Raw genomic sequence first — 72,089 nt, forward strand, 5'->3', positions numbered from 1 at the left:
CGTACATTTCCTACAACTAACCACCAGCATACAAAATATTCCCGATACTATTGTTTATTGTTGGTATAAACATAATAATAACTTGTAATAATGATATAATTAATTAAATTATAATGTATGACAACTGATTATTAACGTACAAAGAGAAAAGAAGGTCGCTTTAATTATAAAATTAAGCTAGAATTAAATCATAAAAATGGAAGTGGGTTGAGATTAGTGTCGAGGTTAAGGAAAGGGACACTGTTTTCGTGGTCTTAAAACGACTGACAAAGGACAACTATTTCTTTGAATTGCCTTGTCTTGTGCAACACATCACATGCCTCCCTTCATTTTTGACACTTCTTACTCACGTGATCATTAGGGGTCCCACGTGCCTTGTATTTTGTACTCTATTTTCTATTTCTAAAATTGGCATGATATTTTTTTTGATGTTGGGATGTATATTTGGAAGATTTTTTTTTTTTCTCAAGGGTTTATAATTTTAAAAGCTTGAAACTTATTTTAATGGATGATTAAAGCTAAATTTCACTTTAAATCTATTTTTACCAATTCAATGTTGTATTGTATGGATGGACTTGGTTGATTCCTTAGGAAATTATCTATTTAACTTATGTTTATATGAAGCTACTAATTTGTGTGATTAAAACCTATATTTATTGAATCAAATAATTAATTTTAGTGGTTGTAACCGAGTTCTACATTTTTCTTATGAAGTGAAGAGTTATAGAACATATAAAGCCAATTATGGAGCTCTAGTGTGACGAGGATGAAACTTATGTTACATCTATCCATACTTTCAGTCCAATTGACTCTCATGTCGATGGACATAATACATCGTATTATCGTATATAAATCAATCTTAAAATTCTACTCGTTAGTTTAAACTTTTGACTGAGTTAGTTCATTGATATCAATAAAGAGAATAAGACCTAATAATGCTATACTCTAGTGTGATGTAAAGTATGGAGTAATATCGCTCTATAACTGTTTTACAAAAGTACACATTAATACGATATCCACTATTAAGAAAATATGAGATTTATGGTGTAGTGTTATGAGATTTATGCGTGGTCAAAATCTCTTCCAATCTGGTCTTATGTATAACCCTAATGAAATTTATAATGGTACATAACATAATAACATGCCTACATGGTGTAGTGTTACCGACATACACTACGTACGTACTGGTTAATTATTGTCAGGAGAATTTCTTGGAGTATTATTATATCATGTGAATACTGCATAATATCTTATTATTGCAGGTAACCAACAATCACTTATATATATTTGACCTTTGTCGCCTACATTACTACATACAAGTGATACAACAACATTGTGTATAAAACAAAGTTTTTTGAATTTTATGATAGATTCGAAATTATATACATGAAATAGAAAAAAGTGAAATACAGTAGATTATACGATGATGATCAATTGATCATTTGTAGTATTATCAAGCTGAGCTAAATTGACATAATTAATACTAGTTTAATTATCATCAAGAAATAAGATAAATTATCTACATAGTATAAATTTCCCTCAAAAAAAATCTACATAGTATAAATTAGGATAGGAAATACATAGCTATCAAACTATATATTTTTATGTGCAACAAAGGAATATTTTATATCTCACAAATAATACGTACCCCTTTGTTGCACATAATCAGTGGCGGAGCCACCCTTGTGCACGGTAGGTCACGTGACCTAGCACAAAAACAGAGAAGGTTTAAATATTAAATATTGCAACTAATAATGATATGTACTCCGTAGTCCAATGGTGGAGGCTTCATATTTTTAGACTAAAGTTACTGGTTCGACTCCTAGGGGAAGCTACTTTCCCTCCTTTTTTCTTGCATTAAGAAGATGTAATATATAAACATTTAACAATGCAATTATACAAGTAATTGCTTAGTGTTGTAATGGTGGGAGGCATTGTATTTTTTGCCAAAGGTTATGGGTATGACTCCTAAGGACAACGGTTTTTTTTTTTTTTTTTTTTCCTTTTTACATATATCTACCACTACCTACTTAGTTCTCAAACTGGTACATTGTTAAAGTCATTGTTCAAAAATTTTTTGGTAGTTTCATCAGTGACTTGTCATTATCCTTCTCCTTCCCCGTAACATTTAATATTTTTGGAATGTCTTTTCTTAGAAAATTTTTTGGTAGTTTCATTAGTGACTTGTCATTATCCTTCTCCTTCCCCGTAACATTTAATATTTTTGGAATGTCTTTTTTTAATTAACTTTTAGAATATTAATGCATTAATTATGGTTGGTATGCGGTCGATGGGTAACGGTGACCTAGCACCCGTAAAATCCTGAATCCGCCACTGCACATAATTATAGACGGAGGAAGTATAACCTATGTTCCCTAACGTAGTTTTTCACATTTATCTTCAATGTAGATAGAAATAATTAAATTAAGTCCATTATCCATCACAAAATAAATTCATTTTCATGAACTTAATTAAATTATTTCTATCTACATGTTACCTACTTTAACGTCTTTTTTTTATTTCGTTCTTATCTTAATTTATATGCAGATAGTAATCACAAAGAGCGTTTTAAAAAAGGGGTTTGTAGACATTATTGAGGTGGGCAAAATAGTGCATCCTATGTATGTTCTGGTGTAATCTTGAAATCCAAACAATGCGAGAAATGACCAAAGAAGTCGCTTGCGGTTAAGAAGGTAGGACCGCCATAAGCTAAGCTCCATACACAAAACATTACTACACGGCATGTGACAAAATAATATAAGTCGGCCCTTTAGCTTTATTAAGTTATGGGCAATCCAATGCAAATTAATTAAAGGAGTCAACAACATTGCCACATGGTATCGATCATAATCTATTTATATCTTCTACATAATCTTCGATCATCCATTTTTTTTATCCTTTCTTTTTGTTTCCTATTTCCTACTTTTGTTGGATGAATGACTACTCAAGAAGTACGACCTTTGTTTTTATCTCACTCCTTCCGTTTGAAATTAGCTATTTTAAATTAATAATGCATGTTACTGACTTGCTGTTAAAATTTGAACGAAGTTAGTGAATTAAAAGGAACAAAAAAGTATTTCATGAAATGGTAGGACAGTGTATTTTGAAGATTATATGAAAAATGCATCGTTTTAATTTCAATTCTTATGTTTTGTCGTCCCTCAATTTTTACTTGTAGCCCGACAACTGTATATTAAATTCGAAAAATGCATGCACATTCGATATTGACCTCAATTGATTACATATGTAGCGGGTATTAATACATTGACTTGGGTCGATAAATTCACATAGACTAAATTATGTTGAAAGGAGCATGTAATTAGGCCATGTATTGTTTGATCTATGTAGGCATTAAATTTTGAGATCTTCCACTCTAATATCAAAGGAAATCTGGCCATCAAAAAAAATAAAAAATTAAAGGCAACTAAATAACAACTAAATAATCGAGAAAATTATAATTTCAGTTGAGTATACATAGATAATACATCAAAATCAAAGGTAGGGTTACAAGTCTTATGTCTTTCATAGTATATTATATGAAAAATTTTATATAAAAAATAGAATGTTTCCTTAACAGTAACTTAAGGTCTAAATTGACAAGCATTATTAAAAAACCACATGATTGAATTTGAATGACGAGTCACCCTAAGTTGGACCCCTAAATCCCTAATTATATTACCTTTTGTTGTTTGTGATACAAGTTTAGACAAGTTGCTCCACAAGTCTTAAGCTAATAGTAAGGCAGCCAATGCCGCACGACTTTAGGATTTTCCAACCATATAATTCCAGACACCAGACCCTCGCTATTGAGCACACTGTTTGATTTTTATACTATCCCCTTTATGAGAATTTTACGTGTTTATATATTGTAGTGTATATCAATGTATAATTTTAACCATTCATATATTTAATTATGTATTGTAATTTATAAAAACTTGATATTCCAAAAATACATATTGTGACAAAGATAACAAGATTGCACGTGAATATATTAACCTTGTATAAAAATTACAATTATTGGTCAAAGGGTAAAGTTTTTTGAAACAGAGATAGGCTCCGTTCACTTCACCTTATTTTTATTGAATTAAAATTTATTTTGCTGAATTGAAATTATTTTTACTGAATCTCTATTATATTTCTTCTTTACATTTACTGAATTTTACTGAACTAAAATTATTTTTACTGAACATAAATTATTTTGCTGAACTGAACTTATTTTTAATGAAGTGAAATTAATTTTACTGAACTGAAATTAATTTTACTGAATATTATTTTTATAAGGTGAAGTGAACAGGGCCATAGTAAGAACAAATTTGATGCATACATATAAAATTGCTGTCTAGTGCGTGCTTAATTTGGTACATCGCACACTGCTCATTAGTCAATACTACTATACTTTTGGGTTTAAATATTTATACAGTACAACAACAATATCATAACATTAATAATTCATGAAATGAAGAGGGGTCAGCTATATGAACCAATAATTCGACCTAAATAAAATTTAGCGATTATTTAATTTGGAGAGTAGCGAATATTACTCTGGCTCTACGTACTCATATTGGACAATCTGAGATTATTTGGAAGAAGTAGCTTAACAAGAGGTCCAAATCTTATAGATAAAAAGAAATTTTTTAAGACAAGACTTGTCTTCTCGACTAGTCAATTATAAGCTTTAGACATAATATTTCAAATAAGCTTCCACTTTTAGCAGCACACTTGCATGCATGGATAAAAAAAAAAAAGCCGCTTGCATATATATTTTACGTTGCGCTCATATGTTATGCTTAATATATGTATTTGAAGCTACAAAGCTAAAGTGAATTAAATTAGTGGCATGTTAGCTGGATTAACTATATATTATCACAAACTACCCTTTCATGTCTATGGCTTAACTATACATACATGCATGATCCTTGTCCCTTAACTTTATCAATTTCTAAATCATCCAAAAGACTTGTGTCATCAATGACTAATAGTCGATAATAATTATTATTGGTTAATTTACCTTCAACATCATCATAAACTTGGATGTACCTATGCCAAGTGTATTTTAGGGTTGTATAACCAAAACGTGTATTGATGTACGTATGCATGGCATATATGTAAAACAGAAATTGAAATTAAAATCTCACTTATTTCCTTTTTTTTGTTCATATATATATATATATTGCTAACACTATAACAGCTGATTTTCAATTTTTCATTAAGAAAAAACAAATTGTATATTCTTATGTATATAAAAGTCTTACACGAAAATGGACAATACACTGCATGGGTTGTAAATTATTGCGTGGATTATCGAAGCATTGATTGGCTATGTCTAAGCGTACGTTTTTTGACATTATATCGGGTGTAGACAGTGCAATTCTTTGTCAAAATACTTGTCATCATCCACTTATTATGTATGGGCATGTTGTGAAAGGGTAGAACTTTAATCAATTTAATATTGACACGGAGAAAATGTTGTATGAATCTGGATCGGACTTACAATGATACGTATATATATAAATTATTTCATATACAAGTAGTTTTTTTTTTTTTTTTTTTTTTTTTTTTTTAACATATCGGCTTTTGATATTTAGGTACCCGTATAAGTTTTAGGACATTTCATATAAGGTATATATATCGATTTAACGGTTTTACTCTGTATGTATTGTTTGGGTAGTACACTCACGATAAAACTGTTTCACTCAATACTTTGTGAAATGGATAACTTTAATTGATTGTTCGTATTCGGATTAATACTATTGCTAAAGGATATAGTTTGGCTTAAAGCATTTTCTATCTAGTAGTTTAATCTGTAAATATGGTGTAAACAGAAAACAAAGTGCTAGTTAGTGTTAAACGACAAACAAATCCATGCTTAAAGTACGCATTGCAACATAAATTACGAATTAAAGTTAGATTATGTCGATATTTATCCATAATCATAATCTTGGAGCGACACCTTTTATGAAAAATGGAATCAACTACTAAAAGTCAAATAAAATTGCCATTTTTATTTATAGAATTGGGGACTAATAATTAGTTAATTTAACAATGTGCAAATTACAAAAGTACTTTTTAAGTGATATTGTGGGCACCATGCTACATTCCCAGAAATTGCTCGATTTTGCCCATTTTTTCTTATTCTTATTGATAAAGATAACACATTATTACTTTTTAATGGAACAATTGGAATTTAATACTAATAATAACAACTTGAATGCTCATCTTCCTAATATGGATAATAATTTTTGTTCTAGTGACTAGAACTTCAATTAGTTTTTGATCCCTAATGCAAAATGTAATAAATTAAATTAAAGAGTTCTCCAATCATAAGATCAAGCATAATATAATGCGATAACAAACATTTGATACAATAAACATCTAAACCAATGCAAGTTAGCCAAACAATTAACAATAATGAACAAAATTTATACTAGTATGCTCTAATTTTTGGTCCATGCACTGTCGTTTGGCTGCATGAAGATATGGTACATTTTGAAGATCACAATTTCTTAAGAATTAAGGCGTTTCTCGAATTATTTGTCCAACTAAAAAAAGTAGAGATTTTATGATAATCGATCTATTTCCAATAAATTTATAGAGATTCTATTTAATTTCTAAATCATTTTTATCAAATTTTTGGATTATTTCCCAAATGCACAAGTGCTTTATTTAGTTAACATATAAAACAATGTCATAATATTTTAACTTTACAACGTGTACTATATATATACGTGTAGATTTACATATGAAATAAACAATTGCTTAATATACACTTTTATTACGTATTATTGATCAAAGTTAATAAGGCTTAAACCCTTCCAACATTAAGTAATCAATCTCATAATGATGAGTTTGGCAAATAATGATGTCGAACTTTAACAAATATATACATTAAATTTTCACCTTATCAAACATTTCAAACTACATATCAATAAGGTGACTAAAAAATTGTACTTTTTTCACAAAATAAAACTATCTTTGACCCCATTGAAATTTAACAACCAATGTTTTTTGTAAGGAGCTAGGCAGCCAGCTAGGATGTTGTCTAAAATGGCGTGTAAAGTGAGAGTAGATAAGATCCTGTTTGTAAATAAAGCTTTTTATGCTTTGTAGCAAGCATAGCATCATTCTCTTCCTTTTGCCATTTTTTGCATCCCTTATCTTGCATTCTCTTAAGCCTTCAGCCCTCTTTATTAAAAGACTTGCGTCACTAGCATTCAAGTTGGAGTTTAAAACATTAACCTAATTCTTTTGAATATAATCTAGCGTGTATACAGTATAGCTTTAATTTGTTATATACACACGAGTACGAATCATTCAAGTTGGAGTTTAAAACATCAACCTAATTCTTTTGAATATAATCTAGCGTGTATACAGTATAGCTTTAATTTGTTATATACACACGAGTACGAATATATTTAGGATCAACCAAATATACCCTGCAAATACATATTTATAAATGTTCCATAAAGCATGAATGGATCCAGCTAAGTTAGTAGCACGACCATGATCCATCTAAAAATTTATGTATATAGCCAATCTTTGTATTTTTTGTAAGCTTGTTGAGTCACTCGAGGGAATATAAGTAATTATTAGAATACGAAAACATTTCTTTTGTTTACTACAAAGGTCAAAATTATATATCGAAAGGCCAGGTCATTTACTATATGTTTCTTAATGATTTTGTTTTCCTACGGCCAAAAGTGGTAGTTGCATAGATTCAATCTAACTGACGATGAGAAAGTAGGGCAACAGAAAAAAGTAGTAGTATTAATAAGTTGAAGTAGGTCAAAATGACAACCAATGACATAAACAGATGAGGTACTTTGGTATAATGTAAGCCGCAAATTAAATATCTATATAAAAAAAAATAAAAATATTTTCATTATTTTTAAGGAGGAAATGAATATATCTTTATATTTTTAGCTAAGATGGTGTATATATTTGTCCATGTAATAAAAATGCCTTTAATTTTTGCCCTTATCAAGATATTGCTAAGCATGTGGATTTACTTTTTTGTCTTCCATTTGCATGCATGCATGTGGGTTAAATTTGCTTTGCCATGCAACTTAGTTGATTTATGTGAAAATTAATTATACCTAAGCATATGGTTTTTGACAAATTAGATAATAATCTACTAAATTTTAATTAGCAGGTATAACCTTTTAGCCGACATTTTGTTGCCTAGTTTATATAGAGTAACAAATTAAAGATAATTCAGGTAGATTATATATATGAATTGATTTTTGGATTATACTCAAACTATTGGATGTCTTTTATCATTTTATACAATTTGGTACGTAACATGTATGATTAATTTATATTTGTATTTAATTTTATAATTATGAGTTAGTTTAAACTCTTTAAAGGATGGCCATGCAAATCAGATAATTATAATAAGTTTTTAATTTAACAAGTTGATGAAGTTAAAGGATGTCCATGCAAATTAGTTTATCATAAGTTTATGAACAAGTTGGTGAAGTTAATTAGGTTGGCCATGCAAATCATTTTATCGTACGACCAATAGACGATGATTTTGTTCCTAATTGATGTAATTAGGTTGGGCAATTATTTTAATTATTTGGTACAATGTGATGCAGAAGCACTAGCAAGAAGCAATAATGTATGAGTTATAGTGCATGTTTACCACCACATATATAATCCCAAACAAAAAACCTAAATCCTCTATCAAGTCAAGAAAACTACATAAATGTACGCTTTCAAGACATGTCAATATGTGTGTTTGACCTCGCTATAAAATTAATTAAAAAGTTAAATTATTATTCTATCTTGTAATTTGACATATCGATATTTACTTCTCAGATCATTCATGTTCTCTTTAATTCTATTAATTTTTTATTAATTAAAAGCAAATTTGAAATCAATAAGGTCATAAGACTTATCCAACAACGACTATACAATTAAGTACGGTATGGTATTTACATATGGATATGGCTAGCCACCATTAATCAATATGCAATAATAACGACATGATGGCTTATAATAGTCAATAAAATCTGCTTTAATTTTGACCAAGATTAAACTTTGAAAAGAGGAATTACCATAACGTACGAACATCCGTTGCAAATATTTGACCTGGTTGACAAACAATAAATCTATTTATCCAAATTTTTAGTGACTATGTACGTACTTACTCTCCCCGTCCCAAATTACTAGCAACAGTTTGACTTTATGCACTATTCACAAATCTCCCTTTGACCATTTTTATAAACTATTATATGAAGGTCAATGTAATCATGTAAAACATTGTTGGATCTATTTTAATGTATAGTTTCTTAATATAAACTTTTTATAACTTATATAAATATATAATAAAAGATATTAACGGTGAAACATGAGCAACGACAAACGTGTTCAGTCAAAATGTTACAAGTAAATTGGGACTGAGGGAGTAATATCAAGTAGTATAATAAAATTAAAGATAAAAAAAAAAAAAAAAAGTGATAGATGACTCAAGTAGCAATTAAGGATAAGGTGAACCTTGCCGTTTAGGGTCAATACCGCAACATTGAAGTGGTGAAAAGCTTTAGAAAACTGCATGTTGTAACCTTCTTTATTACGTGTATCTTGCTTGTAAAAGCTAAGTCTATATCACCTTATACTTTGCCTTCCAACACCCATACAGTTAACACTTTTTTTTGCCTGTGCTAGTAAACATTGACCAATTATTTTAAAAAAAATTTAATCTTCTTAAGATCAACTAGTGATATGTGATCCATATTTGATTATCGGATCCAAATAGTATTTGGATTACATTACTCCATAATTTCATAATGTAATATTTACGAATGGGAATAACCTAAATACATAAGGATAAATTATGGCAGAGGATTATCAATATTTGACAGATAATAAGGCTAAATATATTTTTTTCGATCTGAATTTATCTGACCATGTATTAAATAATTCATTTTAATTAATATTCTAGAGTTCGATGTTGGATCCATTGTTTCACTTTATTTATAAATAATTCTTCATATATCTTATAATGTAGATCGAGTATGAGTGCTCATTTATAGTAGTCCACTACTTTGATTTTATAGAAATTAATTATTTGAAGTATATAATAATAGGAGATTCTACCATACATGCCAATAAATTCAACGAGAAGTGATAGATATATATAACGGACCTTTAGTATACGATCCTAAATTTGTGGAATAAAGTGCTAATTATATTGGTATTAAATCATAAGTTACTTTCAAGCATGCAATTCGCAAGAAGGAGATAATAATATAAAGTTAATTGTGAATTTAGATCGCTTTAATGTATAAAATAATAATAAAATAAAAGAATAAAATGATAATGTATAGCACATGTGTTTTTTGTTATTTTTTCAGTGTAAATAGTCGTATAAAATATTGAAAAAAATATATATAATTAACCAAACAAGAATCCCTTCAAAAAAAAAATGAAAATAGTCCTCAGCTTGTTAGTCTTGTCTAATTAACTAGATTCGTCATTAGATTGCTCTAATCCGTATCAAAACTATGCTTTTCTTTTGATTATTTTGGACTTTTAACCAAAAGTTTAATACTGTATATGCAAGTCTATCATATACTTCCTCCGTTCTTTTATTATTGCACCACTTGCCTTTTAAAGAAGTTTCACAAATATTGCACCATTTCCTCTTTAGGAAAAAAATTATTTGTGTTCACACTACAATTACCCAACATACCCTTGCTTTTTCACACTTACTTTTTAGTTTATCAATATGTCACATGGGCAATTTTGTATTTTTACCTTTCTCTCTCTTACTTTTTTCCACTATCAAAATATTTGCATCCAACCCCTATGGTGCAATAATAAAAAAAACGGAGGAAGTATAAAATTTCCACCATATTAGTGATATTTAGTGATATACTTCGTACGAGTTTAAGCTCAAATATGCATTTTTAACATTTTTACACAATATATGTATATTAGTGATATATATACTAGTTTGTATTTTTTTTTTTTTTTTTTTGAAACAATATATATACTTGTTTAAGCTGTTAGGGTTGGTGAGTGCACAGCGGACGTGAAGATATGCTAAAACTTAATTTCAAGGGTTTTTTCTAGCAAAAATGAATAAACAAAAGATTTCAATATTCAAAATTTTCTTTGACAGCACAAATTAATTCGATCTATGTTACATTGTTTACTTTTAAATTTGCAGCTAAACTTTGGGCCTCTTCCCATTACCATAAGCCCATAACATAAATCAATCAAAAATGCTAACCATCAATTTATTGGGCTTTCTGGACAAGTTTTGCAACCTTAATTTGAGGTTCATTTACTTATAGGCCCATAATTATTGATATAATGACAGCCAAATAATCATTGTTATTAGTAGTCCTACAATTGATGATTGAATCAAATAGTTGCTTGATGAGTCCATGAGATAATAATCTGGTGCGATTGCTGATGGATTTGGTGACTGGGTCCCACTTGATTTACCACTGTAAAAAGAAAAAAATAAAGATATTGTGAGCAAATTCAAAATTTCTTGAACACCTATTCCGAATTTAGAATTTGTATACTAATTCAGATTACATTGTTAACGTGACTATCAACTCCAAACCGAGATCAAGAATGTATACATTGTATATTACGATTTACGACTATATGAGATTAATAGTTAGGCTCATCATTAATTAGTTAGAGAATAAACATATTAATATTAGATTAGAATAGATCCAATAATTATGCTAATTAATTAGTTGGGGTTGATACGTAGTAGTACAGCTAATCATGTCCATGCAATATTGCTACATACTGGGAAAAAAAATTAAAAAATAATTTGGATGCCAAGTACAAGAAACAGATATCTGACGTGTGATACTTTGATCATCATATATATTTATGTAAATGGTGAGAAAATGTTAGGATGTGGTATTCAACTCGGTTTTCATGATGTATGAAAATCATTTATATAATGGTACCATTATAATGTATCTACCATGTTGACCAACTTATTATTATACTCATCTAATTATGTTCATACAATGATACAAATGATACAAATGTATGTACATTATTATGCTAATTAGTTATTTATTTGCTAATAAGTTTGTAATCTCATGTTCGTTGACTCGTTATATTGTACTTCTATGGTCGAATAATAAATGTTACTCTGTAGTTGTTTTACTTTTATTGAATGTTTTTATCTTTTAACCCTGATTTAAGAAAATATTGTAAAAGGACAATTTTAAGGATGTAAGGAGTATAATAAAAATAATTAATTATGATTTTCATCATATATATCCTACAATCATTTTCTACAATAATTAGCGTATGCATGGATTGATAAATGTTGTTTAATTTTGTTTAAAAATCAAAATAACTTACGTGGTAGTTGTACTGGGACAAAATGTTATGACATAGTCCGCACCATTGCAAGTAAAAGTGCTAGTCGCATCATCATATGCATAGCTATAAGCACTTGGGCAAGCTGCCTTGAAGAACTCTGAGTACTTGCTCGGCTTGCATGTATCCGGCGTTGCATTGGGTCCGCTACAACAGTATTGTGCATCGCCAAATGCCTCACATGCACTCTTACATGCCACTTCTTCAGCGTTTGACCCATATGCGCTAGTAACAACTTGGAGCTCTGTTGGGCATGACCCATTTAGGTCCACCATGCAGCCCGTGGACGAACAATTACCCGACCCACCCACGGGCCGAACCATCATGGGTAGGTTGTACCCGTCTACGAGGCTAACATCATAAAAGTCCATCCCACCCGACCCGTTCAAAGTAAACTCGGCAAGGGTGGCGGGTGGGCGGGCACCCGACCCGGAGCACTCCACCGACCCGCTCCCACAATCGGCCGTGGCACACGAAAAGTTCCCACCGGCTGAGTTCGCGGTGCAAAGGGTCCGGGCCCACATCCGGCCCGACCACGACGCTGGGATATTAAGGACATTGGTGGCTCCAGGGAGAAGAGAAAAACCAGTGGCGGAAGCAGGGAGTTCAGGGGTGCCGGCACCGGTGAGCGTGGCGGGCCATATGGTGTAGGTGCATTGGTTGACAAACGTGAACTTGGCTGCTAAACTCATTCCTGCATTTCATACAAACAAACTTAGTGTCCCATTATAAACATACAATAATAAGAAATGAAATAAAATTACTTTGACAAATAAAATTGATGATTAAATTGTTGTTAGTTATTACCTAAGAAGTGTATGAAGAGGAACAATATGGATTGATAATATTGAAACATAGTCATAATAGAAGGGTTACGTTAAAAGAGCTAAATAAAAGAAATTCAAGGAGAATGAAGAAAACTTATATACCAAAACATTACTCAACAAAATCCATTATTTTAATTATATTCATATCTTATAAATTATTATAAGTTATGACAAATTGGCCACTAGGAAAGTTAGTTCATAAACAGAATATAAAAAACTATATGAAAAAATAAATTAAGACCTGTATATAGGTGGTTGAGAATGGTATGACTAAACTTATATAGATGATAGAAAGTCGGTAAACTATAATTCTAATCTTATTCCTAAGAAATGGAAGAAATTAAACGTCATTTAATTCTTCATGGTAAATTACTTTTGTTTTGTGTTCTTTTTACTTTATTTTAATGTAAAATCTACGTATTTGAAATTGTTTTACAGGTGGTAATGTTATTCTAGTTTTGGAAATTGGTTACTTAAAGCCTTAATTCCTTAAAGGCTAAAGCCGCTAAAGTAATGGTTTTTTGCCGTGTCATAAATTAGATTTTCCAATAGCTATGAGATGATATCGGAGTAGTAGGGTATGTACAACATTAGAATTATGTGTTACTCCCTTTGTTCGATTATTCCTTACAAAAAAAGTTGAATTATATTAAGGGTACTTTTACTCATCGAATAATTTTAAGAGTACTATTATTCATATAAATTTTAAAAATTACTTTCGTTTCATAACAAGAAAAATACCCTCTTGTTTATAATAAATAGTTACTACTAACATAGCTCTTATTTGGTTATCCCTACCAATTAAGGGGCAATGCGTTTTACAAAAAAATTGTATACATGGCCAAAGGACTAACAAATTTTCCTATTATAAAATATTAGTACTCCGTATTGGCCTTGTACATTTCTTGAAATACGTAGTAAAAAGGATCAAAATTCATCAAATCAAGAATAGATTTTCGAATTATTTTACTGCACAAAACATTTGGAGAGACCAAATATGCTCTCTCTTTTCTCAAATTTGGTCCATCATATAAAAAATCAAGCAGAGGCTCATGGGAATGGGATTGGCTCTGGTTGCAATGCCTTCTGCACGAGCTCGGTCTGTTCTTTGCTATGAACTGAGATAAAACCAGTAGCAGTTGCAGCAGATGGAAGGCGCCCAACATACTTAATGTCATCAGCAGTTCCTCTATTTACAGATTTCATTGCAGTACATAAACGAGGTGCAATGTAGCTGTAAGCGCCCATGTTCATTGGTTCTTCCTGACACCACACAACCTCAGCATCTGCAGTAAATATTGTAATAAAGAACGAAGGAAGTATATACGATATTCATAGCAATTATTACCGACTGCATCTTTAAGCATTATGATAGCTTAATAATCAGACTTTGTTTTACTGAGATTTTCCATCCTAGTGAAAATTACTCAGACAAGAACACAATTAGATCAATAGATCACCATGTATATAGTAATACAATATTTTCATTGGAAGAGTAAATACAATTAATAATACAAGGTGTGGTAAGTAGCCTGATTAACCCATAATTATTTTGGTAAGAACGAAGCTGAGTGTACAAGTATTACAAACGCTTACAAGGAGGGAGTGGAGGAGCACATAGTCCAGGATTATGTGAAAATGCAGATGCAGGGATACTTGCATTGTGTGGAGGAATGCTTCCACTAAGTTGATTTCTCGAGACATCAAACCTTTGTAAGTTTTCAAAATTCAACACCTCTTTCGGAATGTTTCCAGTAAGATCGTTCCTCGATAGCAAAATTGTTGTCAACTGACTACAGTTTCCAAGTTGTTGAGGAATTTTTCCTGAAAGTCGGTTACTCACCATCTGTAATACCCGTAAATATGGAAGATTACCTAATGAATTTGGTATGGAACCTCCCAATGGGTTATTCGACAAGATCAATGAAGTAATGGGTTTCATAGCTAGTAGAAAGCCTATATCTTTGTGAATTGGACCGGTAAACTTATTCCGAGACACATCAATGGAATTATAGTACTCGTACCCCTCTCGACTAAAAAATATTACTCCCAATGATCCATTGAAGTTGTTGGAATGAAGATCAAGGTCTAAGAGTTGGGAGAGATTACTAAACTCCACTGGAAGTTTTGAGTAGAATTTATTATTGGATATGTTAAGGTACCTCAAACTGCTGAAATTTCCTATCCATGAAGGTAACGTCCCACTGATCTGATTACTCGACAAATCAAGATCTTTTATACCCAAGCAAGAGGATAACCATTCAGGAAGTCGCCCTTTGATCCCTGTCCCAGCTAAATAAAGAGATACAATGTTTAACTCAGAGATCAAATGTGGTATATTCACTAATTCAAGGGTAGGATTGTAGGATATATCAAGAGTGCTTAATCTTTGTAGTCTAGAAAGTTGAGAAGGGAGTGGACCAACAAGTTGATTATGAGATAATTTTAAAGACAATAGGCTACTGAGATTGCCAAAACTCCAAGGTATTGAACCTACAAAGTTATTATTTGAGGCACTAATCTCTAGTAGTTGATTTAGATTGCCCATCGTTGATGGCAACTTTCCAGTAATCATATTGTTATCCAAGTATATACCTATGAGTCGGGTAAGATTGCCAATGGAGTTTGGTAAATCACCGTTCAATTTATTATTATTCAACTCAATAGACAACAGAGAATTAAGTTGACCTATAGAATCTGGTAAAACACCGTTTAAATTATTGTTGCTCATTCTCATGTACTTCAAAGATTTAAGTTGACCTACCGAATTAGGTAAAACACCAGTTAAATTATTATTACTCAAATCTAAATTTTCCAATAATTCAAGTTGACCTATGGAATATGGTAAAACACCACTCAATCGATTGAAACTCAAATTTATGTTATCCACGTTTTTAAGTCCACCTATGGAATTAGGAATTGGCCCACTAAGTTTGTTATTGTGTAGGTAAAAAAGTTTCAACTGGGAGAGTTGGCCTATAGAATGAGGTATAACTCCAATGATATTATTATTAGCAAGGTATAATTCTTGCATTCTAGAGACATTACTTACTACAAACTCTGGTAGAGGTGCATTGAGATTGTTAATGCGAAGATCTACAGACTCTAACCTCGGAAGTTGAAAGATAGATTTAGGTATGCTTCCATTAAACTGATTAGAAAGCAAACTTAATCTTGTAAGGTTCATAAGCCTGCCAATACCAACTGGAATTTCACCGAAGAAAGAGTTTTCGGTAAGGTCAAGGTTGGTAAGTGAGATGAGATTTGCAACGGAAGAAGGTAATGTGCCAGTGAATTTATTATACTGCAAATCCAATGTTATAAGTGACTTCATTGAACTAAAGATATTGCAGGGTATGGCGCCGGAGAGGGTATTAGAGCGTAGAATGAGATGTTGTAGCTTATGGAGGTTACCAAATGAAGAGGGTAACGGACCTTCTAGGCTATTTTCAGATATATCAAGATAAGTTAAATTTGAGAGGTTTCCTAGTTGAGGAGGTAAGTAACCAGTTATCCCACCAAAATAATTATAAATTTCAAGGGATTGAAGATATGTGAGATTACCAAGGTAAGGGGAGAGTGTACCTACAGGGCTATCTAGGAAGAGTTTAACAACCCTTCCGGTGATAGGATCACAGCTTACACCTCCCCAGGACGCGCAACAGTCGGTCCTAGGAACCCATGTGTCTAGGACTTGAGGGTCTCCTGTGATTCCACGCTTGAATTCGAGCAACGCCTCTTCATCGATAGCATTGCAGGATTCTACTGATGGACAAAATGTACTGATACAGAGCAAGAAAAGTATGAGGGGAATACTGTATTTCTTAAGGACTTTCATGACAACAGAATAATAGTTACAGCTGGGTGGGAAGTGGGCATTTAAATAGGCATGGATACATCTCTTAATATAGCACCCTCATGAGTTGTTTTTTATTCCTGAATTCGAGCTACTACCTCCGTTACATATTATTTGCAACGATTACTTTATGTCAAATCGTTGCAAATAATATGTATAAATTCTGGAAGGTTTGAAATTTGTGACCATGTGCATCCTTTGCCTGCATCAGCTGTAGTAAGACTAAAGTAGAAACACGAAGCATTAACTATATAAGTCTTGCATCACAATGTTTAAGCAAAGTGAAAGTTGACTTCCGTGTTACATAAAAAGTCGGCGATATTCCGTAACTGATTAGCATAACCATCCTTGAAATTAATTGAGATGCACATCATGCGGAGTGGGGCTGATCTCCTAAATTGCAAAAAAAGCAAATTAAATAGTTACTGCAAACATAACTCTTATTTGGTTATCCCTACCAATTAACTTTAAGGGGCAACGCGTTTTACAAAAAAATTGTATACATGGCCAAAGGACTAACAAATTTTCCTATTATAAAATACTAGTGCTCCGTATTGGCCTTGTACATTTCTTGAAATACGTAGTAAAAAGATCAAAATTCATCAAATCAAGAATAGGTTTTAGACACCACCAGCTTTCTCCGAAGAACATTTGCTACCAAGAAAGCCAGAAGGTCCATGTTTTATATGTATTTGATATGAAATTTCTCTCTCTGAGAAAATCATAACAAATAACAATAACCAATGGGTTTTCGAATTATTTTACTGCACAAAACATTTGGAGAGAACAAATATGCTCTCTCTTTTCTCAAATTTGGTCCATCATATAAAAAATCAAGCAGAGGCTCATGGGAATGGGATTGGCTCTGGTTGCAATGCCTTCTGCACGAGCTCGGTCTGTTCTTTGCTATGAACTGAGATAAAACCAGTAGCAGTTGCAGCAGATGGAAGACGCCCAACATACTTAATGTCATCAGCAGTTCCTCTATTTACAGATTTCATTGCAGTACATAAACGAGGTGCAATGTAGCTGTAAGCGCCCATGTTCATTGGTTCTTCCTGACACCACACAACCTCAGCATCTGCAGTAAATATTGTAAGTTAAAACTCTGATGCAACCAAAATCTTGTTACATGCAGGATCTTGTCCACAAAGTAAATGCAGCATGAATTAGAATGTGGAACGCTTAAATGCCTGAAACTAGACATCTCCAATGCTCCAAAACAAAGTCACACCAACAAACCCCTCATCAAGCCATTGTGATGGCAAGTTTGAGTCATCAAGATGTATACAACCAAGCTTTCGATAATATATGGACGTTAAAAAAACATTAACAAATAAAATATACCAGAGAAACCTGAGTATAATGCATGTAACCAAACCAATTTTGAAACTTACTTGGATACCGATTCAACTCTCGTTGGACAAGGTCATATGGGAAAGGGCAAAGCTGCTCCACTCTACAGATGGCAACATCGCTGTTATTTTCTTTCTTCCTGCGTTCGTCAAGCTCGTAGTATACCTACAAATTTTCAGAGTGAGGAACAGTGACTGTACCAGAACACCAACATAATTGATAAACTTTAGAACACATGCCAGTGTTGCACAAATTAACACGTCTTCAGGTCAAACACTGGCCCATGACACAATGAACAAGAGAGCAAACATATTAAAGTACTCCTAATTTCTTTTACGTCAACCAATATTGTTGTCCACATATCTGGCAAAAATTGCACTAACAAAGATCCTAAATCCTGCTTGCTGAAGCAAAACCAAAAAATATGATGCTATATTGTTGACCAAATTGAAAAACACTTACTTTCCCAGAGCATAGAACCAAACGCCTAATGCCCTCCTCACGATCCGAGTGCATATTCTGGTCCTTAATGAGACGCTTGAATCTGGTTCCTTGTTTATCAAAACCAGGATGACCCTGAACATCATCGAATTCAGAAAGATTTGATTTGCAATCTTTGTGACGAAGTAAATTCTTGGGTGACATGACAATCAGAGGTTTGCGGAACTCCCTGTGTATCTGAATAACAAGAAAATAATATGAGCAAACGGAACTACAAAAGATCTATTTCACAACATTTCAGATTACAGGAGCTGCTAAAATGCACTCACCTGACGACGCAAAACATGGAAGTAATTAGCAGGGGTTGTGACATTGACAACTTGCCAATTGCATTCCTGGATTTGCTTCCGTTGTGTGGGTTCCATCTCAGGTATGACATAGGGGTTGTCATCACTCATCTGAAAAGAAAAAATTTAAAGCACACTCAGTCAGGCTCAGCTGACTTGCCAAAAGCTCAAATCACACGTGCCATTACATGAAACAAAGCAAATATATCTCCAAACCTACCACCCCTGGTGAAATAGAGTAAAATGAAAATTGAGGGATGACCCATAACTACCCTTCCAAGGAGATGGTTATACAATGACCATTCTGACTCAAAGGACCTATCATACATGAACAACAATGTAGTATATCAAACAGATCAAGGATAGTTTTTTGACATGCTTAGATCAGTCTTGGACAAAATCAAGATATGCAGTTCATATCACAAAGCTTTGGAGCAAGATACGTTGGGTTCAGGCTCAGCTCAACCACATGCACAACATTTAGCTCCAAATTATGCTTTTACTTGCAATTAGATTGAAGTTTCTTAAAATCTGGAATATGTTTACCAGAACCCATATTCAATTATAAGGACAAAGTCTACTAGTCAACAAATCAAGCCATTTTTTGTCAGCAAATTGAATGGTGCCCTTACTCAAAACTGTACCCATGATTCATAGCACAGTGAATGAACCACTTGAGACATCGCCTTAAAACCTAACTCCCCACTCATGTCAATAACAATGAAATAAAATGACAAATTCTTCCACCACTCTGTGATACAGTGTTGAGGATCTTCAAAAAAAAAATATACATGTAAGTTCATATATATGGCAAAAGCAGTTCATGAGCTCCATATAAAGCTTCTTTAAGTAGAGAGTAATACCTGTAGGAAACGTTCCAATCGTGCACTTGAATGCTCAGGTCCTTGACCATCATATCCATGAGGAAGTAGCACAACAAGACCAGTTTGCCGCAACCACTTTGCTTCCCCACTGCTCAAGAACTGATCAAAAATTACTTGTGCCCCATTAGAAAAGTCGCCAAACTGAGCTTCCCAGAGAACCAACGAATTGGGATTTTCCATGGAATATCCTAATTCAAAACCAAGAACACCAAACTCTGAAAGGGAGCTGCACCAAGAACAAAAATCAAAATATTAGAATAGGATTAAGCAACTGACAAGTCTTCCGAACGACTTAAAACCTATAAAGGGTGGGTTCAACTGAACCCACAAAATTCTTAAAAATAATATGCAAAACTGATAATGAAGTTTGGTTCAATGGTCAGGGTGTAGAACATTAATCCTTTATTCTTCTTTTGTTCTCCCTTTATAACTTTTCCTCTCCATATCTCTAAGTTTTTGTTTCTGTAGAATCATTCTCACTTCTAAAATTCCAGATCTTAGAAGTTTCACCAAACTTGAGACATCAATATTCAACCCCAAAATTTCGTTAATAGTATAAAAATTCAAGTCCCTACTACAAGGTACAGTATCTTCCTTTGTTTCCTGACTTTTCTCTTCCCAAATACGGGATTTTCCTATGAGCTATGACCTATGGAAGAAAAGTTATGTAAGGTATATTCGTAAAGTTTTAATTTCTTCAATTAAGTCCAACTGATATGAGAATAATTTGTTGGATGTCATAATCAATTCAATTTGGTCGTCCAAACGACTTTGAACTCATGTGGCTCAATTCCTATATCTTCCACCAAGGCCCGGATATAAGGGGCCATGACAACAAGAGGGGGGGGGGGGACTACACCAGAAAATAACAGTATTACAGAATGGTTTATATAAATGAGAACAGTCAGACCATTATGTTAAAACAGTATTTATTAACAGTACAAACAGCACCTCTGGTTCTTCACATAAAAACTTGCTTTCTTCAAGGATCATGTTCTTTCTCTAGTTTGCTATTGTGATCCTATAAACCTATCTTAACCCATCAATTGGTGACTATAAAACTCAGGTTCTATAACTCTTAATTGGAAAGAAAATAAAAATTGGCTATATTGGCTAAGAAATTTGAACTAAGGTTGACGGGAGAACAACATGCCAAGAGATTCAAAGTTAGCAAAGGCAATTAAAGACAACTAAGGCTCCTCATAGAAAAGACAGATAAATGAAAATTTAAAATCGCCCATAGTATAACCCAGTTTAGCATGAATTTGCAAACCATTAAGATCTTATCTCTCGTGAAGATAAATAAATTTCTGATAAACTTTTCAAATATGTTTACTGATTGTTTAATTTTCCAGAACCCAGAACTGTAAGATGCCATGGTTTAATCCTTAAGATTCCATCCTAAAATGTACCCTCTAGACTTCAGAGGCAAACTGAATTAAGTTTGGCAGAAAGTAAGTTAAATATTTGAGTGCTCAAAAACAAAAGGAAAGATGTCACAAGTTCAATCCAAAATAGAAATAGTTTGCATTAAGTATTGGGTGCAAAGCCAGACTTGTAAAGAGCTCACCTGTTACTAACAGTAAACATTTCGTCATTTTGGTTGATATTGACATGGTCCAATGGGCAGTATTTTTCTCCAGTTTCTTGATCATGGAGTACAGAATGCCTATGGCTGAATGTACCCCTCTCAACATCTTGACCGCTCAATCGTACATGATTTCCTTCAACTAGCAGAGTAGCAAAGGCTAGTGCTTCTCCAACTGCCCAATCAATGCCCTCCCCAGTTTCAATCATCTGAGCACGTTGCTCATAAATCCTTTTCACTGCTTTGTGTGGCTTAAATGTTTCGGGAAGTGTGGTGATTGCCTTGCCAACATTTTTCAAGATCTCTGGTTGAACCCTGGAAAAAAAAGAAAAAAAAAAAAACATGATTTAGAATGACAATTCAAACAGTAATTAAGCACAAGTGCCACTTAGACACCTAATAATTTATGTTTAGAAAGTCCATAAAAGAATAAGTACCCAGTGTTACGGATTCTAGAGAGTTGCTCGGGTGACTTGAAACCTAGCCAATAAGCAGAAAGCCACTCCCTCTTTTTAGCCACGTGATCCTTGCTGGCATCAAATTCCTCATTGAGGATAGTTATAACCTTCTTTTGGATCTGATCAATAACTTCCTTTGACATTTCCCCAGCATCCAAAACCTTCTTCTTGTACATTTCAAGAGCAGAAGGGTGACTTCGGATGACCTGTCAAAAAATAAACCAAATGTAAGAGAACAGCCTTCTGTGATTCTTTCCCTTCTTCCACTAACCCTCTTCCAATGCAACAGTTAGGTATTTGATCGTCTATCTCTGGTAGTCTCAACTCTCAAGTACAGCAGTTTCATACAAAAAATGAATGCAAGCTAATATAGTTAACACCAAGAAATATACAACCCGAAAACGAACAAGTTTTTTAACAGACTTACCTTATACATTTTTGGTTGCGTGAAAGATGGCTCATCAATCTCATTGTGACCAAATCTACGATAGCAAACTATATCGACCACAACATCTGAATGGAAGGTCTGACGCCACTCTGCAGCAAGCTCACAAACATGAACCACAGCCTCCAAATCATCCCCATTTACATGAAAAATAGGAGCATTCAGAGCTTTTGCAACATCAGTACAGTATTGTGATGATCTTCCTGCCGTTGGATCAGTTGTAAAAGCAACTTGATTGTTTACCACAATGTGGATAGTACCACCAGTGGTATAATTTGGAAGAGCACTAAGATGGAGTGTCTCATAGACTACACCTTGTCCAGCAAAACTGCCATCACCATGGATTAAAACAGCCATATTTTTTGTCCTGTCAGTGTCATTTGAATAATATTGTTTAGCCCTTGTTTTCCCAACCACAACTGGATCCACAGCTTCTAAGTGACTTGGATTGGCAACCAATGAGAGATGGATCCGCTTACCACCCCTAGTAGGCCTATCATAAGAAGTTCCTAAATGGTACTTGACATCTCCCGTTCCTGTGTAAAGCCCAACCTCATCTGTAGGTTTTATGCCACCACTAAACTCACTAAATATCTGTCGAAGTGGTTTTCTTACAACATTACCCAACACATTTAACCTACCCCTGTGAGACATTCCAATGACAATATTCTCAACCCCAAGATCCGCAGATCTATCAAACATCTCCTTCATACCAGGAATGAGAGTTTCACAACCTTCAAGACCAAACCTTTTAGCTGTAGTCCATTTAGTTGCTAAGAAACTCTCAAACTGAGTACTCCATATAAGCCTATCCAGCATCACTTGACGCCTCTCCTTGTTATATTCCATTGGTGTAGGGGTCTCAATTCTGTCTCTTAACCAGTTACACTTCTCACGATCAGCTATATGCATATACTCATAACCAATGCTTCCACAATATGCCTGCTCAAGACGGTTAAGAATATTTCTAAGAGTCTGAACAGGACGATTCTCAGACAAAAACCCGGCCATCCTCCATACTCCAAGGAAGAATTCACGATCTAGGTCAGCTTCACTGAATCCATGAACATCCAGATTCAAATCATCAGGAATCGGTCTTTGCTCCAGATCCAACGGGTCCAACTTGGCCTTAAAGTGACCATTAACTTGGTAAGCCCTCACAAGCAATAGCAAACGCATACTTTCCTGAATAGTCTGCCCCGAAATCCCTGGTGAAGAAGCTGCTTGGCCAACAAAGTTCCTAAAGAAATTATCCCAAGACTCATCAACACTGCTAGGATCAGCTTCCCAAGCTCGTTGCAACTCCTCTAGGTAAATACTACTGGTCCCATCAAGGAAACTATCAGTAAGCCGCGAAAGGGGCACAGCACGCGGAACAGGAGCTGCATTTGGTTTTGAAACCGTGCTATGGAAAAAACGGGACTGTGAATTAACAAAATAGCGGCTTTGCGATTCAGTAGATCGCGCTCTAGACACGTAAGAACGCCCCTGAGCTACAGCCCTCCTAACAGCAAGCTTTGCTACAGAAGATCCAGCTCGGAACCAAGCCATAGCTTTGAATCACAAATTCACCAACTTAACAAAGCATCAAACCCTAGACTCCAACATCAAACCAAAACTGTTGTTACACAACTAAAAATTTGAACATCACATTTACATACATAATAATCAAATATCAACAAAAATTGCATCATTTTTTCCCAGTTAATGATTTAGTGATGAAACTAAAACAATACATTTCATAAATAAACCAAGCATTGTCAAAACGAATTATTACAAGTCAAAGTTTCAAATTGTAAAAGCTAATCATATCCCTAAATTGATAATTAGGGTAATTAATCAAGTTCGTCAGAATCGTAATTTCATCGCCAATTGTAAGCAACGAACAAATTCTCAAAAAAAAAAAAAGAAAAAAAAAAGGCAATTCGTTGATTAAATTGAAGAATATAGCTAAGATTTGAATTTACAGAAGATGAACAACGAAAATTAATACCTGAATAATATTGGATTTGAGTAGAAGATAGTAGATCGATAACCCTAATTATTACTCCGTAGAATTGTAGAGAGAATTCTACGAACTGGGAATGGGTGAAATGAAAAGTGCATTGAAAATGCTTTTATTCGCAGGAGAAGTTACGGAGTACTTTTTTTTTTTTTTTTTTCCTTTCTTTTTTTTTTTTTTTTACTGGACAGGTTAATTTTTTTGTGACAAATATTGTGATTGAATTGCCGGGGAATTTCCTCCGGTAAGGGTTGAAATTTTGTGCTCTTATTGAGTGCGCGAATGCATGGTATATTCAACTAATTTAGGGCTTGTTTGGCATCGTTTTTTGTTTTCAGTTTTCATTTTTTTGGAAACTAAAAATCAAAAACAGGAAACAAGAAAAAGGTGTTTCCACTTTTCTGTTGCCAGTTTTCAAAATTATCATGATTTTAATAAGTTTGATTATTTTTGACTCGTTATGTGACATATTTTATATGGTTTTAAAAAACAAAAAACCAAAAAACAGAAAACCACAGTGATGTCAAACAAACCCTTAATGTTACTTTTTGTTTTTTATTTGATGATTCAATGAATTTTTTTAGTACATTTTAGAATTGGGTATATAAAAATTTCTCAATAGAGAGGAGGATTACATATACTTTCTCTCACATTTATTATTTTTCAATAAACTATCGGTAATTACAAGTTCATCTCAGTGAGAAACAAAAATTGTTTCTCACGAGAGTAAAATTGTCACAAAAAATTTAAGTGAAGGGCCTTTCTTGTAATTACTTAACTTGACAATAAAAAAGGACTAAACGAAAGCCTAGACTTTGCCTAACAACTTTATGTTTATGAGTTTGTCGAAACTCTAGAATCGGGAAAAAGAGAAGACAAAAACGAATGGTGGTTTAGGGGCTAAGTTTGCCTTCGTTCTTCTGTTGTTCATCGAGTTGCTGGAATCCAAAGTTGTATTTACTGTTTTGAATTGAAAAATCGTCGAGATATGTGGAATTTGATCTGTATATTGGGGCGTGCAGCTCATAATTGCATAGAAATCGCAATTGAGGTATATGTGTAATCGCATAGAAATCGCAATTGAGGTACTACAAAGGGGATGAACTCGAGAAAAAAGGAAAAGAACTCGACACATAGGGGAAATAAAGAGATGAAGAAGGGGGAAAACAAACGATGAACAACGGGGAAAGGAAAAGATAAGCAACGTCTTCACACCGTCAAAGTTAAGGCAAACGTTGTGAAGTAACAACTAATGGGTCCAACTTTTCATAAAATCATAAACTATAATATGATCCTACGTGGCAAATGAGATAAACACCTAAAAAAATCACGGAGATCAACCTGGGTGTAATAACCTATTAATCTCAATATCTTTCTTTTACAATTTTTTAATATTCCAATTACCCTACTCACCTCTTATTTTATTAAAGTCAATTAAGTTGCCTAAAATTATATGTCGGTCAAATTGTAACACTTATTAAAATACAAATGAAGTAGGAGCTTTCACTTTTTTTTTTTTTTTTTTTTTTTTTTTTTAACGGAAGAGCTGTAGCACTTTTAGAAGGTATTAAGGGGTGTACTCTGTATTTTCAAAACTAATCTTATTCAGCAATCATGAAAAAAATCATTGCACAATTTTCAACATTATCGTCATTGTGGAGAAAGATGTTCCTAAATTCGTGATGGTCAATTGTTGTTAGGAGGCAACTAAAGCAACAAATTTAATGACTAATTATGGAATCATCTTTGCATACTTTATTAATTTAACCTATATATGTAATGATTTATTCTCCTGTATAATTTGAAAGAATTGAATTTTTGTTATAGATTAAAATTTGAATAGTTAAAAGTCAAATAAATATGAATTTTATATGAGAACATTGATAAAGTCAACCATATTTTGAGTAAGAAACTCAAATGATTAAACAAATTGAATCAAATCTGCAAAAGTGATAATATATACTGTGTATTAAATCTCAAAAGTTTTGCAAAATTACTTAACAGATGTGAGATATTACAATCCACTGTCTAAACTAGTTTAAATCCTTAACACTAGTTTGTTAATAATGTTATGATTATGTAAAATTGTAAAGTGGTACATTTTAAGTATTACTTGATTAAGGGGTTTTCGTGCGGATATTCTTGTTCTTTACTACTCCAGTACTCCCTAGTTTGCGCTACGACACACTTGTTTGTAAGAGGAATAATCTTATTCCTTACTATTCCCTTAATCCCTGTTTGTTTGCTCCATAACCCACTTGTTTGTGTGAGGAATAATCTAGTTCTGTATCAAGCATCAAGATTTCTTTCTCGAACAATACTTAACTTTTTGGCTATTCTTTTTGGTATTGACAAAGTGATTATATTATCACGAATATGCATTTTCCCACAAAAATTTTGATAGTCTAAGCATTCAACATACACTTTATAAAAGGCAAGTCGATAGCTTGTAATAACCCAATTTATTTCCAATTCTGGTATCTAACACATTAAGAAAGAAGGAAGTCCCATAAAAGTTAAGAATAGTAATAGGTGTGATTGAAAAATAACGCTGACAAGCCCTCCTGTGAAATGGTAGCATACTAGATGCAACGACATAAAAAATAACGTTAAAACTTGCCAACATTTAAATTACGGAGTAAATCAAACCTTCTTGTGAAATGGTAGCATGCAACGACATACAAAATTTATCGCAAATATTACAGAGGGAGTAGTATAAAAAAAGTAAATTAAAAAAAAATGAATTAATTGTGATCAACCCCTTCACAAATTTCCCTGGATGACAAGAAACAAACAAAAAAGGAGGAAAAAAAAATAAGAATAGTAATAGGTGTGATTGAAAAATAACGTTGACAAGCCCTCCCTAGATGACAAGAAATTCAGCCAAGCTTTTGTATCAGCAGAAGTACATCAAACAAATATGGAGTAATCACTCAAGTTTTATCAAACATGAAACATTTATAGCTGCTTCGCATAGATACATTCAGAAAGATCACTGCAACATACAGCATGAATAATGAACTTCCCGTTTGTACCATATAACTTGTGGATCAACTTTGTGAGAGAGCTCAATATGAACAAATAAGCTTAAAAATAGCTTTGCTTACACTAAATAGACAACCATACAAATTTAGATCTTCTCCAAAAAAATTAACCAACAGAATGCAGGTCACTGATCACTAAATAGACAGGATGCTCTGTTCCTACACTCCAGAAATCAGAAATCACGCAGACTAAAAACAGCACAATGAACTACCCATTAGGAAAAAATTAGAATAAGAAATCAAAATAAACCGCTAGATAAACCTCCAAAATCTTATATTGGCATCAAATAGAAAAATCTGGAAAGGGAAGAGAGCTTTGGATACACCTTGGAGCAAGTCCACTTACGGCAATAGAAAGCAACAATTACTTCAATGATCAGCCATTGGTAGTAATTCAATGATTCAGAAGGCGAACAAATAATCAATCAACATCAACCAACATCTGCTAGACAAAACCTGTCTAAAGGGCTATGATTCCTAGTTCTTTCCAAGGGTACGGATGAAATCAAGACAAGAAACTATATCAGACTCACTTTCAACTCTTTCACCATCCAACTGCAGCAATTCGATTAACAACGCTCATTATGACTCCGAAAATTTAGAGAATTGCAAAAGAAGCCAGCTAAAAGTTACATTTCCAACATCCAGCAGACCATGTATTAACTCCTTAGATACCGCAGGCACTTCTATCTCCAAAGCAAAGCCAGAACTGTAACCAACAAGATTAACAAAACCTGAAATAGAACAGGGCTACTTCGGCGCACAGGCTATAAGAACTTGAAACAAATCAAAGAGACTGTAAGAAGGAAAGAAGGCCCCATTAAACATAAGCACACCTAATTAGCTCTCCAAAATGAATTAACTCCCAAGATGCTACCAGAGTGACAGAATCTACAGACACATAGATTGGAAAGCAGAATGCAGAAACACAAAATGAGTGGCAGACCGTATTCTGTATACAGGCCTTTAGGGCATGCCAACAGACAATTTAATCCTTTTAATTTTTTTATTTCCAGCAATGATGACTGTCAATTCTTAACATAACTAAACAAATGATCAGTAAGCTATGTCCTAAAAAAAAATCCCCAATCATGCATCCATGTCCTCCGATTAAAAAGAAGACTGAAGCTCGGAACACCAACAATACTGATGTCTACTAGCATCATGCAGATAGATGGCATCAAGTGCTTGGAAAAATTAAGTAACAAATACCGAACTAGATAAAAAATAAACCTTCACAAACTGACCAATGAAAAAAGATCAAAAAAGAGGAAGAGGTGACATTCCATGACTAAATCGGCCAAAGCCAAAGAAAAAGATCAGCATAACTAGACATAATTTAGACTTAGGGCATGTTCTCATAGACTGAACTTAGCTGAACTGAACATATTTTATAAGAGAAGGAAATTAGGAGCTGAACTGAGAACAGGCCCTTAATCTGACTGCATTCAGAACAAGACATTGCTCTACATAGAAAGCAGAATTTCCTACATCACTGGTTGCAGCATTTGGTTAAGATTCTTAGAATAAACTGTTTATAGGTGCTCCAGTTCAATTATCATTGAATCATCTTAGGAACAATCCAAGATGTATTTATATCACTTGGCTATCTTAGCACAAATCATTTTTGTTGTATAGCTAGACTACATAATTTAAATTAACCAGACATGAACTCTTGGATTCAGCAGATCGATTATATAACCTTCCCAGCTTCCTAAATCTCGACTAAAGATCTTCAAAATATATTACAATTAGTAATAAAGTATTTCTAAAACTTTTTATCAAGGGCTTCAAAAGATAGTACAGAGCCCCATTATCATTGTCCTGTTCCTGAAAATCCCAATCTAATCTTAACAAATTCGTCAATTCCATGGTTACTGAGATATCAACTTGAGATATTGATTCAATTCTGCGCAAACTTTCAGCAAATCTTATTATAGCACAAATCCAACTCCATAATCCAAAGATAATACGGAGTACAATGCCAATTTGCATACCCAATTCCATAATACAATGTTCAAAAATGCAATTGAAAAGAATTTCAAAACCATATCACCAAGATAATCTATCATAGAGCACATCAAAAAATTTGAATCATGATTAAACATATTGTAAACCAACCATAAAAATAACACTATGAAGTAACCAAAGATCATGTATACCATCCGCAAACAAACCAGAAAACATTAATGTCATCGAAAACTCCAGTAATTAGGATATCAACATTTTCCCACTCAAGTTATCCTATGTATAACCAACCGAAAAACAGGGGGAAAACAATACTAGCATACCAAAACAAAACAAAAAAATTATGATAGTAGATAATAAGTATTTTTTTTTTTTATACGAAACTAGAGACTAAATCAAGAGAAGAGATAACACTGTACGTTTCTCTAAGCCGCGTTAGTGCATTCCCTAGCAATATGCCCTGGTTTCCCACAACTATAGCAATTGCCTCCGCCGCCGCCACCCGATCTCCCACCAGACCTGCCACTCTCCTGACGACAATCCCGAGCCATGTGTCCGAAAGCGCCACAATTGAAACACGCCCCATCACCACCACCACCTCCTCCTCCTCTTCCTCCTCCACTGCCACCTCCGCCTCGGCATTCTCGGGCGAAATGCCCGGGTCGTCCGCAATTATAGCAATTCCCACCTCCACCGCCGCCACCAACGCTGCCACCACCGTATCCACCACCGGAATTCTGTTGACAATCACGAGCAAGATGACCAGGTCGATCACAATTGTAACACCTTCCACCATCAGAATTGCTGTTCCTCTGCCAACCGCCATTAAAACCACCTCCACCGCCACTGCCGCCTCCGCCGCCGTTTGATCGGCGACCACCGGAGGAAGGAGGAACAATTGAAGCACCGTCAGGTCCAGTAACATCGACGGCTTTCGGCTTGTCATCAGAGCCAACAGCGAAGGTGAATTCGACTGTTGCACCTTCAGTTAAAGTACGATAACCTTCAGATTTGATCGAAGAATGATGAACGAAAAGCTCTTCACCTTCATCCTCAGGTGTAATGAAGCCATAACCCTTGCTATCGCTGAACCATCGTACAACACCTCGAGATCGATTCTCTTGCGCCATTGTTGAAGAGAAGAAGAAAACCCTAACCCTAGAATTACGAGATTTTTTTGAGTGCGATGAGAGAGAATTGATCGGGGTTGATTTCAGTTTATATAGAGACTAAAACCCTAGTGGAGTTTGGTTATTTTTTCTAGAAAATTCTGAAAGTTGGGTTTTATTTTTTTAATGTGGGGTAATGTAGGGTCAAAGACTGGGCCCATAGAATCGTCTATTGGAATTCTTTAAGCTTAAGTTTGACGATTTATTTGTTTTTTTATGACTTCTTTTGTAATAAGGGATGACGAGGATGAGCAAATATGAGCTTAGCTTCGTGAATCTATCATTCTACCATAAGTACAATCTTGTCCTCAAAGTTCTTCATTTGCGACAACAACGATAACTTTTAAAATATACCGACTTTTAACCTTGATAACACTAAGGGTATGTATGATTATTTTCAATTCACTCCAACTTTAATAAGTTCAGTTCAGTTTAGCTTCTAATTTCCTTCTCTTATAAAATATTCATTTCAATTCAGTTCAGTTCAGTTCAGTCAATGAGAACATGTCTTAGATTTTTTATAGTTTGATTGCTCTAAAGTCTAAAGGACAACTTTCTTACAAGTGACTACGCCTTAAATAACATGCACATTGAAGGCGACAATCTCATAGATATCAAACTCAATTAAAGGATATATGATCACATTATTACGAATGTGAGTTTTTTTATTCTCAACAAGTGTGAAGTGTGATAGTTGGAGCATTCAACACATATCAAAAGGCAAATCGAACCGGCGATTGGATAGCTAATATTGGTCACTTTCTTCCTACGTTTCAAAAAGAAAAGGAAAAAAAAAAAAAAAAAAAAAAACCATATTTATAGACTCATCAAAGGCAAGTACCACCAGATGCTAAACAATTTAAATCATTTCTCATCTCATCAACTCCCAATTTGAACTTGATCTTGAAATTTCAATTTCAACAACATACCTTGCACATAGTGCAACACATACTAATCATGATCCACCCGTGTTCTGCATTAATTCCTAAGACCATGAGTATTATCTGTTAAGGCTTCAACAATAGCCTCTGTAGATACAAAATGCTCCTTGAAGTTAACAGGGTAAGAGCATTTTTGCCACCCATAAAAGCTTGCCTGCTGGTTCCTAGTATCAGTAATCTGCAACATATATAGATTTGAATTGCAACCAATGGCATAACAACGCTCATCAACCTGCAAGCTAATTATTTTACAAGGGCTTGAGAACACAGTAGAACCCGACAAATTGCCTCATATAACCTCATATATATGCCATGCCATGCCACAAAACATATAATCAGATTATACATTATAGCATAAGTTCATTCTCATGATTTCCTCCGTGTACAAGTGTCGACAATGATTTTCATTATATTAGCTGAATACTAGTCTTCTGACAAGAGCTTTATGCTATGGCGCTAAAATGCAATGGCTTATCGTCAGTACAATATAAGGAAAAAAAAAAACTGACCTATCTACAAGGTGCAGTGAAAAATAGGTAATAAATATAGCTGCTTCACAAAAAGGAATAAGAGATGTTTGTACAAGAGTTATCAGTAGACTTCCACATTCCATTGTTCTGCCTTCTTCAATGTCCTCTTGTATTCAAGCCAATCAATGCCTGGAAAAGAAGAAAGAAAAGAATATATAAGCCACCAACTCACCGTGTAAGAGTTTAGAAGTAACTTCGGATTCTATATTTCCTTTCAGCTTACCTTCGGCAGCAGCTAATGAAACCATAATGTCATCGATTCCCTTTTCCATTCCCTTAAGCCCACACATGTAGACGTAAGTGTTATCTTTCTTCAACATTTCCCACAGCTCGTTGGCATATTCTGCCATACGGGTTTGAATGTACATCTTCTCCCCCTTGTCATTTGTCTGTTCTCTGCTGACAGCGAAATCTAGTCTGAAGTTGTCTGGAGCCTTCTCCTTCATCTTCTCAAATTCCTGTGAGCATTTTTCAGTGCATTTGTTAGAAATGTTGGTCTAGAAGATTAATCATTTGATACAGTTTTTACTGCCAAATTTTTAGGCTAGATGATGTAGATTTAACTCACCTCTTTGTAGAGCAGAGAACTGCTTGTGGGTACACCCAAGAAGAGCCAAGCCAAGCCGTTAAACTATAAACAGAAAATTGAAGTTAGGAACTAGCACACCGAGCATATATCAGTAAGAGTACTAAAAAAAACCAATCTGATTTTGAAATTGCAATAGATTTATCAATTACACACAACTTGTAAATTTTAAAATTCTGAGTGCAGGATTTCCACTAGAAAGCCATGTGAAGATGTATAAATGCTTCCATGGAAGAGAGTTCAAAAGAATAATTTTAACAAAATTCCAAGATAAGCAAAAAGAAATCATCTGATTGTCAGCCCTGCATGTTTCCCATGTCTAGCAACAGTTTCTAGAAGACAGTAACACAAACATATTCAACTTACCTTGTAATCATCGTGCTTTTCGAAGAACATCTTCCACAAGAATGAACGGAAAGGAGCAATTCCAGTTCCAGTTCCAAGCTACAACAATGGAGGCAATGTTCATTAGGCTTGAGTAGTGATGGGGAAAACCATGATAGATAGTAGCACATACACGTGGAAGACAACGTGACAAGCTCAGGAATAGGGCATACCATGATAATTGTGGCATTGGGGTCTTTGGGCATCAACATCTCCTTTCCAACTGGCCCTGTTAACTTCACTTCAGCACCAGGCTTCAAGTCACCTACATAGAGTACACGAATTTTGAGTTGTGAAGTACAAGGTCAAAGGTCAATGGCATATGGTATCGATCAAACAATCAGCAGAAGCTAACACTTGTAGTTCATATAAAATAGGCTAACAGAGTAATTCAGTAAGACCACCTAAGTCATCCCACTCTCATCAAAGTCACCATATACGTGATACATCCCTTTTAAAGTCACCTATTCCCATTGGTTTCATTTGAAAAACTCACTCTACGGCTCATAGAAAGGCGCCACATGGCCCACATATACACCACAAACACTGTCTGCATGATTTACTCATTGTTTGAAACTTTGAGTCCAGGACCTCAACTTACAAGAAATGTAGGATCCCTTCGAGCAATGACTATACCACTAGATTGTACTGCACAAGTGATAAAACAAATTTGGAAAGTATGAGGATTTGGCATCCTTACACAAGAAGTTCGAGCAGACTCCCTTGACAGTTTCTCCAGCATCATTGGTGTAGATAAGTCGTTTTACACACAACGAAACCTAAAAGCACAGAGAAACAAAAATTTACGCCATGGGAAAGATAGATATAATGTCAAACAAGACTAACATACAAATAATGATAATAGGCTATTAGGAAGTTGAAATTATTATTATGGTATGATATGCTTTTATTGATCTTGAATTCCTGACAGAAACCAAAGCATTCTTTACTCTCTTAGCTCTATCACATTCTCACCCTTACTATTCATATAATTGTACATTCACAAGTCCTCGACTTTCAAATAAACAGCATTCAGCTAATGCAACCACACAACTCCTTAGAATATCTGAAAATTCGGACAGCACAAAACAATATAATCTAATAGGGTTTGATCCTTACAGTTTTAGCATCACCAAAGTCACCAAGAGCACTGCTGGCAATCGAGTACAACCTCAACTTATGGGGCTTTCCATTCTTGTCTTCACCATCGGGAATGACCCCAACAGATTGCCCTTCTCTGTAAGGGATCTCTCCTACAAATACATGCAACCAAATTCAAAATTTGAGTTGAAAAAATACCAATTTACCAATAAGAAGATCAAGATCACATAAAGCTTCTGTAAGACCACATGATTGAGTGGCAAATCTTACAAACTATCCTAATATTTAACAATAGAATTTCACATACCATCTTTTAACATACAAGTTCACGTGATATCAACTCGCATGCTTGAAAAAATGTTCATCATTAAGGTTCATTACATTACAAATAGTTCAAAAACACTACCTTATTGTATACCATTATATAATTATGAATATAATGAGCATATTACACAAATATGCGCATCATTAAGGTTCACTTACTTCACTACAATACTACATACGAAGTATAAATCATTCAAAAACACTACTCGTAACTTACTCTATATGCTATGTAGTATGGTACATATATAATTAATTAATTAATTAATTATGAATATACCGCAAATTTTTGCATTAGACAGTCAGACCAAGTATTAATACTATTAAAATAATGTACAAGTGTCTATCATGTGATCAATATGTTAGTGGTGAAAAAATATTAGAAAATTACCATCATAAACATGTCCTTAACATACAACAAGCTAATGTATCGCAATTCTTGTATCAGACGGTCAGACCAAGTATTAGTTACACAAAATAGGAGTAATATTAAATATCGTATTCGAAAAAGTCTATCATAGGATCAAAATGTTGATGGTTAGAGATATAGAAAATTACCCTCATGAGAAAAAACCATATGCCAGGTCTCTCCAGGTGCATCATCCCCAGTAATTTTAGTGTTAAGGAGACATCTTCCAATGTAAGGGTTCTTAGGCTTGTACTTGTTAACTACAATACCTTCCTCCATTTTCTTTGAATGCTTCTCAACCTTAGCAGGAGGTGGTGCCTCCACGTCAGATGTGATCTGGGCCCTAATGGGTCCCACTTTCCCTGTTACAGATACATTCCTGTAATACAGAGGAACCTGCAAAACACCCATATAAATCATCAAAACAAACATTACAAAATCGCAAAAATTCACACTACCCAGTAAAAAAAATGAGAAATTTGAAATACCCAGATAGTAAAAACTAAAAAGTGAAAATTTACCTTTTTGTAGCTGATTTTGTCAGGGGAAATGATGGAGGAAGTTCTGGAGGAGAGAGAGGCTGATTTGGTGGTGGAAGGGAAAGATACGGCGGCGGTGACGGCGGCAGCCATGGCGGAAGAAAATGGGAATTGGAGGAAGAAGAAGAAGAAATGAAAGGAAAATGTGAAAATTTGAGTAGTTTTATTAGTAGTGAAGTGGGTGATGGAGGAGTGGATTATGTATTGGGTGGAGGAAATTGAATGAGCAAATGGGAGTGGTAGTTATGAAGATAAGTTTATGGAAAAATCTTGCTAAGCCTTTTTTTTTTATTTCATGTGTTTTATAGTGTAGTGTTTTCATTCATGGGACCCTTTTTGGTTGTAGACGTTTTTTTGTGGCTAATTGATCTTGTTGCTTTGATTTTTATGTTTTCTGATTTTGTTTTGGGTTTTATACAATCGGATATTTAAGATTTTATATTGTAAAAGTTAATACTTTTTTTTTTTTATTATATAAACATTTGTCAATGTAAATTTAGGCTACTTTTTATCTGGTGACATTTGTTTTGATGCCTGACACGATAAATTTCATATGAGGTAACCTCCATACGTATGTTGCATTGGGCAAGCCACCACGAGCTAGATTGAGGTGGCGCGGTGATAAAGGATATCAGAAATGTGTGTGTCTGGGGTGAGATCAAGAGTGATCTAGTTGAGTACTCAGTGTAGCATAGGTGGTGTGCTAACCCTGAGAGGAGGTGAGTGAGCTTGGTGGGGAAGTGCCTCATCTCAGCAAGATTTGAGGGATGTTTGTGTTTGGGTGTCAATTATATGGAGGAACCTAATTCAAGTAGAAATGTTAAGTGATTAGAAAGGGATGAAGTGTGGAAACATGGGGAGGCAGCAACATAAGCAATGGTGATGAAAGGGAGCCTTGCTATGGTGTTAAGAAAGAGGATATGTTGCGTCAACATGTGACTTCATAGGCAAGCTAGTGCGTTAGTGTTATGCTGGGAAGTGATGTGGAGCTAACCTTACAGCGCCACAACGAGGGCGATCATGGCTAAGATGGGGGAGTTTGTCACGTGGTGAAAATTTCCCCGCTAGCATAACAAGTCTCATATGGGGCAACCTTACCCATGACTCTATATTAATGCATGTGTCTTTTTCCATTTTATTATTATCATTGTGTATTGTTATCCTATATAATGTTGCTTGTGCATATGAGAAAGGTTGACACGGATCAAGTCTAGGGATTCAAGTGCTACACGAGTGATCTGCGCTCGTCTTGTGAATATGTGATATGTATGTTTAGACTCAACCCAAATTTGCATAGTGTAATCGAAAGTACATTATACGATATATCAACAACTTACTATAATCAAATACACACATTTCCTCTTTTACAGCATCAAACTTCTTAACTTCAGTCTTCTCTATCAAGTCCGCACATGTGGAATCATGGAGTTTAGTCATTTGCCATTTCCTTGCCATTTTTAGTCCCTTTACCTAACTCAAATAGATGAAGCGTAATAACAAAATTCAGATTCAAAGTAAGACAAGTAAGACTCTGTTATGTTAACCTTAATTCTACTTATTTCAGGAAAAATAAGGGTGTGTTCTATTTATCTGATTTTCACTGATCTGAACTTATTAGACATTATTAAAGCTTATTTTAGTTGTATTTATACTTGGATAACCCTTATCAGAACTTATTAAACTTGATTTGAACTATATTACACCTGAATAAGTGAAAATTAGGTGAACAAAACAGACCCTAAGTTTAAATAAGGGGTAATAAGTTCAGATAAGATAAATTTGGGAAAAATAAGTTCAAATAAGTTGTGATTTGGGTTAATCAGGACTACCCAACTTCAATTTATAACTAAAATAAGCTATAATACTCTCAGATAAGTTCAGATAAGGTGAATATAATGCATCATAAAAAGAGACGAAGAGAGTAAAAAGTCGAGGACTGGGCCTCTAAACCTTCAAATGTCTACCATCATACAAGTCCAAACACGGTCCAATCCCCTCATTTTTATTATTCAGTCCATTATTCTCCGATCCACTCTCCTCTTTTAAAACTCTTCCTCTTTAAATTGGCGTCAAAGTGACGCCGGTTCAGTGGCGCCAATTGCGACGGCAGAATGCTGGAAAATCACGGCAAATTCTTGGCCAGGTAACCTTCTCATTTGAAATTGAAGTTCAAATTATGCATTACTTCTCGTAATTTATCGAATTGTGATTTCTTTTTATAGTCAATTATTAATTAATGCATAATTACAAATCGAAGAATTCACTGAAATTTAATCTTATGTTCAAATATGTTATCTTAGGTTTGAAATTTGAATATTGTTGCACCAATTATGCTCAAAGGTTGCGGTGTATTTTAATTAGGGTTTTGTTTCAATTATGTGCAGTTAGTATGGAGTAGAGAGTAAACTGTACTAGTTAATTGTGGATGTCTTTGATAGTTTGATCATATATTCATATCATATATTATACAAGTATATACGAAGTATAATATAGTCGGTTCTTTCTGGTTATTTTAAAATAAAATTTGATGCATGAAGGTACTTTTGATGGTTAGTTATAAATTGCGGTAATGGGAATGAATTTAAGTGTAAATTGACAAGTGAAGTATGTCGTAGTGTCCATTTTAATGTAATTTTGTTACCAAACAATATTACCTTTCTAGTTGTAGTGGATGGTTTTTCGCGATGAATGTTTTGGAAGCAATAGAGTGAACTTAGGATAACTGATAAGTTAGCATTACAATGGGAGTGAAAATTGGTTTCTCTTACACATTTATTTATAAATTCGTTTCCAATCCCATCATTTACTGCCACTTATCAAATAGGTTGTGAGTGTTAGAGTAATATGCCTTGGATTTCTTGCTAGATCACTATTTTGGAATTTTGAACATAAAAAATGCTAGTAATGTGCTACCTTGTGGAAGGCATAGAGATACTTGGTGTACAAAATTATCATGTACACTACTGCACTATTTTTAATTTTCAGCCACCTCATAATTCCCACTAAAAAAAGGGAAGCCAGGAATTTATGGGGTTTTTTTGGCCTTCTGTTTCTTAAAATTGTCTTCCCTCTTTGTTTTAGTGGTACTTATGACTTATGAGGTGACCAAAATTTTGGTAGTGTAAATAATGCTTTTGTGCACTATCCTCTCTTATGAATTAGCATGTAACTTGCATATTCTATTATCCATGTTGGGTTTCTTAACTCTACCAGCTCGTTGACTTGAGTGTAAATTGGTGGTGGAGCTACTCTAGCCGACTTGTTATAACCCCTACCCCCTCTTATTTTCATATCCATATGTATATTGTAGATAGAAGGCCTAACCCTCTTCATTGATCCTTTAAGTGTGGTAATCCCTTTGGCCAACTTTCTAGTTCTAAGATTAGATTATCTATATTCTTTAAAATTATTTTCTTTGGATGTGATGGGGAGAAAGGGTGATGTCTGATGTGTGGGGTTGAGGGATGGCTGAAGAAGTTATAACAAGGCCATTGTTGTTTCTAGCGTTGTGCTGTACTTAGCCTGATTCTTGTATCTATTTCCAAGAAGGGTCCTTAATAACTCTTTTTTAGATAATGATGTACATGACCCATATATAAGGATTCAAAAAGGAAATATTTAGTTTAACCAAGCATTGACATAACTAATTGACTTGTGATTATGTCATGCATTTAATGTAGTCTAAATGGGTCTTAATTTAGGATTGCATGATTAAATCACGCATTGATCGGTATAAATAATGTTGTTGTTGTTGTTGCTGCTGCTACTTCTTCTTCTTTTGTTGTTGTTGTTCTATGCTTGGTAGATTGTGTTTTCGGGTATACTTTCAATATCGTTAACTTTTAAATCATTTTACACCATACCTCCTTCCCTTTTTCAAGCTTTCATTTTGTTATATTTACACTACTAAGATACTTGTGATCAGCCAAAGAAGTTTTGCATACAAAGGAAGAGTTAGGTTGAATTTATGTACTTTGAGCATCTACAATTTGCAAATATAGCTATGGTGGGCATCTAGGCGAACTGAACTACTATCAAATTTCTTTTTGTTTCATCTAGGCAGAGTTCATCATAGGATCATGAATCCAGTATAATGAGATATATTCTCTAGGAGAGACGTGAATTGGGTTCTTTATCATGCAATACTTAAAAATGGCATATCATGATATCAAGCAGTTTAATATGCCTATAGGCTATACCTAGATGAGTCGTCTTAGAAATTTTGGCCCTAGACGTTGCCTGTCTTGCCTTTTTTGTGTGTTAATTGTTTCAATGATTAAGTTGAAGCTTGAACCTGCAGTTTTTATTAGGGTGTGTGAGGTTTAATGTGTGGTAAAGAAACTTCTCGAGTTGAAGCTGCCAATACAAGTTCAAATTATTAATCCTATGTGTGAGGGAGCTCAACAAAATGACTAGGCAGAATGCAAAGAACAAGTGTGTGCTTTAAAAAGTGAACTCATCTTCCTCCTTATATTACTAACCCCATATGCAGTTTTCGTTGTCAAATATAGAAAACTCTTTAATTTTCACTGGGAAAATATACTATCTCTGATGTTGGAAAGTTGTACCCTTGTATCTGCAACTTAGGTCTTTAATTTGGTTATTGTCTGAAACTTGCTTAATATTTGATATATCAACCTTTAATAAGTAAAAATTCAGAAAGCAATTGTTTCTTTTTGTGAGCTGTTAAGTGTGCCCTTCCTTGGGATTGGAAAGTTTCAGGTAGATAAGTTGAAGATAGTTCCACTAAGATCTGAATTTGGGGTATTGGATTCAGTTGATTCACATTCCAGTGTCTTCACCGATAGGTTCTGCACATGACACAGTGTAATAGAGGTGGTGAGGGATGTAAGAAGGTGACCCTGATGGTTCAAACTTCAGACGAGATAGCAGAGAAAAGTAATGATTGGTATAATAGACCCCCCTCCCCCCCCCCCCCCCCCCCCAAAAAAAAAAAAAAAAAAAAAAAAAAAATAGTATAAAGAAGCTATGGGATTGAGAGATTAAATTCATCCAGGATTTTCTTTTGTCTTATGTGTGAACATGTAATTCCCAACACATTGGTGAATTGTGACTTCTGTATATGATGCTAAATGGTTTTTTGCAGTATCAGGTTTCTTTTTAGAAATTCTCTAATTGGATGGCGTGGGATGTGTTTGTGTGGCATTTCTGGCCGTCCTCCTCAATGCATATTTCCCTTGTTGGTTCTAATAGAAGATCACAGTTTCAACGTATTTGTATGCAAGTTATAAGAAAGCGAGTTTGGCATCGTCATCTCTCTTTATCAAGCGTGTTAATTTTTCTGTGAAATTATGGACTTATTTCTGAAATTATATGTACATTGCTTTGTAATTATGCAGAAGATAGTAGTCACTCATCAAAAGCAGACTTTCTTTAAATATGTGCATTGATCGTGTAGAGTTTCTTACTTTTTCCTTCTCCAACAGATTCTTTGGGATAAGATATACACAGAAGCATGGTATACAGAATCAAAAGAGTACGCTTAACGTTCTGAGTTGATTTGCTCAACTGTTCATAAGGTGGGTTGCTCATATTATGTGATGAGTGAGGTGTTTATCTAGAATTCCATATGGCTTTCAATCTTTTGTTTAGTTAGTTTTTTTTTCCTTTCTTAATTCAGTAGCTATTAGTTTTGAGGAAATAGTTCTCCATCGATCCTTCTTACTTGAACTCTTTATAATGTGAAGTATCCATGCCAGATTTTTAGCACTCCCACATGAGTATAGAATCTTGGCGCTTCATTTTGGACCAAAAGTCAAGGATTTTTTTAAATTTTTTTAAATATAAGTAGAGTCTGACACTTGTACACAACTAAATAACTCATGTCCAACACAAGTACATGGTTCTGAGTAACATAGTGTCTGATGGATTGAATGTATCTTGTAAATATTTAGTGTGTAAATTCCGTGCACAACTTTATTATCCTCAAGCCTTTAACAATGGTTTATCTTTGAGTGTTTTTTAGTTGCAATACTGAAAAACACATCTCATCTTTTGTGTGACACTCAAACAATTATGACATCCAAACTTGGTATAAGAAATATAATTTAGTCATGAAATTAGTAAATGATCCGAAGCTCTGAGCTATTGGTATTATTTTGTAGTCTGAGCCATGAGATCTCTTATTCTTTGTCTGGGCATGAGGTTAAAAAGTATCGTACTTTTGTTCCAATTTTACTTCTAAGGACACTTAAATATTGTAAGGTGGCCATGTTGAATATGATATCCTTTTTTTTTAAAAAAAAAACCTTAAAGATGAATTGTGCCTTGGACAACATTCACCTTTTATGGCCCTTGTTTACAATATTAGTTTGGTTCCTGATTCTTGATGACCTCGGTGTGAAATTCTTGTGAGTTGGTCTATCCACACATTCTTTGTTTTTGAGGTCTGTAACCAATTTAATTTTCTAAGAGTTAGCAGACTATTAAAAAATTATATGGTTGACTTTTTTCTGTAGAATTCATTCCCTCATAAGGTCATACTGTTTTAGGCTGTTTAATATCTGTTCCTCATAGTACTTATTTTTGTTAGCCTTATACTAGTATTATTACTGACAAGTGTGGTAATGGGGGAGGCTCTACGTGCAATGGAAGAATTGGGCTTTAGACTGCAGAGCTAGCTACTATGGTGAGCTAATGTAATGCATCAAACTGTGTCTAGCTATAGTCTTATTTTTTCCAGGATGAATATTTGGATTGGAGTGTTTATAGGGTTGAGGTGCTATTCTGATAATGTTTGATGTTGTGGCTCTGCATAAGTGTTCAGTAACTGGATTAGACTGTGAATTTAACTGCTCTCCAGGCTTGAGCAGTTCTAGGTGGATTTTGCCCTTGACTGATGGTGTGTTGCTGCACTTGATAAACATTGGTTGCTTTGCAGTGCTTTGCTATTAAGCTAGGTAATCCACTACTCTGATCGAAAATAGTTACTCCTTTGGCGATTTTGTCTATTTATTCAGTATTCTATAATCTATACCATAACCCATGTTATTGGCTTGGTTTTCCCTGAAGTAATTTAATAATAATATATGTTATTCACATATGCTATGGTATAAATGCTCATTTGGATAAAATTTTCAGACTTTACACTCCTGTGCCAGAGGGGAATGGGATTTTCCTCAGCAAGACAATAATAGATGAAATCTGGTCCAACTGCAACCCATAGGGCCATAGGCTCCCGTGGTCAGCCTTTTCCTTTTCTGGCATGTACTCTCCTGCGAAGACATGTTAGGCATTATATACTATTTTAAACTTTTTGGTAGTAATTAACACTATCATGTCACACCTAGCAAGACCAAAGCTCCAAACTTGCCCTATTTTTTAAAATCAAAGTTCTAAACTTTCGGAGCAATTTACCCGGGCCATAGTATAAAGAAATGAAACAAAACTAAAAAATGATTGAAAAAATTGTCCCGTTGTGTTTTTGTTCTTACAAAAAGCATTTTACATACAAAAGGATGTATTGGGTTTTGTCTAGTGTAAAAGTTACTTAACCTGTCTATTATGACTCGTCATCCAGTTGGATGGTCTATTACTCTATTATAGTTTTATTATGCACGTTTTTGGCTTGGTTTTGGGTTGTGGTTGTAGTCAAATTGTTTTTATAGTACATGAATGCCCTTTTGGAACATAGGCGGCATCATTTAGTGTCTAGACACCGTCCAAAGCTAAGGCAGCAAGGTCTATGCCAATAGAGGCTTCTTGCACCATCATGCTGGGCCAAGTCCTGTGCAGAAATTGTCAACCAAGGCCAAGACATACAAGGATGATTTCCATTAAGGAAAAGAGATTTAAGTATCTCAGCATTTATTCTACCACGTGTATTGTTAGGGTAGCAATCAATTATTGGGACTATGGATGACAATTATCTCACTTGTGATTCTCTTGTAGGTTAGTGGAAATTCTTCATGAAATTTTAAGGGAAGCTTCTTGGGGTTGCCCAAGGCCCTCCAAGGCCTATTCATAACCACAAGGATACCTTAGCGGCTTAGCCACACTTTTATTGGAAAACACTGTACAGCTCACAAATTATATCTTTGAGACTTATTGTAAACGCAATTGTCAAGCATTCACTGGTTACAGGCAGTTCTTTCCCTCATGTCTCTTCTAAATCTTTGGCCTGGTTAGGCTAGACACTAGGATGTTTTCTGTGGTGTATTGGAATTTGAAGCTGCATGTTTTTGTTTTGATGCTTAAGGGAAAGCTGGATCCAAAGTGTGTGATATGATTTCCAATCTCTTTTCACCAATGGTGAGGATTGGTGGGGAAATTTGATAAAATAATGCAAGCTCTCTATTTGTTTTTTAAGCAATGCTAGCTCTCTGTTTTAATAGAGGTTGAAATTTTATTACAAAGCCTGCTGTTCCATAGGATTAAAGGAGTTCTGACTTCAAGAAATATAATTAGCCTTAGTTAGAGCGAAAGACAATCGTTTTAACCCCAAGATGCAAAAATTAGAATACAGAAAGGTAGGGGATGACCGAGGAAATAATTGGGGAGAAGTTTTAACCACCTCTTAAGTGTGACAAGAGGCTGTTTTTGAATTACTCTTACCTTTGCTTCTGGACTCCCTATTTTAAAAATTGAGAAGATTTGGTAAGACCTATGAAGGTTTTATTGATAAAATTCTGGATATTGGATTTATACTGCTATATTTATAATACTATAACCGTTAGGAATCTTTTCCTCTGATCTTAACTTCATCTGTTCTTGTGGTTCATTACCAAAGTGAATATTATTGGTATTTGATGTACTGCTTTAGAATCTAAATTGATGTGTTTGTTTCCTTGTCTAAGGGAGGGCTGGATTATTTGCAGAAGATGGTTCCACTGAGATTCGAACTCGGGATATTGGATTTAGAGTCCAATGATTTAACCACCAGACCATGGAACTCCTTCAAGGCCTACTTTATATTAGAAGTAAAATCTGGAAGAATATCGTATAATCTGGCTACATCTGGAACAGTGAAGCTGAAGACTATAACTTTCAATGATAAGGAGAACTTAGGGTCGGGAATTTTATCTGTCGTATATGATGGTGGCCCGTGGCCCCGAAGAGATGATAGGGAGAGAGATATTGGCTGTTTGAAGACTAAGTGGTCACTAGTCAGAGTCTACCTCTGTTGCATTCGTGGTGTATGCATCACTGTGATCCATGATCATATTTGTGGGTCAATTGAAGGTTAGTGTGTACTCATTCATTAATTGATAATGTCAAACGATAACCTCTACTTACCTGTACCCAATGTTTTATCTAACTTTAATCCAAATTTGATTCCGAGATAATCAATTAACATTTTCAAGGCACTGTCAGATTCTCTGTGCAGCGAATGGTTTACAGTGTTGTGGATTTTTCATAGTGTACTTTGATTGTGAGGGGTTGTTTTATCTTTCAATTTTCTATTTTTTTTCCTGTACTCAAAGTAATGTTCTGCTGCTAAATTTGCCCAGCAGGTTGAGCTTAGTTCTAAGAAGTCCTACCCTGGACACACTTACACAGGGCGATGCTAGGTGAATTGTCCCCCTTCATCATATAAAGGTATGCACTCGCATTATAAAAGGCAAATTAGATGACACCAAGGCAATATATAGAAGTAAGCCCATTCTCAAATCTAAATTGCTCGGGAAATCTACTGCCTGATGGAGTGATGGATAAAAAATCTTGATTTTAACATATACTTCGTATGTAGTACTCCTTGGCAGTTTACTTACGATTTATTTTGGACCTATGAATTAACTAAAAAAAAAAAACTGAGGTACTCCGTAAGTATTATTCATGTATCTTGTTCCTTTTCAACATAAAAATACCTTTAAAATATAGTGCAAATATTCTTTCAGTAATTAGGATAAAACTTTGGAGCAGAATATTGAATGTTAATAGGATGATTGTCATATGGACGATGTTACTGATGAGGTCTTGAGCAAGCAGTCACTACATCTTCCCAAGGTCATTAATTGACGCTGTGTAGGCTTCTGAAAGAGGTAATCTGGTGATTTAGATTTTCCCCTGTTAGGCAACTATCTGAAGGATTCTTTAGCTATATGAAGGAGAAAGATTGGTCTTTAAAGCCCTTTAGATCCGTCACAGTCAGAGCTGGTTCACTGCAGCTTCATGTTTTATGATTGTATTTTGATTTTATATGATAAAATCCTAACTTCTTATGGCTCAATTGGTCTCAATGTCAGTAGAATGGTTGCTGTCGTTGTGGTGGTCCTTTCATAGCAATATCCATAGAATCATATCATAGAGATAACAAATTTATGGGTTAACGTCTTTGTGATACAATGAACAAGACAGCGGTAGCTCCAAATTCTCCAAAGATTTGAGAACTGAGGCTGCGACATACTACATGAATATGCTCGTGAAGGATTTACTGCTGCTTTATTTTGTAATTTTCTCCCAACACATAGCTAGCATCTGTGTGCTTACATTTGTTGTTTGCTTTACAGGTCGTAGCTGATAAAGTTGATTGTCTGTACTTTCTCCTCATCAAGTGAGTGTCCAGTTTCATTGATATGGTACATACTCCCTCTCTGTTGGGGGCTAGTTGTCGCATAATCCTACTCACATAGACAGGTAAAGATTTACAAAGTTCACTAAGATAATTAGTTTATGTTGTTTCAATTTCTCTTCACCTCTCTGTTATATATCATCAGGTACCTCAAATTTTACCCATCTTTTTATATTACGTTGTTGTTTTCTCATTGTCCAGATTCAATGTGCCGTCTTGGATTACCTGGAGCTTTTAGTGGATTGAAAAATATATATATATATATATATATGGTTGGAAAATATATTTTACTTCCTAAAAAAATAAAAAATGTTTTATCGCACTCACCGGAGTTATGGAAGACATGTATCACGTTTGCAGTACAAAGGTCAAACAATAAAACAAATGCCCCTTTGATTAAATTCTAAAGTGTTTTTTTTTTAATCATTTTTTATTTTAAACCCTAATTTTATTTATTTATTTAATATAGATGAGAGATTTTCTTAGAAAATGCGTGAAAATAACTTTCATTTTTTTTATTTTTATTTTTTTAACAATGGTAAGAAAAAAAGAAAACATTAGGAAACCCTCGTCACGAGGGAATTCCTAATGCGTCGGAAAAAATGATGGGAAATAAAGAAGAATTATTACAAGGGACTATATCCATACTATCACTAACTAAATGACCAACATTTGCTATCCAGTCCGATGCTTGATTTGCCTATCGAAAGATATGACGAGTACTCCAGTTATCGAAATTGCTAAGAAGTGAACAAATGTCTTGAATAATATGATCAATTTGCCATGGTGTTGACCAGATGCCATTAACGGAGTTGATTACTAAAAGATTATCACCTTCAATTATGATATTTTTGATCCCATGCTCAAGAGCTAGAAGAATGCCTTTATGAAGAGTCATGACCTCTGCTATGAAAACCTTGGTGGTGCCGAGGTTGAAAGCGCGAGCTCCTAAAACTGCCCCATTACTATTTTCAGCTAAGAAGTGAAAATAACTTTAATGATTCCGCCTTTTTATCAATATTCGGACATACTGTCTACATTAGCAACTGAAAGTAGTACATTTTTTTTTTTTTACTTGTTCACAAAAACAGCTGTTTTATTAAAGAGTAAGATTGCTTAACTGATTACATAGCTGAAGTTGTAAATAGTCAAAGATATTACCGTGCAAATGTAAAGTGAGTTGAATTTGTAGAAACGGGAGGAGTATGTATTAATTTAATTACTACTAATTAAATTAGCGGCTCATTAACTTAAATTAGCGGGTTTATATATATTTGCCTCATAGGAAATTTTTGTAAGTAATATGGAAATTTAGTTATTTGAGCATTTTTCTATGGTAATCGGTATATAGAGATAGAGATAGAGATAGAGATAGAGATAGAAGTATTGAATTATGCCCACTAGATAACTTATGTATTGTATTACGCCTGCAATTATTTCAAGAGCAATTTTCTGTTTATTTTAATATTTAGTCTCAATGATGCGTATCAAATACCTTGTTAGGTGGGATTTATGTACCTCTAACGACCCGTATTTATTGTAATAATCGAAATTTTTTTAAATGCAATATATGAAAAGTACTCTATAACTATATTGTTAGATTCTTATTGAAAAGTGCTACTTATATATTTTCTAAGAAAATTATGGTCAAATTTATCTTTGCATGCAAGTACATTATTAAGCAATTGAATTAAAAATATGTGATTGGGATTATTCCAAAATTGTGGAAACTTGATTGGAAGGTTGTAATTTTATGTGAGATTGTGTGGTTCTCATTAGTCTAATTCCATATATCATTATATTTTGGACAACACAACTTTATGTAAAGTCATAGTACTTAGTGTTATGAAGTATCAAACAACAAAGGTAAGATGTTTGAACCAACCATTGTTTTTATATAGGCTAACACTAAATTTTGGTTGTGAAACCCCCACATCCTAGTTTGATAAAGTTCATTTAATTAAGGTTGGTGTTTGTCCACTTAAGAAAAAAAAATATGATAACATTAATGGCGGGTGGGGTTTAAGCAAAAGGTCGCCATCATTTTATTTTAGGATAGAAATGATAGGACGTGTTTCTTTTCAATCTAATCAATTTCAACAAATTTGTATCTAGTTCATTTTAGTTCAATCTATTCAACAAAATTAAATCTATTTCATTTCAATTTGATCATTTTAGCTAAATTAAATCTAGATCATTCAATTTACTAAAATTAAGTTCATTTCAATTCAATCATCTTAAGAAAATTAAGTTAAATTATTTAATACAAATCTAGATTCGTAATATTACCATGGGATTATTTTCGCATCTATACCAAACCGTTGTTATTATTATCATTGTTATAATCAATATTACTGTGATAGATCTTGGTAGATTTTTGTTTTGCCTATTTAACAAACAAATTGCATTTAAAAATAAAAAATGGGTTGTATACTTGTATGATTCGTATCCACGAGTATTTATAGTGAAAGGTCAATTAGTATGACATGATGCTTCTAGAAGACAAAGGAGGAAGGTAATACAGTTGTAGCTGGTTGGTCGAGCTTATCTCACTCACATGGGAAGAATTACAGTAATCTCGGTAAATGTATCATCATCACCTTCATTTTTACATGATTTTCACGTTGAAAATTCACAATTTTTTTGTTTTTTTTTTTTGGTAAAAATATTTTTTTGGGTAACAAAAAAGTGACAATAATTGTGAAAAGTTGTACTAGCAAAAATGATTAGAGTAGTAAAATGATAGAAAGGTAACATGCTGTTTTTAGATGATTAAAATGTGCTAACTTTAGCAAAATCCAGGTACAATACACTAGCAGTCACTGTTTGATGGGTTAAGCTTTGTTTGGCTCTTGCTAACTATGGGAAATTACGCAACACTTCCTTTTCTTTAGCCTTTTCTGGCTGCATGAATTTCAATAAACTTGTGGCATTTTATTGTTAATCCTCATGGAACATTGTTATTTTCGTACACGTGAGAAAGAAGAAATCGATCCTTGGGGTTTAAGCCAGTCTCGGTGGCATTTTCACTGCCACCGAGGTGTTTAGGAAATAGAGGGTGGTTTTGAAATAAAAAACACTCGAGATTTCAAGTGATTTTGTACTTATGAGAAATCGATCCCTGGATATATACCAATCTCGGTGGCATTTTCACTACCAAGAGGTGTTTTGGATAAACTCGAGATTTCAAGTGATTTTGCACTTGTGAGAAATCGGTCCTGGGGTTTATGCTGGTGGCATTTTCACTGCCAAGAGGTGTTTAAGAGATAGAGGGTGGTTTTGAAATAAAAACACTCAGAGATTTTCAAGTATTTGTATGTATATTTCCGTGTATATGTGTCTGATGGCAATTGGTGAGTGTCCAATAAACCACCAAGTTTAAGAAATTCTCTTTGAAAAAGACCTGATCACTCAGATTTCCAGTTCTTATTGATCTACAATTGTTATATAGTATGCCATGTCTTCTAAAATGTAACCACATCAGAGAAAATAAGTCATAAATCAGAAGCCATGTTCATATAGGGCCACATTACATATAATATTCTACAGTATGAACAAACATCAGACAATAATCACAATATCATATCCCCACCTCCTAATTATTCTGTCAATTTTCAACAAATTTCCTACCTAACATTATTCAAGAATAAACCTCAAATGAGAATCTTTAACTGAATAAAACAAAAACCATTGCTCAAAATCGAAGGAATTTTGTCATTGTTGATGAACTTTTGCAACTAATTTGTATTTACAATACACATTAAATGATAACAAAATTACAAATTCATGCTATCATCAAAAAAATTTCGAGGTGAAAATGTAATATTTATGAGACAAATCAATTTAGATGGATACACAAACGAATGAGCTATTCACCATTTGAGGGAGTTGGGGTGGGGTGTTTAATAATTACTCTTAATTCGGAAAAAGCGCGATTTTTTAGATTTTAACTCTTCACCTTGTGCCTCTTGTTTGGTAAAGTTCAAGCCTGCTCTTAGCTTCTAGCAACAAAGTCTCTCTAGATTCATCTTGCACCATGTGAGACTGTTTTGATGCCCAGTCCAAGACAGTAAGCACCTCGTTTCGAGCCAACTCCTCGCTATCGGGCACGTGCAGTGCAATGTAAGACAGCAGCTCCAATGCTGGGATTTGCACTATCTGTTGTTCTCCAAAATACACCAGCTGTATCAAATGCTTGATTCCACCTGCAGCAAGTATGGCCTTGGAGTGATCCACACGCAGGTAATTTTCGCTGCCTGCGAATTTGGTAAGCGCAATCACAGCTGCCCTTTCCACCTCTGGCTCACGCTCATCTAGCAGCAGTACCAATGGTCCGATCATTCGGGTTTCAGTGGCTCTAAAAGTCCTAGCAAGATTACCAATTGCACTAAGACAGGGAATAAGGAGGTCTGAATCACCCTTTTCAATGACCTTTAACAATTGATCAACCACAGCCTTGCAGGCAGGAGAACTAGGCTTAAATGCTGACCTTCTAAGATCAGCATCCCTCTCAGCAACGGCGGTGATCTCCATCACCGCCATTGCAGAGTTGTATTGGATTTCAGGCGTTCCCTTCTCTAATAGAACAGCAAAACAAAGCAATGCCCGCGACTCACAGATGCTCTTGCAGATGGCAGAATTCCCTTGAGCAAGATGCCACAGGGCTTTCGCCGCCATTGCCTTCAAGTTAGCCTTGACTGCTGGATCCTCCATTTCTCTTTCCCTAATCTTACCCCCAGCAAAACTATGAGTATGATTATGATGATTGCTATTACTACCATTTCCATTCGCATTCACATTGCTGCTGCCATTGACTTGTGTGGTGGCAGCAGCAGCAGCAACAGGAGGGTTTGTCTTGGCCTTAGCTTGTGCAGTAGCAGTAGCAACCAAATTATGCAGCCTACTAGGACTAGCACTCCTAGCCATCGGATGCGCGATCTGAGTCTTTTCCTCATCTTCCGGCACCTTCACTTTGATGACACTGCTCTGATTAGCATTGGCAGCCGCAGCCATAGCAACCGCGGCATTGTGAATAGAAGCAGCACCAGTGATAGACTTGGTGGTCAAAACTACATACTTGCTATGCTCTTGAATTGTCTCAAATGCAAGATGCCCAACCAACAACCGGACAGCATTGTGCTGAAAGAAAATGTCCTGGCACTTTGAATAATGCCGAGCCAACTCCGAAACCGCCCACGCAACCATAGCCTGCACCTTCATAGGCCCTTCCTTAAGAATTTTGGCAAAAACTAAGCACACCCCAGATAGAACCATTGCCTCAACACTCTCAGGGTCACGGCCTAATAGCCCGAGGGCTCGAGCCGCGTTCTCTTGACCTTCCAATGTCTTTCCCTCCTTTAACAGTTTCAATAGAGGGACAACACCACCCTCCTCAATGATGAGCTTACCGTAACGATCATTGTCTCGGGCTAACGATACCAAAGAGGCGGCAGCGTCAGCCCGATCATCCACCGAGCCTATCGATAGAATAGAGATCTGCTCCCAAATGAGGCAGAGGATAGGCTCGTTGGCAGCGATCGGGGGAAGACCGAGGTATCCCCCGACGCCTCCATCATCATCCCCGGCTCCTCCGGAAACACGGAGGAGCCACGAGACGTCTCCGATAGAGTTCTCCAATTGGCCGAACATCTTTCGGAAGGCGGCTGCGGGGATGATGGTGAAGGCGCGCTTGAGAAGGCCGTTTGCCCGGCACTTTTGTGCAACGGTCAAGGCTTTCTCAAGCACCTGATTCGTATCGTCGATGATCCGACGAGTAGGCCGCTCATAAAGGTCGGAACTCGACCGAGCGGCCTGACGAAGCAGGTCGGATAGTTTGGAAGTCTTTGATTTCAACTCCGAACACTCCTGCTTAAACGAAGCAGCCTCATCTGCTGCCTTTATTATCTGGTCTGCTAATTGTATTGGCCTTGTTAAGATCTGCTTAACCAAATCCGCCATTTTTACACCTCAAATTCCCCCTTTTTTCAACTGGGGTTACAAAATTTTCAACAAAATTGAAGTTGTATTGAATACAAGGTGTTCGACGTTTTGCCCAAATGAACCCAGAAATTAAAAAAATCAAAAATTGTGAAGTGGGTTACAACTTACAAGTTAGCTGGCGATCTGGGTAGGATTGTAAAGACGTGGGGGACCCTTTTAATCAGTCCTAAATACAAATGGTTGGAAGAAAAAATTCATAATTTTTTGGAAGAAATTGGAAATTGTAGTAGTAGTAGTGGGTTTACCTTATTAAAAAAGTTCGTTGATTTCACATTTATTTAAAACCCAGAAAAATTGAAGTTTGGGGAAGACTGAGGAGAGAGAAAATGGGAGAGAAGACTAGTCTAGAATGGAAAGCGAGGTCAAAGAGTAGTAGGAGGAAGAGCAAGAGAGCGATGACGCCGTCAAACGCGGTTGTAACTCACTGTAGTATTACTGGAGTTTTTTATGATTTACATTTGCCAAAACTTTTTATTTGGCGGAGTTGTTTATGATTTCTGCTTTCCCCTCTTTTATATACACAAGGCTTCTGTCCTTATGGATGCTCCAACTGCTTGTCGTGACCTCTGTTTTCTTTCATGTTTATTGTTCGATTCTTTTTTACTCGCAACGTTTTGAGTTTTAATCTATTTACTGTACTCCTATAATCATATTATTATTATTATTATTATTATTATTATGAGAGTGAGGGATTAAAGCTTTTTTCTCGATTTTAGAGAGATTCAGAATTGATTCTCACCCCGCCTTTATGGCTATCTTAACACCAAAAAAAAAAAAAAACTACTCCATGTGGAGTTATGTTAGATTTGAAATATATTATAGCCTTACAGGTTTGCATAATTGCATAAAATTGGGAGGTTATTTTTAATGACAGATCAATCTTTTTTGCTTGGTAACCTAACTTTTTATGGAATATAATTTTACTTTTTAAGAATTAAATTAAATATATTATAATTACAAGTTTTAAACGTTGTCATGAAATTCAAATCGTTATAAGTAAAAAAGGAATGATAACATGATGATGTTATCTTTGATTGATCAAAAGTAGGAGTTCTGTCCCAGAGTGACATAAAAGTTACTCCTTCCGTCTCATTATTTTTTGCCTGTATTTCTTTTTGGAGTTCCAAAATGTTGTGCTTGTTTCTAAATATATCACATAAACTTTTTTTTTTTTTTTTTGATGTTTAGAGAGCCACAAAGACAGGGTGAGAATCGGTCCCAAGATCTCTTGGAACCGAGAGGGAAGCTCTAACCACTTGAGCTACCCCTCACTCTCATAATCATTACTTACTTTTTAACTTTCCCATACAAAATACACATATACTCAAAAAATCATTACTTACTTTTTTTTTTCCATACAATATTCACTACTCTCCCATCCCTAAAAGTTCGACCCTTTGGACCTAATTTTAGTCCCAAAATGATCGACCTATTTGCATTAAAATACCCGCCAATTTACAATAATTTTTGTGTAAAATTAGTTTCCCCATATAAACTTTTGTTTTTTCATGTATTTTTAATTCTTTCTCTCTTACTTTTTTTACAAACCCCCATGTAAATTTGTCTTTCCAATATACCTTTTAGTTCTTTTTATTTAAGTTTCTTAATACCTGCGAAATCAACCCAAAAGGGTCGTTCTTTTGGGGACGGGTGGAATTTTTTTTAGGGTTATGTTATATGTAGCCCTAAGGGCTATATATAAACATTAAATATACTTTTGGAAATTGTATAAATTAGGAATTCATGACAAAAACACGCGTAAATCAGTATTATTAGTGTATATATTTTGATGATTTCTTAACTTTTTACGATTTTCAAGTGTAAATTTAATGATTATATGTAGCCCGCCTAAGGATTATGTATAACATTTTCCCTTTTTTTTTTTTTATTATTCCCATACAATATTCTATGCTTATTAGGAAAAATGGAAAAGAAAAATCCAACCTTTCAACTTTTTCTTTACAAAAATCCAACATTTTGATTATTCCTCAAAAATCCAACCTTTATACCCCTCCTTCTCCCACAGGTCCATTTTACCTATAACCTGATAAACGGGTTAAAAAAGTTTTTTTTTTTTTTTTTTTTTTTTTTGCATTTTTCCCTTTTCACTCCTATTCTTTCTCACTCCTCTTACCTCAACCACCAACCCCACCTCCGTCACCACCACTCAACACCGCAGAAATCGCCGATTTCTACCAACCCTCGACGACAACGAAGACAGCGATGAACAGAGGATGGGGTGGACTTGGATAGTGCGATGAGGAGAGCAATTGAGGAATATGAAAGTTTTGGAGTTGCGGGGTTTGGGTTTGGAGTGGCTGGGTGTTTTGGAGTTGCGGGGTTTGGGTTTGGAGTGGCCGGGAGTTTTGGAGTTGCGGGGTTTGGGTTTGGAGTGGCTGGGCATTTTGGAGTTGCGGGGTTTGGGTTTGGAGTGGCTGGGCGTGTGTGTTGGTGGCTGGGCGGTGGAGTTGGTGGCTGGGTGTGAGTGTTGGTGGCTGTGCGTTGGGTTCCGGTGGCGGTGGGTTGGGGTGGTCAGGGAAGGGAAAGGGTGGGGCTGGTTTTCTGATTTTTTTCTTTTTCTTTTAATTATTTTTGTTTTTTAATAATTAAAAAAATAATTAACCTATTAATAGCTGACACGTGGAATATGACTTACAAAAATGGGTCATCAACAGGTGATGGACCTGTTGAAGATGGAGGGGTATAAAGGTTGGATTTTTGAGGAATAATCAAAAAGTTGGATTTTTGTAAAGAAAAAGTTGAAAGGTTGGATTTTTCTTTTCCATTTTCCTTAATTATCGTGTTTTTTGAGAAATAGACGTGAAATTACAGGACGAAGGTAGTGTGTTATAGACATGTAATCAAGATCAAAAGCTCGGTTCCTAATTAATTGTTAGAATGGAAAATAAATTTAGGAACAAGTTCCAAATCTAGCCATAATCAGTGAGTGACCCATAACATTCCTTAAAGAAGACGTTGCACATTCATTGCTTATCCAAAGCAAAAGTTTAAGGTAAAGTTGTTTTAAAGCAATTTGAAAGTTCTGCTTGTTTTCTATGGGTTGTTAAGTATACGTATGTTCAAACATGTATCATCATATTAATAGTCACATAATGATAATGCATGCATTTTTTTTTTTTTAGACAAATATCTAGTTTTGCATTAACATATTATTGGCTTGTTTGAGGATAGCCTTAGATTTGATATATTGTGAAAGTTATTATCATATTATTGGCGTGTTTGAGGATAGCCTTAGAGGTATGCACCCAATTGCAATACAATTAACAGGTTTTTGATGATATATTAGTCTTTTTTGCTAGGTAATCAAACTTTTTATGGAGTATAATTTTACTTTTTAAGAACGGAATACATTATTATTAATTGGTAATATGCTTTATACATTATTAAGTGTGAAAGTCTAATCGTTATAAGTAAAAAAAAAAAAAAAAAAAAAAAAAGGATAATATGTGATGATGTTATTGTTGATGTGAAGTATGAGTAGGAGCTTTGTCACGGAGTGACATAGAAATTATAAACATGTAATCAAGATCAAAAGATCTATTCCTAATTAATTGTTAGAGCGGCAAATAAATATAGGAACAAATTCCAAATCTAGCCATAATCAATAACTAATAAAATTCCTTATTAACACTATGTCTGGATAAAGAGAAATAGAGGAAAAGAAGATAAGAGAAAAGAAAGAATGCATCATCCTTTATTTAGATACCTAATACAAGGAGAAAATGTGAAGAAATTGGAAGGATCCATTTTCCTTTCTCTTTTAATAAATCAAATCACTCCATTTTGAAAAGATTGGAAGGAATTGGAAGTTAACCTTCTCTGATTCCTACCCTCACCTCCCTTTCCCCTCCCTCCCTTCTCTTTCCCTTCACTATTGTTATCCAAACATAGTGTAAAAAAGACAGTCACACATTTATTGCTTTATCCAAAGCAAAAGTTTAAGATAAAGTCGTTTTAAAGCAATTTGAAAGTTCTACTTGTTTTCCTACTGGTTGTTAAGTACTACCTCCGTTACATATTATTTGCAACGATTTGACATAAAGTAGAGAGGAAAAATGTCTAATCGTTGCAAATAATATGTAACGGAGGTAGTATATATGTTCAAACATGTATCATCATATTAAGAGTCACATAATAATTAATGTTTGTTTAGTTTTGCATTAACATACTCAACCTTTTGTTCATGCATACTTTGTTTGATGTTTTTCTAAAATGCCTTTATCACCTATGATAACATATATAGCGGAGTATGTCGGTTTTCTGGCGTTGCTAGTTGCTAGTGAGTAGTGACCCATATGATAAGGGTGTTTACTATTGTGTGATTTCAATAATGATATGAGTTGATTTAAACTTTTTCATTTTAAAAAAAAAAAAAGAATCATAATTTAGTTCCAAAAAATCATAGTTCCATTAATACTTGGACTTTGCACTTTAGTACAAATCATTTTCACAAATCCACACTGCTTAAAAATCGTTAGGATTTTAGTCGGAGAATGAATAAATGTTTAGAGTGAATGATGGAGGTGGTTACATCTTCTCCCTTAAATCTCCATTATTGTGAACTTACAAATATTGTTACAAATTATATGTCCATGAGTTTTGTCTTTCTCCTCCTTAGGGCTGGAAGCCTGGAAATGCCATTTTTAGTGCCGAATAAGGTGGTTTAATTTCAAGCTATATACATATTTTTCCAATCATGTAAGTAATAAAGTAAATACAAAATACTTTTAAAGTTCAAATAAATGAAGTTTTTACAAGAACACATCTATGAAACGTATTAAATTATATATGTGAATCCACATTACACTGAATCCCCTAAAACTATGTAACAAATTACTCTGTATAAAACATGTACACTATCATAAGACGGTGTTGTATGTACTCGTAGTATTAAAAAAAAAAACTACAGTGTCCAACCTTAAACTGAATTCTAAAAAACTTGTACTAAATTCCTTGGAAGAGGGTGTGCTGTGAATAACGTGGATTACGTCTCACGTGGATACATATTTATTTGAAATAGCAGTAGGGCAGTACTACGTATGAAACATGGGTTTAAAAGTGTGCATTAGATCCATACATTTCTTCAATTTTGATATTTTGATTCTGAAAGAGAATACTCCATTTAGTAAATTGTTCAACTTTCCAACATCATGTCCTTTTCCATTTCACTTTATGCCGTACTATCTAATCTCCACCTTTAATTAAATCAATTAAATGGTTTTGACTGTCCAAAATTATAAAGTTAACCAGAAACACATGTGTGACTAGTAGACAATAGACAATAATGGCGAGGGTCATCTATTAAGCTAATCTATACTGTTACTCCGTAAAGGAGTAGTAAGGAATGTATAATTGTACCTCCTCCGTTTCTTTTTAGTTGTATCAGTAAAATACAAAGAAAGTGGATAGTTACAATATGATCAATCCGATTGTACGTACAACATACAATCTGATTGTATTCATACAATTTTAATACGACGTAGCATGATGCAATTGATTGTGCAAATGTAAAAGTGGAGGGGGGAGGGGAGGGCTAATTTCGCTATTTTTTTTTTATTAATTTTTTTTTGTATTTAAAAATCACAAGAGCGGGTGATGAAAATCGATGTTGGGATCTCTTGAAATCAAAAGGAGAACTCTAATCAGTAGAGCTACGTTAAAATACAGTTGTTTTTATTTTTTATTTTTATTTATATACTTTGTACTCCGTATTAATGAAACTACTTAATTTACTTAAATAAAAAAGCAAAAATTAAAGAGATGTTTCTAAATTAATGCCTCAAATTGGATTTATCATAGCACCTTTAATGTTGTGGATGAAATTAGATGATGTGTCAGTTATATAACAAGAAGCTAAGCTAGAGCCTAGAGGAGTCACTCGAATGTAAAACAGACCAATGGGATATAAATCAAGTGAGAAGATATGTACGAGTACTTGGTTATTCGTATACCTCATGCATGCTGGCAACTCACGAAGTCACGAGAATTATACTTCGTACTTCGTAGAATGCACTTAGCAAAGATGAGAAGGAAGTTGGTAAAAACTTCGATTGGTACAGATCTACAGAATATGCATTGGCCTTTAAATAAATTACGTACTCTACGGGTTGAGTCATATAGGAGAGATGATCAGAAAACTTCTAGTTCCAATACGGGTCGTGTTGTGCCAACTTTGGACTAGGTATATGAGTATGTAATATGAGGTTGAGGTGATAGAGTAGTGACATCGCTCCCCACTCGTATTCATGAGGTTTAAGAATCAAGTCTCATGGGAATTATTTGAGGGATTTCCCTTATCCCCCTTCAAATAGGCCCCCTTCTTCTTACCAGTTACCACCCAAAAAAATAAAAATATATGAGTATATAATATGGAGTATTTTCACTTTTAGTAATGGTTTGGGTTAGATTGATTTTAATTTAAGTCATTTAGATTCAGATACAATTCAAGTAAGAGTCGAATCATTTAGATTGGATCAATTTGCAACTTTAGATTTGAGTTAGTTTTGCCAAGTCTAATCTTATCTCTCATAACTTGCATTCACTTGAGTATCAATTTCCCTTCAATTCTTCAAATCGACATTTTAAATATCTATAGGTGTATAGTCGTATGACACATCTCTTTCAAGAGTGGTCGTACGTATGTACCTTGTAGCATACTCTAGCAAATCTAATGGGGCTAGAAAATTCTTGACCCATAGCTTTCAAAATGATAAGATTTACTTATAACAATTTACATAATCGTCTCTAAATTAGCCTATTGTAACGTCGAAACATTACAAAAAAAGCGTAACCATAGTTGTGGACATAAACGTACGTGGTCCTCGACTGGTAGCGTAACATAACAACTGGCCTTTGGAGGGGTGCAACAGCTTAACGTATCACAAGTAGAGTAGGCTGAGTAGTAGTACTAATATATACGATAGGTTGATAGTCATTTACTCGTATCATATATGGAAAGGATTTATGACAGCACTTGATGCCTAAAATAGTAGTTTACGCTAAATGACGATGCACAAATAGACACAAAAATATTGGAATTATCTTAGCAAAAATTCAACTTCATTTTCCATGGAATATATTCTATCTTCAATTGGTTTCAACTTTTGAATACATGTCATACATGAACTTCTCTGAGCAATCCCCTCTTTCTTCAATCATAAAGTGTAAATTATTGTACTTTAAGAAGCATCTTTTTCACCGTAAGTACTATTGGTAGTTGGTATGGTAACTATTTTACCTAGTTATATCACATCATTCACATGCTTGATGTCAATTGTTGTTCTTGGGTGAATTGTGGATTTTTTTACATGCTCGATATGATCTAAATTGAGTTCGACATGTGAGAAATTCTGATCATAATAAAGTATAGTTAGAAAAAATTTGCAATTTTGTGATTTTTAAAAAAAAATATATAAACAAGGTGCAAAAACGTATTATACTTTTTCATTATATTGGAAGTGCACATTTTATTATTGGTGTAAGTACCAAGCTTTGTTTGATGGAGTTGGTGGGGAACTCAACGAGTGACTTTAAGTTCACAAGTTTCGAGCCCCACTAACTACAAAATGGTTGGGAGTAGGGGGATTCCCTTACCTCTCCTCAAGCGCTGACCTTTGAAGTTGGACTGACTAAATCTACGAGCTATGATTGGTACATTTTATACTGGTTGAATAGGGTCTTTCATTTTACATACAAAGGACATTATATTGAGATAGAGTTTTACAATAGAGGGGAGCAAGGTACAACACATCCAACATGTGCATGTACAAGCACAAGCAATTGTAACTTTGTATGTAACGCATTACGCATCCAACATGCAAATGTACTAGCAATTGCATCACCTAGTTTATCGTCCCTTTCCCACTAGTTTTTTCTCATTTAAGCACATGTAAAAAAATAAAAAATAAAAATAAAAAATAAATAAAAAAAACTCATCAATTAATCATATATGACAGTTATGACAACAAATGTCGTCGTCCATGTAACCTAGATTCTGCTTTTCAACACTATTCGTTCGATTTAACCCATTACTAGTTTCTCGATAGTTAAGCACCAATGTAACTCAATCTATTTTAGCTATCACAATTTGTCATTAGGTGTAATTTGGATATCTCCTAAGGTGCATGCGTCTATATATAACTGCATGGCATGGTATACTTAAATTAGCTTTGGTTTACTTAAAAAAATTGTACGTAGTATTAAATCAAGTATCCAACTTAACCAAATCTAAATAGCTTTGTACCGAATACTGCAAATGTCAAATGATTTCCTAATTGATATATCTCATGCATTCATACAAGTACATGTTAGTAACCTAACTTGATAGATTTTATAATATGGACACAATTAGTCTTCTAATATCTAAAATGCAATATAATTTTCGAAGATTTTAACCCAATTTTTTAAAAAATATTTTTCGAAAAACTATATATAAAATAAAAATTACATAAATGAAATTAAATTTAATACGGATTAGTAAATAAAAAATGTTGATAATACTATTTTTATACTTAAAATTAAGTAATATATTTTATTAATTAATTGAAGAATTATATGTCAATCATAAACTAAATAATCATTAAAACCTTATACTAGTCATATTTTAAACGACCACTGTAAAATTTTCATTATTGCATGCATGGGCTATTATTGACGACGACAATGTTAGGCGAAAAACCATGTATTGACAACAAAATTAAGACGCATATGGTGAAAAGCAGAAGGGCCGCCTTTGCTCAATATTGTGAGCTTGTTGGAGGCCCATGTATGTGTGGATATGATGAGATGAGTAGCTAAATAATTTTTACAAAAAGCAGACAAAAATTAAAACATTGTAATTCTGAATAAGATAAATTAAAGTGCCTTGCCATAGTTGCCAATATATCGAAAATGGTCCTAATACGTTAAATTGTTTGTCTCCATGAAAGTTCCTTGATGAACACACTCTATTCTCTATCTTGTCATTTGCTTCACTCTATCTTTGAGTACTTCATTCGTTATGAATAACTCAGTATTTTTATATAGAAGTTATGTTCTAGTTGCCAGTTCGTCAATAATTGGTACAAATCTGGCATCTTAGCTTATGCCTGGTGACAAATGTATGTAAGTCGGCAAAATCTTTTATAAGGCGATGATTTTGATCTGTTATAGAATAACTCAATTTGGTAAGATATTGCCTCTATGTTTCAAAAGAATATTTGGAGAAAGTCAGACATCTTAGCTTATGCCTAGAGACAAATGTATGTAAGTCGGCAAAATCTTTTATAAGGTGATGATTTTTATCTGTTATAGAATAACTCAATTTGGTAAGATATTACCTCTATATTTCAAAAGAATATTTGGAGAAAGTCAGACATCTTAATTAGCTTACAAATGTATGTAAGTCGGCAAAATTTTTTATAAGGCGATGATATTGATCTGTTATAGAATAACTCAAAATGGTAAGGTATTACTTCTATGTTTTAGAATTTTTAAATTCTTATAAAATTGTTTTAGCTTGTACAAGATTTGTACTAGTTGTCATAAGTAACATCAATAATTGAAACAAATCAAATATTACCTTATGCCAGGTGACAAATGTAAGTTGGCAAAATCTTTTATGACTATGAGGTGATGATTTTGAGTTGTTATGGAATAACCTAATAACTCTTTATCAACAAGTTAAAATCACTTTCATCAATTGCAATATGAACTAATGAAGTACTAAAGAGAAGAAGAATGACAACTCCATCATATTATGAAGACCAACAAACAAGAAAATCTAGATATTGAGTGCATTTGTAGAATCTAAAGGACACAAATTAAACGAAAGTAAACTAAATAAGAAAAAGATCGAGTTGGAACTTAAAATTAGTCTAATAATATTCTCGAAATTATTAGACTATTTTTAGCCTAAACCGCCAAAAATAAAAATTATTAAAACCTAGCAAGAAGAGGGAGACTAGGGGAAGGGCGGCTGCTAAATTTCACATCCTTATTTGATTCAACCACCAAACATTCTTGAATAACTAGAATATCTTTTCTATATTCCAAAGTGCAATCAATTAGTATATTGAAAAATTAAAACTAGGATATGGAAGTGCAATGACAAAGAGAAGATTATGGAATAATTATTAAATATGTTTTACGTGTAATTTCACGGTTTCACAACGTCACATATTCAATCACACTTATGAGTGTAGCTTAGATCATCCTACAAAGCTTATTTATTTTATTTTATTTTTTAATTTTTTAAATATTTAATTTAAGATAAATATTGAAAACAATGTATGTAGACATGTAGTCATCACTTCAATGAATCGAGTTCGTAATAATTACCATAATGAATCACTATGCATGTGTCTTATTTAAATTTACCCTCCTAACAATACTTTTTAACCTATCAAATAATCAATAATAATGTTAGTGGATTGCATGGATAATGGTTTTATCATCAATAGTTTGAATGGATGAGATGGATAATAATGATTTTATCATCAATAATTGAATGGATAATGATTTTATCATGCACTAACATTTATGCATACTATGGTAACTTGGGTGTGGTTTCAGCCTGATAAATATATAGGACATTCTCGATTCTCACCTAAAAATAAAAAATGCAAGCATAGTGTGATGTTACTTTATAATAATCGACTGTACACCAAAAATATGCACATTTTTGTTGTTTTTTTAAGAAAATGGCATAGTTAACAGTCATGATTATCAATAATTAATTGCCAAATATGTTCTTAATACAAGTAATCAAGTATGCATATATATGTCCCCTTCCATACCAACAACAATATATTGTTATTAGTCGTCAAAAATTCGCGTAGTCAATATCTTCTCTATGAAGCATCCATTAAAACTTAAACTTGTGCATGCAATGCTCTAATTATAGTTTATTGCAACTCAATTAGATACATATATTATAATAAATGTATGATTTTTTTACTATTCTCAAACTCTATTGAACTTAATTATCCAAATTTATTTTGCATTTTTGCTACTTTTTTGTTCTTCTCTCTAAAGTCTAAAGTGAATATAGTTCCAAAAAACACCCCTATTAGGCTGGTAGTGGCTAAGCTAACTTTTGGCTACTCCCAACCTGTAATCTACAGATTATTTCAATTATTATTTGTCTCTATTTATGATATTATTATCTAGTTTCTCAATAATGAAAATTGTTTCTCTCGTATTGCATGTGAGTTTTTATTTATGTGTATCATAAATTAGTTCTAAGCTAGTATTTTCACCAACTTCGTACGTAATATATACATGTAAAGAGGTTTTACAATTGATGTTAAATAATGCATGGTCATAATTGTAGCATTACATAATGTCATGATGTGAGTTGAGCAAAAGCAAAACCAATAAAATTAAAGTAGGATTTGTAAGTCAGATAAAGATTTAGATTATTGACATGGTCGTTTGCTTTATTGTTGATTATTACCTTTTGTATCTTTTTTGAAAAAAAAAGTTTTCAATAATTTGCTATGAGGGGTCACATGTTGCATGCATTGGTTCGATTAAGATCCATCCTAACTTAAGAGTCTTCTTGCTCTAACCTACAACAACAACCCTTAGTCCCAAAATGAATTGGATCGACTACCATGAATCATCATAAGGAATCGTATGATATAAAGATACAAATGTAATTTAAAAGATCGAGTTTGAAAATAGGTGAGTAAAGTGAGTGATGTAAAGAATCTTCTCGCTCTAACCTAAGATATACTACCTTCGTTTTTTATTAGTTGACACGTTTTGACTTTAGCACTATTCACACACTTTCCTTTAACCGTGTTTTGTGTTGTATACGTAATAACGTAATGAAAAATATAGTCATGTGGGATCTTGTTAGATTCATCACAATATATGTTTTCAAAATATCAATTTCTCATAATTTTTGCTTATCGGTAATTAAAAATATTAATGATTGAATTTATGCATTGACAAACGTGACTAAAGAAACGTGTCAATTAAAAAGAAACGGAGGAAGGGTCTGTTCTCTTCAGCTTAATTTCAGTTCAGATCCAATTAGTTCAGTTTAGTTCCTAATTTCCTTCTCTCATAAACAATTCATCTCAGCTCTAATAAGTTCAGTTCAATTCAGTTTACTAAATCAGAATAGGCCCAAAGTATTAATCTAAAACACCTATTTGTAGAAATTAAACACCATATAGCTAGGATATATATATATATGTAATTACGCACACAATATTTAGTTACTACGGAATAAATAAGTACAATCTGACTTGGATAATGATCAATTATATAGGACATCCCAATTATATAAAGGTGCATGTAAATTTTCAATTGCATTTGAGTCACAATATTACTTGAGCCGACCTTTAATTGGTAACTATTGGATGCATCATACATGTATTGGTAACTAATCGATCTCTTAAGAATGTACTGATAGATACATATGTCATTAATGTCATATTTACCTATATAACACCTACTTATAATTAGTGCACATATTTATTTTCTCAACCATTGTTTGTTAATCTGTTCTATTCAACTTATTTTCACTTCAGTTCAGTTCAGCTCTAATAAGTTCAGTTCAGTTCAGTTCAATTCTTAATTTTCTTCTCTAATACAGTAAAATATTCAGTTCAGTTCAGCTCCAATAAGTTCAGTTTAGTTTAATTCAGCTCACTTCAGTTAATCAGTTCGTTACGTATACGTAACGCATTGAATGGCATACGCTGTACAATATCCCTTTTTTTTTTTGGTTGACACTCTTTTACTATTACGTTTGTCAACGCATATTTAATTTTTAACGCTTAATATATCTATTTATCAACATTGTAAAATTATAAAAAGTAGATATTAATAAAATATGCATCGGGAAGATTCTAACAATATCCCACATGACTATATTTTATCGTATTTATAAGTCACAAAAGCGAATCAAAGTGTAATGTGTGAAACTGTTAATAATGTATAAGTCAAACGGTGTCAACTAAAAAAACAGAGGTACTATATGATGTACCATCTCATCAAAAACAATTATTAGAATAAGAATATATATTTTGTCAAAAAAGGAACGTACGCAAATGAAAGAATATAATGATTAATTAGGCTACTTAATCGTTTATTTAAAGTGTAGAAGTTGTAGAAATTGTACTACATCATAGATTACACCCTCTTTCTTTCTCATCATCATCATTATATTTACCATTTCACAAAGAATAACATAATTCTGTTTGGCCAAAAGTAGTAGCAACTTTTAGATTGACAGATCAGACTCATCAGAGTATCCTACATAACTTCCCAAATCCTAACCATTCCCTATATTTGCGGCATACATTTTATTGGCTTATGTTATTTTCGGAAAATGCAGTAACTAAAAGACAACAGCAAGTATTATACAGTATAGAATTGCTTTCTTTCACCATCGTCTTATCTTTTGCTGAAATCCATTATATCCCACATGTGAGTGTCCCATATCGGAGAAAGTGAAGAGGTGGTTCCACTTTATAAGGTAGAGGAGTTACTCTTACTATTGTCAATTGGTTTTAGTATGGAAGCTTCAAAGCCTTGTTTGTGGATCAAACTCTCCTCCTTCTTGTTCGGGTTACCCTGGTCCATTTCATATTGTTTCGAAATTTAACATCTTTCAGCTAGCTTAGTATTTATTTATTTTTATTATTTCTATAATGTGCAACATAAATTTTGCTATTTTAACCAAGTTACCATATACATCCAATTGATTAATAATCGTGATTTTAATTTATTAATTTGGATTGTATTGGATTACTTATACGAGGACTACTTGCTTCATTTCAACATTTTACATTAGCTAACCGATTACTTGAATCAATTTTCAGTAATAGTCGCTGATTGATAGTTGATTAGTATTATTTCTGATTTAGTGGTAAACTTTTAAATAGTTTTGTGCTTTATAAGATTAACTGAACTTTTAAATATACGGATTACTAAAAGTCCAATAGATTAACCAACTAAACCTTTTTTTTTTTTTTTTTTTTTTGTTTACTTAACTTCTTAATGAACCCTACCAAATCATGTGATGTAAAAATCGATCTGCAATATTTTGGACTAAGGTATGCATTATATATAATTACAGCTAACTGAGAATTATTGATCGATTCTTCTAGATTGATTAGTGGAGGCGACTAGCTGAGGCATCTTGATCGGTAATATACTACTAGAAAGAAAGAAAACTTGTAATATACTCACTAGTCATTATTAATCAAGACAATTAACAAGTGCACATTATTAGGGTTAGTTCTTTGGCATATATAACATATTCCCCCTCCCCCCTTCAATTCTCCACCCCTAATTTTTGATAGGTAGTTGCCCTTTTCAAAATTCGGTCTATATTCTCTATTTTTTTTTCTTACAAAGTTAAAAAAGAGGCTAGCCTCCAACCGACTCAACACTACTACTAAGGGTTTGTTCTCATTGACTGAACTGAACTAAACTGAGCTGAAATAAAATGAATATCTTATAAAAGAAGCAAATTAGGAGTTGAACTGAACTGAATTAAAACGAACTAAACTGAGCTGAACTGAACTGAACTGAACTGAATTTCAACGTATGAGAACATGCCCTAATACAATGAAAATTAGCCATTTGGGCTCTTAGTATAATTTTATGACCTCCCCTAACTCCCTAAGGAAGGTGGAGTAGTACACACCAATTGAGCTAAGTTCTCTGGTCTACACTTTAAAATTAATAACAATGAACGCATGTATAGAAACTTTATATGGTACGACAGGTACAATATAGGTAAATCTATTATTGATCTAAGCTAAAATAAATGTACTATATATTATTATAAGCTCATATATAAGAGGATGCTTGATATAATACTAGTATCTCACTTGCGGTTAATATCATGAGAGTCGCCATTATTTTTAAATTAGTATCAGAATAAAATTTCGCGTAATCATTAAATAAGTAACTAATTTTGTGATTCTGTATATACACCAAAAAGTCTCATCTAATAGAGTAAAGTTTGTTTTTCTCTTTGAATTTTGTACTAAATAGTACACTCATCGCTCAATAATAATTTCTGTACCAATTATTTTCTCATGTATTTCGAATTATCGATGTGTCTTCAACAAAACGTCTTTCACAGAAGCTCACCTTCTTATATAAAGGGGCCCTTTAATCTTTGTAAGATTTTGCTAAATATGCACATAATACTCCAGTATTATTTTCATGGTCATAAATTTAGGAGTTTGGTCCATCTGACACTTTTATTAAATGAAATCATAACTAAAAGAATATTTGTTTTTGCTCCTACATATACTCGAAATTTTCTTAGAAGCTAGAAAACAATAATTGATCATTGTGAAATAGACCTTACAAACAAATTACAAAATAATGTCATATGCCTCATTAAGTGATATTCTTATACGTAGTATTTGTTGATTATAATTATTATGAATAAAATCAGGTAATATATAATTTGCTTTGTGATTTTATCGTTAAAATAATGTGAAAGTAGTGAGATCTTTCTCAATCAATAATGTAATTTAGGTTATTATCATTACGCATTTACGCTAATAATGCAATTAAAATGTGGCACATGATGAGTCAGCATGTACAACTTTTGTCAAGACTAATACATGCATGGTTTGTCTTAATGAACTCTCTTGCTCAAGTTTTGCAAATTTTAATTTTTAGTGCAAGTTTATTATAAAAGACATTGACGTACATATATAAGATTTGACGATACATTGATGAATTATTATATAAAAACGTGAAAGAGCGTGAGCTTAGCTTTCAAGTGATGTGTGGCGACAACGAAAAAGGGAATTGGGGTTTCGTCTAGACTTTTCAAGTTGTAATGCGATATGAAAATATGATGACTTAAAGTTGTCACCAAGTTATTGAAAAAACAATGCAAAAATTGAACCGTATTTGTAAACAAACGATAAAGAAATTACACCTAGTTATAGTATATCAATTTATTATCCATTCATCAAACATATATACTATCTTTGTTTCATATTACGTGCAACATTTACTAAAAATGAATGGTACAGATTATAGGCAATAAATGTTTTTTTTTTCCTTTAAAGTTGTCATTTCTCTCTATCTCTTTCTTCGTCACATACATCTCTATCCTTCTCTCTACATTTAACCACAAAGGCTCACAAACAAATTTTGTCTAGGAGTTTGTGTTAAGACGAATAACGATTATAAGTTTTGTTATATAGTTTGAATAATATCATATGAAATCAACACGAAATCAAATACAGATAATAGAGTTGTTCAAATACTTTAATTGAATTGCCATCTCTAATAAGTCATAATATATCATTAAACTTGATGGCTTGTACTCTATTATAAGAATTAAGGCTGGTTTAGTGTGAGACCCCGTGAGAACTGAGAAGGGGTTTAATTCTCTCCGATCCCCGATCAAGTTTTTTATCTTTTATAATTTTTTTTTTTTTATATTTGGGTAGAAAAATACGAGCAAGGAGATTAAGAGAGGAAAAAGATGCAATCAAGATAGAGAAAAGATTATTGAAGTTTTTTTTAAAAGGAAATGAAGATTATTGATGTTGATATAGTGAATGTATAATGTAGTTCTCTCTATTTATTAAATTTTGTTTTATTATATTTATTTATTTATTTTGAAAGAAATGTAGTTATCTCCAGCTATTTATAAAGTGAAAGGAAAAAGCTAAAAGTCAGTATCCAAATTATGGTCTATCCAAAACATCCCTTTTTCACTTTTTTTTTTTTTTTTTTTTTTTTATTTTTTATTTTTTTAAATTACAACAGTTTTGGTAATTATCTATACTTTTTTAGTATTTGAAAACACAAACCATCATTACCATCATGTCACAAGTAGATATTATTTTTCACTAAAACCACATGTCACCTCACATTTTTATTAATAAATCCTCTTTCTCATATTTTTTTTTTTTAAAAAAAAGTACTAACCTTTGTTCATTCAGTTAATGTATGAATGTTATTTGATTCACTTTCCCCCAATTTAATATTTTCTACTATTCATTTTCCATTTAAAATATACTATAAAATAAAATAAAATTTTATATTGTACAGGACACCTATAAACATTCCGTGTATTGCACGAATGCCCAAAAGGCTAGTTTATGTAAAGAAATTTAACCCTATTGACAATTGATTGATTGGCTTAGAAAAAAAAAAAATTAATGAAATTAATCTTTTATTGTTGAATGAGGAATTGAAGAAGGCCTAAAACAAAAGAAAGTGGTGAAAAGTGAATAAAGTGGCCTGTATTATTATTCAATGGGCTAAGGATTAGAAAAAGTGATTATAACCTAGGCCCAAATTTGTGTTTGGTACAGAGCTGAAGTCCAAATCAAGTTCTCGCTTATTGATGTCTTTTGGGAAGGGCTCAGCTCAGAGCGCCAAGTCAATGGTAAGAGGCGCGTTCGGCGTTAGCTTTTGAGTAGCTTTTAAGTAGCTTTTAGTGGTTTGACCAAGTCAAACCACTACTTAACAAAAAACGTGAGTGTTTGACAAAGTAGTGGTTAGGGTAGCTTTTAGTGGTGGAGGTAGATTTTGTGAAAAGTTAGAAAAATTAGCTTTTGAAATTAGAGGTAGCTTTTCAGGTAGCTGTTAAAAATTTAATCTATAGTTTTAAAAATAAAATATTGATTTTCATATGTAACATCTAGTCAACCACTACTTTACCGAACACTCATATCTAAATTATTCATCTTCACAACTAACAGCTTGTTGACAGCTAACAACTACCTACACAGCTAACAGCTATCTCCACAGCTACAACTACCTTTACAGCTATGTTTTGCCGAACACGCCCTAAGAGTTCATTTTTTATTCTGAGATTTTTCATATACATTAGTACACTACGGGCATGTTTGGTTAGTGTAATTTTTTGATCGGAGACGAATTCGATTAAATTGATATTGTTATGGAGGGCTTGGTTAGAAGGTTGGGTAATAATTATCATTATTTAAAGGTAATGGTTACCTCTCATTTTTTACATCTAAAAAACTTAGGGGGGCATTTGGTTAGTGTATTTTTTGCATTGAAAACATATTTGATTAAACCGATACCGTTATTATGTGTTTGAATTGAAGGCATGGTAACAATTATCATTACCTAAGGGTAATGGTTACCCCTCATTTGTTACCTCTCAAAAATTTGGGGTAGCAAATACCCTTTCCATAGTTAAACCAAACAAATGAAAAGGTACGTAATAGTTAAATGATTCCTTTTTCGAACCAAACGCCCCCTGACCCCTTAGTGTAACAAATACTCTTATCCTTGTCAAACACAAACAAAGCGAGTAAAGTTTAACCATTTCCTTTCCATGATCAAACCAAATAAATGAAAAGGTAATAGTTAAATGATTCATTTCCCCTCTCTTATTTTTTCTCTTCCCATTCCGTTTTTATTATCTGAACCAAACATCCGCTATATGTGAAGTAACTTGTTTGATCGTTGGAGTGTGTAACTCTTTTTATTTTTGTTGGTCATACACTTTGAGAGTGAGGGGGAAGGGTAAAGGGATCCTTACCCCCAAAGTGTCTCTAGTGGGGATTGAATCCTCAACCTTATGGTTAGACCAAGCTTAGCTTGGTTCACACTTTTTTTTTTTTTTTTTTTTTTTTTCGAGGAATATCATAAACAAAATCCATTTTTTTTTTTTAATTATTATTGTTATTTTTTTTTTTATTTTTTTTGGTGTAGAACCCATGCACTAATGAAGTACCCTTTTTGCTCCTTGCAATTTTTCCCTTTTATAGTTTAAATGATTTTTAATATGTGGATATTTTTATTTACTCATTAACATTTTTTATTATATACGACTATATCAGTAGTAAAAAACATGTAAAAAGTTAATACCACTTCCATTTCATATTATGTACAACAATATAAAAATTCTTAATGTTTCTCAAAAAAAAAAAAAAAAAAAAAAAAAAAAAAAAAAAAAAAAAACTTAATAATTGCACTCAATGTGAAACAAAGGTAGTATTATGACTTTAAGTATACATGTGAAAACGAATTAAGTTATTAAACCACACCTAAATCTAAAGTCTAAGGAGTAGTATTTTAGCATTGCAAGTGGTATATCATTTACTCCAAGTTGTTCGATAGCATGCATCAAACTTTTCTGATGAGGTTCACAAAAAAAAAAAAAAATAATAATAATAATAATAATAAATCTGATTCTAATCTTCATTATTACAAGTCATAATATCTATTTTTTCCATGTAAAAAAAAAAAAAAAAAAAACTAAACACTTGTCAAATGATAAAAGTAAAAATCAAATTAAGGGTTATTGGATAACTAAAGTCATCATACTCTGTGAAAAAAAGTTCACAAAAACTGTTTATTTCTCCTTATTTTTTAGCTAAATGAGCAACGACATTCCCGACATTCTTTTAGCATGACTATATTGGTGAAAGAAATTATGCTCACCTTAATTAAATCAAGAGTATTGCAAATAAAGACTTCTTATATTTATATAGTTTTTTTTTTTTTTTTGACAGGACTTCTTATAGTATTTATATAGTTATTAGTTATACTAGGTATATTATTTTCAATAGCATTATTCTACAATTATTTGCTTCTAGAACTAAAACGGTCTACATACATAAGATGATAAGAGTGACCAATATAGAAAAAGACAATGACATTCAAGAGGGGTGTTAAAAAATAAAATAAGAGAAAGGTATTAGGAACTAAGAAGTCAATGAAAATATAAATAATAATCAAGCATATAGATATATTTAAATGTAGATAATGGAATATTCAGAAAAGCAAACTAATTTTATGTATATTATTAGCTTTTTTTAATTTATAATATGTTATTATGTAGCTTCGGAAGCGAACAAAAAATTTATTTAATTCACCCAAGAAAAGTATAAATATACTTCGTAATATAATAAAAAAGAAAAGAATATCTCCAATTGCTATTTATTTATATCTGATTTGATAAAGTATATAGTACATCAAATTGTTTAATTCCTATTATTGGTCAACTAATAGTATC

At 33.5% G+C, this 72,089-nt stretch overlaps 4 protein-coding genes, 1 long non-coding RNA gene and 1 pseudogene across 9 annotated transcripts; 1 reads left to right on the top strand and 5 right to left on the bottom strand.

Annotated features, from left to right (window-relative positions):
- Positions 1-12,341: 12,341 nt before the first annotated feature.
- LOC145638035 (thaumatin-like protein 1b pseudogene) lies at positions 12,342-13,859 on the bottom strand (annotated as a pseudogene).
- A 3,682-nt stretch (positions 13,860-17,541) lies between these two features.
- On the bottom strand, positions 17,542-24,671 carry LOC145560404 (uncharacterized). Its single transcript, XM_081621658.1, has 9 exons — positions 24,559-24,671; positions 22,548-24,159; positions 22,100-22,326; positions 21,645-21,977; positions 20,054-20,300; positions 19,173-19,301; positions 18,865-19,080; positions 18,444-18,567; positions 17,542-18,127 (listed from the first exon to the last, which is right to left on the bottom strand). Exons 2-9 carry the CDS (start codon positions 24,114-24,116, stop codon positions 17,892-17,894), a joined length of 3,081 nt encoding a protein of 1,026 aa, XP_081477784.1. The 5' UTR covers positions 24,117-24,159; positions 24,559-24,671; the 3' UTR covers positions 17,542-17,891.
- Positions 24,672-29,753: 5,082 nt separating this feature from the next.
- LOC145624756 (cold shock protein 2-like) lies at positions 29,754-30,849 on the bottom strand. The gene has a single exon (XM_081677849.1). It carries the CDS (start codon positions 30,707-30,709, stop codon positions 30,005-30,007), a length of 705 nt encoding a protein of 234 aa, XP_081533975.1. The 5' UTR covers positions 30,710-30,849; the 3' UTR covers positions 29,754-30,004.
- Positions 30,850-32,002: 1,153 nt separating this feature from the next.
- LOC145560415 (ferredoxin--NADP reductase, chloroplastic-like) lies at positions 32,003-35,808 on the bottom strand. The gene is made up of 9 exons (XM_081621669.1): positions 35,542-35,808; positions 35,170-35,416; positions 34,309-34,442; positions 33,890-33,968; positions 33,363-33,454; positions 33,172-33,249; positions 32,788-32,850; positions 32,443-32,677; positions 32,003-32,348 (listed from the first exon to the last, which is right to left on the bottom strand). The coding sequence occupies exons 1-9, from the start codon at positions 35,650-35,652 to the stop codon at positions 32,281-32,283; spliced, it is 1,107 nt and encodes a 368-aa protein (XP_081477795.1). The 5' UTR covers positions 35,653-35,808; the 3' UTR covers positions 32,003-32,280.
- Positions 35,809-37,581: 1,773 nt separating this feature from the next.
- On the top strand, positions 37,582-47,348 carry LOC145560425 (uncharacterized). 5 transcript variants are annotated; one of them, XR_014093147.1, is made up of 7 exons: positions 37,582-37,702; positions 41,007-41,099; positions 42,383-42,479; positions 44,376-44,760; positions 45,033-45,117; positions 46,029-46,155; positions 46,292-47,348. It is a non-coding gene; the product is annotated as an uncharacterized LOC145560425 (long non-coding RNA). The 5 variants fall into 5 exon arrangements; XR_014093148.1 differs by having other exon boundaries at positions 44,397-44,760; positions 45,033-46,155; positions 46,292-47,347; XR_014093144.1 differs by having other exon boundaries at positions 45,033-46,155; positions 46,292-47,346.
- Positions 47,349-49,787: 2,439 nt separating this feature from the next.
- On the bottom strand, positions 49,788-52,605 carry LOC145560443 (uncharacterized). Its single transcript, XM_081621700.1, has one exon. It carries the CDS (start codon positions 52,046-52,048, stop codon positions 50,045-50,047), a length of 2,004 nt encoding a protein of 667 aa, XP_081477826.1. The 5' UTR covers positions 52,049-52,605; the 3' UTR covers positions 49,788-50,044.
- Positions 52,606-72,089: the final 19,484 nt, after the last annotated feature.

This window comes from Chenopodium album, chromosome 1 (genome assembly GCF_948465745.1).
Source record: "Chenopodium album chromosome 1, dcCheAlbu1.1, whole genome shotgun sequence".
In the NCBI taxonomy this organism is placed as follows: domain Eukaryota; kingdom Viridiplantae; phylum Streptophyta; class Magnoliopsida; order Caryophyllales; family Amaranthaceae; genus Chenopodium; species Chenopodium album.

What these genes read in the sequence shown, in the direction of transcription:
- LOC145560404 (XM_081621658.1), bottom strand. Translation starts at nt 24,116, where the DNA reads ATGGCTTGGTTCCGAGCTGGATCTTCTGTAGCAAAGCTTGCTGTTAGG. An exon ending in CGCAACCAAAAATGTATAAG is followed by an intron (nt 22,327 to 22,547) that starts GTAAGTCTGTTA and finishes ATTTTTTGACAG; the next exon opens with GTCATCCGAAGTCACCCTTC. An exon ending in TGGTTCTATGCTCTGGGAAA is followed by an intron (nt 18,568 to 18,864) that starts GTAAGTGTTTTT and finishes GAAAATTTGTAG; the next exon opens with GTATACTACGAGCTTGACGA.
- LOC145624756 (XM_081677849.1), bottom strand. Translation starts at nt 30,709, where the DNA reads ATGGCGCAAGAGAATCGATCTCGAGGTGTTGTACGATGGTTCAGCGAT.
- LOC145560415 (XM_081621669.1), bottom strand. Translation starts at nt 35,652, where the DNA reads ATGGCTGCCGCCGTCACCGCCGCCGTATCTTTCCCTTCCACCACCAAA. An exon ending in AGTCTGCTCGAACTTCTTGT is followed by an intron (nt 33,455 to 33,889) that starts GTAAGGATGCCA and finishes TACTCTATGTAG; the next exon opens with GTGACTTGAAGCCTGGTGCT. An exon ending in CCAATGCCACAATTATCATG is followed by an intron (nt 33,250 to 33,362) that starts GTATGCCCTATT and finishes CCATTGTTGTAG; the next exon opens with CTTGGAACTGGAACTGGAAT.
- LOC145560443 (XM_081621700.1), bottom strand. Translation starts at nt 52,048, where the DNA reads ATGGCGGATTTGGTTAAGCAGATCTTAACAAGGCCAATACAATTAGCA.